The sequence below is a fragment of the Chenopodium quinoa genome, unplaced genomic scaffold, assembly GCF_001683475.1.
Source record: "Chenopodium quinoa cultivar QQ74 unplaced genomic scaffold, ASM168347v1, whole genome shotgun sequence".
Lineage (NCBI taxonomy): Eukaryota > Viridiplantae > Streptophyta > Magnoliopsida > Caryophyllales > Amaranthaceae > Chenopodium > Chenopodium quinoa.
The window spans coordinates 2,059,819-2,131,907 of record NW_018743850.1 but is presented as its reverse complement, the minus strand read 5'-3'; the positions used below and the strand labels follow the sequence as shown (position 1 = coordinate 2,131,907).

Here is a 72,089-nt window from a genome sequence, read left to right as displayed (position 1 = left end):
TTAAGGGAGAATAAGTTATAATTTAGAAGGTTGAAATATGATGGAGAGTATAAAATAACGAGGGCCAAAAATACAATATTATCATTAAAATAACCATTATATAGTTGTACAATAGTGGGGTTCAGTGAAAAAAAAAAAAAAAAAAAAATTCTATTCATGGTGTTGACTTGAAATCTTATGAAATAATAACAATTGAGTGAGTTTGTTCAATATTTCTGTAAACAATTTACAATTTATAACATTTTTCCCCCTTCAAAAAATCTATTAACTATTACTAAAACAGGTCATGCTTACATCGATCATTTTGGATATATGTCAAGCTATCATTAAAAAAAGTTCCGCCAATAAAATATGTGATGTCAACTTTAATTATGTTTATTAAAAAAAAAAAATTATTCTACTAAGTTTATGTTTTAGAAGTACATTGTATAGTATTTTTTTTTTTTGGGACTAAATCTATTCCTGTATAAAAAGTCATACGACATCTACATTATATAGTTTTATCGGGAATAACATGCATCATTAATATAATATAATGTACACTATTTTAAAATATTTTAAACACAACTAATAAAAATATTTTTTTTTTTCTCAATTGTAGTTTTAATAATTTTTGTCTTATTATTTCATCTTTCTTATATGCATTGCATTTGTTTGTTCCACATGAACTACCTCATTTTTATATTATATCACGAATTAATTATGGAAAAAGGTTATTATTACCGTGCATCGCACGAGCACTAATCTAATTATTAAATGTCAGAGAGTCTGGAGTCTTAACTTTTTAGCACTCCAACTAGAAAAAGAAATTTATGAAAATAATACTCTCTTAGTATTTAGGGTATGTTCTGTTAACCTTATTTTCACTTATTTCAGGTGTAATAAGTTCAGATAAGTTCAGTTAAGTTTAGATAAGTTCTGTTCAGGTTTAATAAGCTCTAATAAGAATTACCCAAGTACAAATTATAACTAAAATAAGTTTTAATAAGGTCTAATAAGTTTAGGTAAGTTCAGATAAGTTATGATAAGTTCAGATCAGTGAAATTCAGGTGAATAGAACACACCCTTAATTAAGTTCATCACTTTGATTTTTACACTATTATTCAAATATTGACATTGGTTTAATTGTTTTACTAATTCATATGGTTAAAACAACAACATAGGTAATGCTTCCTCTTTTCTTCTTATATTGCAACAATTATCATGTTAATTGCGTAGTTTCACAAATATTGTAATATTTCCTTATATGCGTATTGTTTCTCTCGATCTCTCCCATAATCACTTGAGTCTCGATTTTAAATTCCGTATCTCTTTATTTCTCCCTTCACTTTAACATCTGTGCAATATTATTCCTAAGTTGCAATATTAGGAAAGCATTAATATACATGTAATCATGTACTTTCTCCGTTCTTTTTTACTTGACCTGCTTTGACTTTTACACTATTCACCACTCCTCCTTTGACCATCTTTTGTGAATAATATGTAAGGAAAAACATATTCATATGCGATATTTTTGAATTCGTCTTAATAAGTACTATCGTAATATGTAACTTTTATAATTTTTACTTATGAAAAATTAAACTTATTGATCGTTAAAATTTTATATTGACAAACGTGATAAAAAAAACAGGTCAAGTAAAAAAGAACAAAGGAAGTACTAGACAAGTAACCGGCCAAATACCAAATTAGCAAGACTTTAAACACCAACCGCCTTCCTAGTAAGTATTAATTTAATAAAGTACTTCATATTAACCATAAAAGTGATAGTTGGGCCACCATTTCATATAGAGGGCAACCTTGGTATACATAAGTAGCAAAATGAATCTTTATAAACCTCACCTCATTTCCCTTTCTCTATCTTTTCCTTCACTCCTATTACTCCAACTTCTCCAAAAAAAAAAAAAAAAAAAAAAATTAAAAAAAAATGGAGGGTGAAAATAGCACATTTTACTTGAACCCTAAGAAGGTGAATAGTGTTATACCGGTTAAGAGGAAGCTTGTGAAGCGCATCATTTTTGATCATTTCGTCTCTTTCCTTTTATCTCTTTGTTCTTCCTCCCACTCCATTTCCGTCATGTACAAAAACGACAACAACAGTAACAACGGTGTTGACAAAAAGAATTATCGGATTTTACCGATGAATGATTAACCTCTCATTTATACATGATCAGGGGAGGCTGGAAGAAGAACTTGTACTACCGGAGGGTAGATTTTAGATTACAATTTCTTTGTTTTTGTGAAATTTTTCTTGGGTGATTTGTATTTTTGAATTTAAAATATGTGAAATTGGATTATGTTTTTTTTTTTATTTTTTTCTTGGATGGGTAACTCAGTGTGCTCTGCTTTTTCCCTGTTTGAGCTCATAATGTAAGGACAATGAATTAATGAAATAAGTAATACACATTAAAGATACTGTAAATTGCTAAAACTAAAAGTGACGTGACAACAAAATTTGGAAGGAATAGTTTTAACGAGGAAGCTAAGGTTGAAGTTTTGATCACTTAATGACTTAAACATAGAGCAGAATTGAGAAGCCTTATTGACTCATTGTCAGTTTGTAACTTTAAAGCATATATAATATTGGAAATTTTTTATTATTGTTGAGCATGGGATTTGGATATTTGGAATAGATTATTCAGTATATGTTAGTCTACTCTATTACGGAGCACCAACTATCAAATTCACTAGCAATACTAGAAAGGGGACAAAGGGTGATTTTCCTTACTATTTTTTACCTTCTTAACTCAAGAAGTATTTTGACGCCTAACTAGTGACGGAAATTGGACAAATATCAAAGGGATTTTAAGTTTAAACTTTTAACCTCTACTTAAATGTGTAAAGTAGTAAATATGTAATCAATATGCAATATTTTACCCAACACATTTTTATACTTTTCTTTGGTTTACACTCTAAAGTTGAGCTAAAAAAATGGACTTACTTGACAGTTGGGCACTTTGGGCCTCATATTGTAAGCTCTAATCGTTTTTGTAGACCGTGAAAAGATAAAACCATTAGATTGTTGTCTTTTCATTTTCCGAAGATGATCCTAATAATCGGTTGCTAAATAATATCAGGATATTCAGGTGGAATTACTTCAACTTCTTCAAGTAGTAGTCACTTCTTTTTTCAATCCCTTTACTTTTGTTCCAAAATAGCAAATGATGATGATGCCATCGTTAATTTTATAAAGTAATCCGTAGAAGATGATAGCAAACGTCATGTTATAGCATTGGACAAATTAGTTGATTTCGATAACTTTATAGGGTAGATTATGATTGCAAACGCATTATTGTAGCATTGGACAAATTAGTTGATTTCGGTCATTCTTATACTCGTAGCATTTGACAAATTATTGTAGTTGATTCCGATAACGATTTGTCTAATATTGTTAGTGGGCCAACGTAAATTAAAATTAAATTGACAAATATAGAAATTCTGATGGTGGTCCTAAATATAAATTTTATAAACTTATGCCCTGTTTAGTTCACCTTATTTTTACTTATTTCAGAAAAAATAAGTTCAGATCAGATCAGATCAGAAAAAATAAGTTCAGATCAGATCAGATCATGAAAAATAAGTTCAGATCAGGAAAAATAAGTTCAGATCAGAAAAAATAAGTTCAGATCAGATCAGATCAGAAAAAATAAGTTCATATCAAATTATTATTATTATTATTATTATTATTATTATTATTATTATTGATTTATGATGTATCGGATTTGATTTTATCGTTTGTTTGAACTAGCAACATTGTCCATGTTATTAAATAGCACAAACAATAAACGATAATAAATAAAATTTCATTATAAGCTCCAAATGATAAACGTTTACAAATATAATTTTCATTACAAGAAGTTCCAAATTTCCTTCGCTATATTAAGTTGTATTTATACACCCATTTCATATAGAGGAGCCTAACGCGAACATGGGTCGGAAGTAGAGCTGTCAATTCGGGTAAACATGTCGGGTAAGTGTGGGTCGGATTAATTCGGGTCGGATCATTTCGGGTTGACTACATTAATGCACATGCACCTACAAAGTAGTAGTATTCGTAAATAGTAATTACTAAATTTGAATAAAGAATGCACATGCATCCAAAAAGTAGTGGTATTCATAAATTTTCATAGGTTTTTTTGAGACGTAAATTATAATACATTTGATAATAGAGAATTTTTTTGAAAATATTTGAATAAGCTTAAATAGGAAAATAACTCATAGAATTAGGGAAAGAAAAAAAAATATGACGTAATCCTAGATTGCTAGTTAATTTCGGGTCAATAACAAGTCGTGTTGATTTCAGGTCGGGTTAATGATAGATCGGGTTGAATTCGGGTCGGGCTAGTAATAAGTCGGGTGAAATTCGGGTCGGGTTAGTAATAGGTCAGGTTAAATTCGGGTCGGGTTGAATTCATGTCGGGTTAAATTCGGGTTTTGACGGGTTAAAACGGGTCAATGTGTCATTCCCACACAACCATACACGCATGAATAAAAAAAGGTTCAATAGAGGAACAAATGAATAAAAAAACACTTAAACGCCCTAAACAAGTTAAATATGAAAGCTTAAATAAAAAAGGAAAATGAAATCTAATAATCACACCTTTGCTCCATCTTCTAGAAACAATCTCACCTTTTGAAATTTTAGATACAATTCCATTAACAATAATGATATTATTATTATTTAATAATAATAATATAATATAATATAATATAATATAATATAATATAATATAATATAATATAATATAATATAATATAATATGATATAATATAATATAATAATAATATAATATAATATAATATAATATAATATAATAATATAATATAATATAATAATAATATAATACAATATAATATAATATAATAATAATAATAATATAATAATATAATAATAATAATATAATATCATATAATAATAATAATAATAATAATAATAATAATAATAATAATAATAATGATAATAATAATAATAATAACAATAATAATTAAACATTAATATTGATTAACATTAAAAGTAGAATATTGAAATAATTAAAATAAGGTCAAATTAGAAAAAATAAGTTCAGATCAGATCAGATCAGAAAAAATAAGTTCAGATCAGATCAGATCAGAAAAAATAAGTTCAGATCAAATCAGATCAGAAAAAATAAGTTTAGATCAGATCAGATCAGAAAAAATAAGTTTAGATCAGATCAGATCAGAAAAAATAAGTTCAGATCTGATCAGATCAGCTAAAATCAAGTGAACTAAACAACCTCTTAAGCATTTTTAGAGTAATTAACTGATCAAGTACGGAGTATGATTTGTTTTTTTCTTTTATATATAACAAGATTCATTCATAAATAAAAATTATTAGACATTTATGAAAATTTTTAAACAGTTCGCCTTGTGTGTGACCGCTTATAAAAGAAGAAAGTAACCCTTATAACACTGACCAAGTACCCCTGTAATACTGACCTAGTAACCCCTTTAACACTGACTGAGTAACCCCTTTAATGCTAACTGAGCTCTATATCACTGATGAAATAACCCTTGTAATTCTAATCAAGTAACCCCTATAAAACTAACAAAATAACCCTCACGATCGCTGGCCACACCCACAAATAAGAATTTGTGAATTTTAAATCTAACACGGATTATACATAACAGTTGATTTCTTTCTATCAAAAATTTGCAAGGACTTTTAGAAACCACACTACTTAATACCTTTCCTTGTACTTTCCTTTTTTACCTTCGTCATTCCTTTTGCCCTTTATTATTAAACTCCTATTATATCATCTACCATCTAACCCTTCGAATCTCCCGTCATATTGTACTATATATACCCTCACACTTCTCTTTCTCTCCAACCCCATTTGTCTTTCTTCTCCATTGCTCTTTATATCTCTCTCATTCTCCCCTTCCTTTTAAACAAACAAACCTTAAAAAATAGAGGGTAAAAATGGCACATTTTACTTGAACACTAAGAAGGTAAGCAGTGTTATCCCAGCTAAAAGGAAGCTAGTGAAGCGACTCATTTTCGATCAATTTGTCTCTTATATCATCTCTCTTTGTTCCTCTTCCGACTCTCTTTCCGTCATGCACAACTATAACAGCAAGAAGAAGAAGAAGAAGAAGAATCATCGGGTTTTTCCGATGAACTGTTAGCATTAATAGCATCCCAGTTTCGTTTGATCAAGGGAAGGGTCAAGAAATTTGTACTATTAAAGAGTAGATTAATCATTAATGTTTACAATTTCTTTGTTTTAGTGAAATTGTTCTTGGGTGATTTGTATTTTTGGATTTATGGGAATTTGAATTATGTTTTATTCAGGTTATTCAGAGACTCTGTTTTTCCCCTGTTGAGGAGTTCATTTTCATTACAGATTCATGTGATCAAATATCTCTTACGGATATATATTATTGATAGTGTAAATTGAACTAGCTTAATTATTTTCGAGGGTCTTGTCTATTAACTCGAATCAAATCAACATGATTAGTGTTTCAACTTGAAGAACCGCTCCTTACCTATTGGGGAAAATATAAACTTGACAAGTATACTTTGTCTCTCAAAAATTGCCTGAGTCTTTTTTGTTTTTTCGCACTGTTTTTTAGATTGGGGCATAACAAATGTAAGTGGAATTGAAGGTTTTTAGTTTTCTTACGTTAAGATTAAAAAAGAGAATTTAAGGATTATGTATCTGTTTGGGTCCAATTTAGTCCAATTGGGCCTAAGCACTAAATGATCCAATTAAAAGCCCAAGGTCAAGGTTCAACTCTCCAAATTGTGCAAAAGTCAAAGGTCAGCCCACAAAGCAAGCCAATTGGGCTAAGGCCCAACCTCTCCATATATGATGAGGTATAAAAGCTATCATATTGTCTCATTCAAGGGGGGATTCACATATACACATTCATATTCATTCATTGATACAGTGGGATATATTCCATAAAAGCCTCAAGCTACAAACTCTCTTGCATAGTGTCTTCTTCTTACACATTGTACTGACTTTAGCATCGGAGGGGCCTTCCTCGGCAACACCCCCGAGGCTAGTTTACGTGTGTTTACTGTGCAGGAAACCTTCGACCCAACATAACTTGGACCGAATCCAGTCTTCTCCATCTCAGCGGACCTTCGGCAAGGTCCCATTGTTTTCACCCGAAACAATTTGGCGCCGTCTGTGGGGACGACTTTCAAAAATCTTTAAGCCAAATTCCTAACCAAGATCATCTTGCAATTATCTTAGCAGCAATGGCTAAGAACCGCAAGAGCAAAAGCCTCCGTCAAGGAGCAGGCGAAAAGCCTAAAACACCATCGCCCTCGCCGGACCGGAACTCTCCCAAGGGTGCCGGCTCGGAGGGAGGATCATACAAGGAGGATTCCCTATCTCCCGTGATTCATGACTCTCAATATAGGCCGGGCCACTCTCGGTCTAGCAGGGGTCAGTCCGATCATAGGACATATTCAGTGTCCCAAAGCCAACCATCGGCTGCACGGCCTCATTCCCACACTCGGCCGAGGACCCCTTTGACGGGGCCCAGTTCGGAAGAGGTGGCAAGAGCGCTGGCAGTACTCATGGAGGCGATGAGGGCACAAAATATGCCACCACCTCGTGATCGAACTCCCCCGCATACCCGGCATCAGCGGAGGAAGTTAGACCATGATGGTGGGAAGCTTCCTTCCTTCCGGGAACTGGAAGAGTGGGAGGAGGATTCTTGGAAAAATGAAAAACAGAGGAAAAAGAACCCTCAATTATTAAAAGGATCCTCATCCTCAAGACCAGAAGCGCATAAGAGCAGCAGCTCAGCTTCTCGGCCAGAATCTACTCACCGAGAACCTGAGACTGTTCGCAGAAGCGTCCTTGACCGACTCGGCGGCCAGGAACCGAGCGTGCGTAGTCGCCTCTCGTTCCCTGCAGCCGAGGCCCAGAGTTCCCAGCCAGGGACGAAAACCACTCCTACCTCTCTAAGAGGGCGGAGCGCGGTCCCTTCGGCCAGGAACAAGGGCAAGGCCGTTATGCTACCCGCTAGTTCACCATTCGAGCAATGGATACTGGAAGAGCGCGTACCCACGGTTAAAATCCCTTCGCACATCACATATGATGGGACCACGGATCCGAAGGACCACGTGGCCTCGTATGAGACTCATATGCATCTTTGCCCCAGATCCGAGGCGACTTGGTGCAAATATTTCCCAACCACTCTCAAGGGGGTCGCGCAAGCGTGGATCTCCAAGGGAGTAAGGCAAGGCTCCATAACAGGGTGGGATGATCTGTCCTCCAAGTTCAGGAGCAAGTTTTCCACGGCAAACCGCCGAGAGAAGACTACCGCAGAGCTCATGAGTCTGCAATAGGGGGAAACCGAAAGCCTCCGAGACTACCTGACCCGTTTCAGTAACGAGTCATCAAGCGTCTCCCAGCTAGACCAGGGGCTAGCCGTTTTCGCAATGCAGAATGGCCTTCAGCCAGGAAAGTTCCTAGACTTCATGGTCATGCATACCCCGCAGACCTTGGAGGAAGCTCTTAGTGCTTCGGATAAGTTCATCCGAGCCGAAGAATGGAACAAAGCGAAAACCCAACCTCAATCCGGGGGAGGGAAACAGAGGCAAATACCCTTGTCTGAAGGCCAAGGCCCTAAGGCAAAGGGAAAGTCAAAGGCCCCGGAGCAATCTTTTGGCCAACGACCCAAAGAAGGAAAGATTTGCCTCATACACAGGCAGATACGAGTCCTACACTCCTCTCTCTCTTCCACGCGCCAAAATTTACAGTGTGACGAAGGAGGAGCAGAGTTACCGAAAGCCGAGACCACTCCCAGAGTGGTATCAGCGAAAAAATAAAAATCAGTGGTGTGAGTTCCACGAGTCTTCGGGCCACAACACTGAGGAGTGTATCCAGCTGAAGGACCAGATAGAGGACATGGCCCGGAAGGGATACTTGAAAAAATATATCGCGGATCACCGCGAGAAAAAAGAATCCGAGAGGTCAGCAAAGGACCCTCGGCAGGACCTTGATTTCCCCCGGAAAAACAGTAAAAAGCCGGAGGGGAAATTCCCTCCGATCAATGTTATCTCGGGAGGAATATACTCTCGGAGGGAACACAAGCGCCACCTTAGAGCTTTGACTCACCAGGTGAACAACGCTGACATTCAATCTCCCCAGCCGCCGGTGCCGAACATGACGTTCACAGCCGCCGACTGCCGGGGGATTACGTTCCCTCACGAGGATCCGTTGGTGATCATCGCCACGGTGGCCAACCACGACGTCAGTAAGGTCCTTGTTGACGGTGGCAGTGGAGCAAACATTCTGTTCCGAAAGGCTTACAATCAAATTAAGCTGAAGCCCAAGCACCTTACACCGGTACCCTATCCGGTATCCGGGTTCAATGGGGCTTCAACTTATCCAGATGGGAAGGTGACACTTCCTGTCACCATCGGTTGCGATGAGGCAGCCCGGAACGGCATGATTGAATTTTTGGTCATCGACGCTCCTTCAGTGTACAACGTGATTTTGGGGAGACCCATAATTCACGAGATCCAAGGGGTCGTCTCAACTTATCATCAGCTGATGATTTACGTCTCAGACGCCGGCTTCCCCGAAAGGATACAGGGCAACCAAAAGGACGCCCGAAGGTGCAACTACCTCAAGCCATCCAGTAGTCGCCCAGATGACGACAAGGATGAGGAGGAGAAAGAAAAAGAAAGAGAGTCAAGCACAAAAAAGCCAAAAGGCCTAAGTGCTTCGGCCCAAGGGTCTGTGCCCAGAGAAAAAGGGCCAGAAAGGGAAAGGGCTAGCTCTTCAGCTGAGCCGCAAGACTCAGAGAGCCAGCCGAAGAACACAAAGACTGGGACACCTGCTGACATTGGCAGCAGACCAGATTCTGAAGAGTCCAGTCCATCGGCAATGGACATGGACCAACAGACTGAAACAGTTGAGTTGGCCGAGGGAGACGCTGAGAAATGTGTAACAATCGGGATGGACCTTGATCCGAACACCCGTTGCGAACTTATTCAGCTCCTTCGGGATAACAGAGATGTGTTTGCTTTCTCGGCAGCTGATATGCCCGGGATAAGTTCAGACCTCATCTCCCATAAGCTTAATGTTGACCCAACGTGTCGACCGGTTAAGCAAAAGAAGCGGAATTACTCCGCCAATAAGAACCGAGACATCGCAGCCGAGGTCAAAAAATTATTGGAGGCAGGATTCATTGAACCTTGCCAATATCCAGAATGGCTGGCAAATGTGGTGATGGTTCAGAAGCCCAATGGTACCTGGAGGATGTGTGTCGACTTCACGGACCTAAATAAGGCTTGTCCAAAGGATTTCTATCCCTTGCCGAGAATCGATCAGCTAGTCGATTCGACAAGTGGCCATGCCTTGCTTAGCTTCATGGACGCATTCTCGGGGTATCATCAGATCTTTATGCACCCCGACGATCGAGCCAAGACAGCATTCGTCACGAACGCTGGGGTGTACAATTACAAAATGATGCCCTTCGGATTGAAAAATGCGGGGGCAACCTATCAAAGGCTGGTGGATCAAGTGTTCGCCGATCAAAAGGGCCGAAACATGGAAGTCTATGTTGACGATTCGATCGTCAAAAGCAAAAAACTAGAGGACCATGTAAAGGACCTGGCTGAAACTTTCGCCACCTTGAGAAAGCATCAAATGAAGCTGAATCCGAAGAAGTGTGTCTTCGGCGTGAAGTCAGGGAAATTCCTGGGGTTCATGGTCAGCAAAAGGGGGATTGATGCCAATCCCTCTAAAGTAAAAGCGGCGCTCGACCTTCCTGAGCCGAAAACGAAGCGGGATGTTCAGCGGCTCACCGGAAGAATGGCAGCCCTCTCGAGGTTCATTTCCAGAGCTTCGGATAAGGGGTTACCTTTCTTCAAAGCCCTGAAACTCCCGAAAACAAAAGAGCTTGTTTGGGAGCAAGAGCAAAAAGACGCCTTTCAACAGCTTCGGGAGCATCTGGCTCGACTCCCAACGCTGGCTAGCCCAGCTGAAGGAGAAACTTTATACCTATATGTGGCCGTTAGCCCGGCCACCATCAGCGCAGTATTGCTGAGGGAAGAGAGTAAGAGTCAGCAACCGATCTACTTCGTCAGTCATACACTGACGGATGCCGAGACTCGCTACCCTCTACTCGAGAAAGTTGTTTTCGCGGTAGTAGTAGCTGCTCGGAAGCTGAGGCCCTATTTTGATTGCCATCAGATAGTGGTCTTAACTGATCAGCCTTTGGAAAAAGTTCTCGGCAAGGTTGAAAAATCTGGTAGGCTAGCCAAGTGGGCTTTTGAGCTCACCGAATTCAGCATCAGCTACCGTCCGAGGGCTGCCATTAAGGCTCAAGCCCTAGCGGATTTCTTGGCCGAATGCTCATACCAAGAAGCGCTAGACAGTGAAAAGAAATTCTGGACCGTGTTTACGGATGGGTCTTCCACCGAAAACGGCTCGGGGGCAGGAGTAGTGATAACTTCTCCCGAAGGCAAATCCCTTGAGTATGCACTAAAGTTTTCTTTTAAGGCCTCGAACAATGAAGCCGAGTATGAGGCAGCAATCGCCGGCCTACAATTGTGCATCTCCTTGGAAGCCGATCATGTCTGCTTAAAAACAGACTCTCCATGATAGCTTATCTTGCCAAGATCAAATCAGTCATTGCAGAGCTGAAAACTTTTGAGGTTCAGCTGATCCCAAGGGGTCAGAATACTCAGGCCGATGCACTCTCCAAACTTGCTAGTTCATCTTTTACCGAGCTGAACAGGTCTGTATATGTAGAAGTGCGTCGAGAGAGAAGTGTCGACGAAGCACCTGAAGTGTGCTGCGCTGACCCAGAGCCTAGTTGGATGGACCCCATCCTAGCTTTCAAGCTTCGGGGAGAAACTCCTGAGGATAAAGCTTTGGCCTCCAAGATGAAGAGAACAAGTTCTAGGTTCATTGTCTTCAGGGGGGAACTTCTGAAAAAGTCCTTCTCAGCCCCATTGCTGAAATGCGTGGGACCAACAGATGCAGATTATATCCTACGGGAGATTCACCTCGGCATCTGTGGGAACCACATTGGGGGAAGAACCTTAGCCCACAAGGCATTGAGGGCTGGATATTACTGGCCCACCATGATCGCAGATGCTAAGGAGCTGGTTCGGAAATGCGAAAAATGTCAAAAATACGCTCCAGTTATCCATCAGCCAGCAAGGGATCTTCAGCCGATCCTTAATCCACTCCCGTTTGCCCAATGGGGGCTGGATATACTGGGACCATTTCCAGAGGCTGTATACCAAAAAAAATGGCTGATAGTTGGTGTCGACTACTTCAGTAAATGGATCGAGGCCGAAGCAGCCTCGAACATTACAGAGCAAACTGTCAGAAAATTTATCTGGCAGAATATCATCACTCGCTTTGGCATCCCGAGAGTATTTGTCTTCGATCATGGGAGGCAATTTGATAACTTACCGCTGAAGCGGTACACAGATCAGTTCGGCATCAGACTGGCATATTCAGCGGTATGCCACCCGCAAAGTAACGGACAAGCCGAAGCTGCAAATAAACAGATCTTAAATGCCCTCAAAAAGAGGGTGGAAGATCAAAAGTCCAAATGGCTAGAGGAGCTCCCTGGAACCCTTTGGTCCCTTCGGACAACTGAAAAAGAGGCAACGGGCCACTCACCTTTTGAACTGGTGTATGGTGCCGAAGCCGTCCTTCCAGTGGAAATTGGCTCTGAGAGCCTTCGAGTGCACCACTTCTCGGCTGAGAATGAGCGACTGATGAGGGAATCTCTTGATTTCCTCGACGAAGTAAGAGACTCAGCTCGAGATAGAATGGCCGCCTATAAGCAGAGAATCAGCAAATTTTATAACCGAAGGGTCCATGCAAGGCCTCTCAAAATTGGAGACCTTGTCCTTCGGAATGCTGCTGCAGTTCAGAAAGGCCGAATCCATGGGAAACTCTCAGCTACATGGGAAGGACCTTATGAAATTTATGATGAGCTTCAGCCAGGGACATACCGACTTCGGCAGTTGGATGGAACTGAGTTGAAAAATCACTGGAACGCTGATGTACTGAAAAAATACCATGTGTAAACCCTTCGGGGTAGAACAATCTTTGTAAGTACATTTTGAACTAATGAAAGGCCTTGGAGCCGCCATTTATATAAATATTTACAACTTTTTATCCTTTCAAAATTTTCTTTGTTCTATCTACTCTTTAAGGGTTTTTTATTCAGCCTCGTCTGAAACCTTCGCCTTCGGGTAACTGGGTTTCAGATTGCTGACAAAACTCGTCTTTTTAAAGAACACTGGTCTTTCAGCTGAAGTCAAACTTCAGTAAGACTTGTTCTCCAAAGACATGAGTCCATGGACAATTCTGGGATATTGCCTTAACTGAGCCTTGTATCCCAGAGAGCCATTATCCGAAACATTGCCTTAAGTTGGCCCTGTGTTTCGGGTATCCATTTTTCAAAGATAGACAGAAAATCAAGGATAACAGCAACAGTTGAAAATTTTTAAATCAGCCTCGTCTGAAACCTTCGCCTTCGGGTAACTGGGTTTCAGATTGCTGACAAAACTCGTCTTTTTAAAGAACACTGGTCTTTCAGCTGAAGTCAAACTTCAGTAAGACCTGTTCTCCAAAGACATTAGTCCATGGACGATTCTGGGATATTGCCTTAACTGAGCCTTGTATCCCAGAAAGCCATTATTCGAAACATTGCCTTCAGTTGGCCCTGTGTTTCAGATATGCGTCTTCTTTAATAACACTGGTCTTTCAGCTGAAGTCAAACTTCAGTAAGACTTGTTCCAAAGAGGTTAGTCCATGGACAATTCTGGGATATTGCCTTAACTGAGCCTTGTATCCCAGAAAGCTAATATCCAAAGCATTGCCTTCAGTTGGCCCTGTGTTTCGGATATCCAACTTTCAGATGAAGTCAATCTTCAGTAAGATTTGTATCCCAGAAGCATTGCCTTCAGTTGGCCCTGTGTTTCGGATACCCATTTTGAAGAAGTGAAGAAATTGCTTATTCAGCTGAAGTCATACTTCAATTTCTGGGGGGCAAGAAGCACTCTCAGTGCAAGTATGTACGGCAGAATTGAAGAAACAGAAACAGTAAAGCATTCAAAAACAAAGCAATTGAAGAAAAGAGCATCAGATATATAATTCATGCTCAAAAATTGAGCTACAAGTTCAATAATTCAGTACCGGCAGCCGCCCACAAGCGGAAAATAACAGCTGCCGAAATACGTACATAAGCAAAAAAAATAATAAAACTGCTGTACGACAAGGCAAGCTGAAGCAAAAAACAAGGCAAAAAAAATTCAGAAAGCGGCAAGTCTGAAGTTAAGCACATGATGAACCGCAAGATTCTGAAGACGACTGCCCGAGTTCCTATGCTTCAGCCTGAGGATCAGACTGATCAGCGTTGAGCCCCATGGTGGCCTCAGCCCCAGCAGCAGAAGAAGCGGGCTTTGCACTCTGCCGAGCCTCCCTTTCCCTCTGCTCAGCTTCCAACTCCAGTCTCTCAGCTTCCTCTTCGGCTTCCTCAGCCTTAAGGATTTCAGCTTCGGCTGGAGTTGCATACTTCATATGAGGGTCTTCGGGATTCTGGACCCACTCAGTACATTTAGACCAGTCCAGCTTCGGCTCAGCATGAAGGCAGACTCTTCGGCATACTCGGAACCCGTTTCTGAAACCCATCTCATATTCCTCTTGGGTATAGACACGGACTTTGAGTAAAGCCTCAGCATCAGCCAGCTTCTTCTGGGTCTCCTCCAAGTCTTCCTTGGATTTCTTCAGCTCATCAGCGAGCTTGGAGGAGGAACCTTTCAGCTCGTTCAGCTCCTGCTGAATTTGGGAAGCCTTTGTCTGGGCTTGGGCCACTTCAACTTTTTGGATCATCAGTTGATCCTCAGCCTCATGGAGTTCAGCTCTCTGAGCTTCGGCAGCAGCAGCAGCCTCTGAGAGTTGGACATCTTTGGCATGGAGCAGCTCTTCAGCAGCCATTCGGCTGGCTTCAAGAGCCTCTAGACGTTGCTGCACTTCAGCTTGTGCAGCAGCTCCTTCCTGAATTCGGCTCTCAACAGCAGCCTTGAATTTGGAGACGTCCACTCCCATATGCTCCTGGAGGAATTTTTCCACTTCCACCAGTGGGGGAAAAACTTCCTTCTCCATAGCGTCGCAGAAGGTTTTGAGGGCTTCAGCAGCTCTTTTCTCATACTCCTCAACCTCCTGCTGTTTCTCTTCAGCTGCTGCTTGCTTCAGCTTAGCAAGCTTTACTTCCTCTTCAGCCACCTTCTTGTCGTGCACAGCAGCGTCTACCCTATCTTGTAGGGTATCAATCAGCTCTACAGTGAGAGTCTGATTGTGCACGAACTGAAAACAGGAAGACAAAAAAATATATATAAATAAAAAAAATATATATATATAAAGAGCTGAATTTCAGAGGAAATGAAGACAAGGAAAATTACCTGCATCATCAGCAGTTGGTTAGACCTGGCTGGGTCAGGAACTGATCTGCTGGATTCGCCCATCCCAGCAGTGGCCTTCAGCGACCAGATCCTTGCCCTGTCTACTTCGGACATGCCAGCAAAATCGCCGAAGTAGGCTGCAGCTCCTTCTCGGTTCTGACCCCATATGAGGTCCCAGATGTGGTCTGGGATTGGAATTCGGGGGGCCGAGAAACCCATTTCTCCAGAATGCAGAGTCTGGAAAGAAGGGAAGGATGACGATGGAGCTTGATTAGCTTTGGTTGTCTCAGCATCATCCTTCTCAGAGGAGTCAATTACTATGACCTCCTCTTCTTCAGGAGTGAGGACGAAAGCCTCGACCTCTCTGGCGATATCTGCCGTGAAGCCCTCAGCACTGGACATCACGGCATCCTTGTTTTCGTGCTCAGCAGCACTCTTCTTGATTTCTTCTTGGACCCCTCCCTTAGATTCGGGAGTTCTCTGATCCACCTCCATCTCAGGAGGTGGCGGAGGGGTCTTTTGAGGTGATTGGGGTGGTGGCTGGGGAACCCTCGGCGATCCATTGCCTTCATCGGGTTCCCTTATTGCAACGCCGATGGTCATCGGCCTCCTCTGAAAGTCATGAGGGCCGATGATGGCCATCCTTCGGCGCCTTTTCAGAAGGGGCTGCTCGTCCATATCTGAGTCTGAAGACTCTTGTATTTGGTCTTCGGGACGAACAGGAGCTTTGCCTTCTCTGTGTCTGTTACTCTCTTCAGACTGTAACAGACAGGGGGGAGGAAGAATGTGAGTAAAAAAAAAAAAAAAAAAAAAAAAAGAAGAAAAGAAAAAAAGAAAAAGTTAAGTCTGAAAGCTCACCGAGGTCTTCAGCAAAGCCTCGTCTTCTTCAGCTGCTCTAGCTGCAGCTTCGGCTTCAGCAGCTCTAGAGTACCCTTCTCCTCCTTCGCAAGCTTCGAGTACCCGTGCAACCTCTTCGGCTGTGCGGGCAGCTTCAGCTTCTTCGGCCAGCAGCTGAAACCAAGGGTCTCTCTTCTTCCACCAAGGCTTCTGCCTCTGATATAGAGCAACAACCTCAATTTGGAAGTGGGAAGAGTCTAGATGAACTTCCCTATGCCTCGGCTCAGTGATAGACGGGGCCCGTTCAGTTACAACTCGTTCTCGGTTGACACCAAGACGAGCGTAGTTAATGCCAACGTTGGTCTCGTCCCGCTCTGAAAAAAGGAAAGGGGAAAGGTTAGCTCAGATAGATTGGCACAGCATAAAAAAGCGAAGCGAGAGAAGAAAAAGAGATAATTAAAAAGCCTCGGCCCCAGCCGAAGAAGCTTACCATCCTTAAACTTTCGGCTGAGGCCAACAGCTGCTAGCATGTTCTCTTGGAAAACGTAATGCGTATCGGGGAGCCAAGTCTTCGGGATATGCTGCATTCGGCCACTGCCCCCCCGGTTCGGCAGCTTGCCGAAGATATGTTGCTGATCCAGGTTCGGATCCGCCCCGTTATCTGCGGGGGGACCTAGACTTCCCATTTCGGGATCAGGCTCAGCGAGGTACCGGGGAGCGCTGAAGACGCAAGGGTGGCCCGGATCTGTGGGTGCCCTAACCCAAATCCATTGACCTCTCCAGTCCTTGTCTGAAGAGTCGTTTGGCCACATGGTTAGGTATTGGGGCCGGGACTCAATCCGGTACCACCCAGAACCATGGCTTCCGTGCCCACTTTGAATATTTGGCACTAGCCGATGGAGCTTTTTGAAGCAGTGCAGGTTCGGCACATACTTGAAGAACTTGCAGACCCATAAGTATGTCATCACCCTTCGGATGCTGGTGGGGGTTAACTGACATAGAGAGATGTTGTAATGGATCAGCAAGTCTCGGACGAATACGTCCAAAGGGAACCTCAGCCCATACTGAAGCTGTCTCGTGTACACCCCCACATACCCCGGCGGTGGACGATGGATTCTATCGGATGCCGAGGGCATTCGGCACCAATACCCATCAGCTTCAAAAATGCCGTAATGCAACTCAATTTGCTCGGCAAATCGATATTGATCGGCATTCTCCACCCACCATGAGTAGGGGCGGTTCTTTATCATGGCCGAAGCAACTTCGGCATTCTCCCATTCTGAAAACCCGGGGAGGATATCCCAAAGGACAGCGGGAACTTCATCATCCCGTCCAGAAGCGCTCGGCTCCTCCGTTCTCTGAGGAGGAGCCGAGGAAAGGGGAGTCGCCCTAATCCCTTCAGCAGGGTCAGACTCCGGCCTTTGACCATTCCAGGTCCCAATCCTGTTCCTAGGATCGGGAATCGGCCTTGCTCTTCTTGGAGCACGGGCTCTACCTCTAACTCCTCTCGCCATTGATTATTTCGAAGAGAAAAGTCGAAAGAAAAGGGGAAGGAGTTCGAATTCGAAGAAAAATAAACTGAAATCAAAGGAATTTACCTTAATCTGAAGCGAAAGTTGCCGATTTACGAGTTCGTAGTGGCAAGTCTCAGTTTCTAAGCTTAATGCTCGGGGAATTTGCGAAGTTTTGATGCGGGTTCTTGGTTTCTCTCTCGAGAATTCTGGGTTTGTGTTGGTGAATAAGTGAGGAGAAATGACGCGCCTCTGTTTATATCTCCAGGTACGGGATACGAGGAGTCTGCGTTTTAATTTCTCTTAAGTAATCCACTAAGTAACCGTTAAACACATAATCTTGTGATTAAATTGCCCATTATCCGTCCAACTTCCACAATCATTAACCGTTGTTATCTCATTAATTACGGTTTAAATTCAAATTTTTGGATTAATTAAATCATTTACTTCCCTCCTTTTCTGAATTAAATCAAACCCGACCCGTCATCCTTCCAAATCGGGTCTGGGGGGCAAGTTGTTTGGGTCCAATTTAGTCCAATTGGGCCTAAGCACTAAATGATCCAATTAAAAGCCCAAGGTCAAGGTTCAACTCTCCAAATTGTGCAAAAGTCAAAGGTCAGCCCACAAAGCAAGCCAATTGGGCTAAGGCCCAACCTCTCCATATATGATGAGGTATAAAAGCTATCATATTGTCTCATTCAAGGGGGGATTCACATATACACATTCATATTCATTCATTGATACAGTGGGATATATTCCATAAAAGCCTCAAGCTACAAACTCTCTTGCATAGTGTCTTCTTCTTACACATTGTACTGACTTTAGCATCGGAGGGGCCTTCCTCGGCAACACCCCCGAGGCTAGTTTACGTGTGTTTACTGTGCAGGAAACCTTCGGCCCAACATAACTTGGACCGAATCCAGTCTTCTCCATCTCAGCGGACCTTCGGCAAGGTCCCATTGTTTTCACCCGAAACAGTATCAAAAATAACATGACACAAACTCGAAGAGATAAAACAAAATTGGCTAAATTTTTTTAGAAATGGAGGTGACAGGAAATCGGATGGGATACATAACAAATGTACCAATGTACCATCCTGGAGTATTTTGGCATCAGTAGTGTGGATTAGGGTCTAACTTTTTCAATAGATTGGGGAAAAGAGAACCTTTGGATTTTGTTTGGATATTCATGTTTTGCTTTTAAAATTAGAAATATGGTCCTAATGAAAAACGTCAAATGAACTCCACTTTCTTGGCGCCAAATCAGTTCAGGATATTCATGAGGAATTGACACTACAAGAAAAACGGGTTTGGGCAACGAACTTCATTAGTATGGGCAACGAAATATGTTGTCGTTGCACAAAAATGTTAATATGGGCTTCTAATCCAATTTCGTTGCCCAAATCTATATTTTGGGCGACGAAATACAATCCCGTAGCCCAATATGACTTTTGTGCCACGAGTATATATATATGGGCTACCAATTTTTGTTTCGTTGCCCAAATTTAATAAAACGACAAATTAATTTAATTCTACAGTCGCTCAAAACTTAAAAATAAGGCGGAAATTTTAATTTTTATTTTGTAATTTCCCACGTTCACAAATTAGTATAGAGTTCTCTCGCGGTTTTTCCCAAACTAATGAACTCTTAATTCTATTCAAAAAAAAAAATGAACTACTCTTAATTAATCAGGTATTCAACTCCCACCTCACCTCTAATTCAATCTTCTCCCTAAAACGAAACCCTCGTACTCTACCTCTAATTGCATAATCTTCTCCTCAAATCAGGTTTTTTCGGTGGCCGCTCCGATCTAGTCTGGTTCTCTCCGACGCGGCACACAATATCTTACACTACACTCGCATCTAAAGAGTATCTATTCAGGTAATTCTCATCTACAAATTCGGTTTTTTTTTTTTAACATTTCTGGGTGAAATTTGGTCTTTGAATTGATATAATCTGCTATGTGAGTCGATTGATTTAACATGCAAGGTAGAAATCCCATTTTATTTGTCGAATTATAGGAAATTTGAGCGTTTTTATAAAAGTCGATTGATTAATCAATGAATCATGTTAACAATGGTTTTGGTTCGTTGTTTATTCTCTTTCAATTTTGTTGCGATTATGTGTTTTTGGTTCAGATATGTTTAGTTTCTTGATAATTTTGTAGTAAATTGTATTGTTGTTTTATTTACAATTTTATTGTGATTTTCATTGAGAATTTCTTGCAATTTTAGTTGATTGATTATACTTTATATCTAGCAATACTTAAAATGATCATTACATGTAATTTACATAATCAGATTAATATTTGCATTGATAATATTCATTCTGTTGGACATATCTTGGGATTTTTCTCATACAGTGGGTCTAATTTAAAGTATTAAAAGAAAAGATGGATAACTTGACTACCTGCACAATCTTTTGATACTTAAAAATGGAATGAGATTGATGTAATTGAGCTGTCTTTGCCTAAAAATTGAGCTGCTGCCTGTTAAGAATCTTTAAACTATATGTTAGAATATATTGGGATATATTCTGAATTTGTATATTTGTTATATATGTTAGGAGTATAATTAGCTTTAGATGTATCCCTTAATTAGAGCTAATCAGTTTGTATACTCTAGCTAATTCCTAGCTAATCAGTTTGTATACTCTGCCTAACTTCACGCTTGTAATCTTGTATATAAGCCAAGGATGCTTGGTATGTTTGTTTTTGTGATGAATCTAATGATGTAAGATTTTCTTGTTCACACGGTTAATAGCTAAACTATCTAATGTGATCATTTTTTGTCGCTAATGTTTTTTTTTTAATTATTGTTTGTAAGAATGAATATGGATCGAAGTTGGATGAATCATAGTGGTGTAAAGGATAGACAAAAAAAGGAGTACATAGCGGGTGTTAATGAATTTCTACGGTTTGCTTTTAGGGGAATAAGTGGCGAAACAATGTTGAAATGTCCTTGTCTTAACTGTAGATTGGTTATGTCACAAACTCGTAAAAATATGCTATGTCACTTGCTAGTATATGGCATTGATCGTAGTTACAACCCATGGTTGAGTCACGGAGAAAGTGTAGAGCAAATTGATAAAAATAAAGATCAAGGGTATGTAGCAGAGGTTTCAGATAATGAGAGTGAGGATCGTCCTTTTGATGACATGGCTCCATTTGTTTTCGATGCAACAAGCGCGTGGAATTCTATAAACTCTACATCAATCAATGAAAATGAAAGAACCACATATATAGGATCAAGTAGTGGCACTAGTGAAACTCCTATGTTGCTCCAAAAATTAGTGGAGGATATGGAGGCTGACTTGTATCCAGGATGTAAAACATTTAAGAGATTGGAGTTTATTATGTCATTGTTGCACATTAAAGTTAGCAACAAGTGGAGTGATAAGTCTTTTTCAATGTTATTGAATGCATTGCATAGGGCGTTTAATTATGATAACAATTTGCCTTCAAGCTCTTATGACGCAAAAAAATATACTAAAGCGCTAGGGTTAGATTATGTTAAGATTGATGCATGCGTCAACCATTGTGTTTTATTTAGAAAGGAGTTTGCAAATGAAGTTAAATGTCCTAAGTGTTCAGCACCTCGATGGAAGCAGGATATTTCTCAAGATGATGAGAATTCAGACGATGAAGATGAGGGTGTCCATAGAAAAACACGAGTACCTCAATTAGTCTTGCGCCATTTTCCACTTATTCCAAGGCTCCAAAGGATGTTCATGTGCTCCAAGCTCGCAATGCACATGCGGTGGCATAATAAAGGACATGCTGGTGATGATGACGACAGTATTATGAGACACCCAAGAGATTCAAAATCGTGGAAGTCTTTAGATGAGCTATATCCCGAATTTGCTGCAGATGCACGTAATGTACGCTTGGCTTTAGCTAGTGATGGGTTCAATCCCGGGGCGAACATGAGTAGTAGATATAGCATATGGCCTGTTATGTTAGTACCTTATAATTTACCTCCTTGGATGTGCATGAAAAGTGACAACATGATGTTGTCATTATTAATTCCCGGCCCTAAATCTCCTGGTAATGACATAGATGTTTTTTTGCAACCTTTGATAGATGAGTTGAAGGAATTATGGGAGAGTGGGGTACAAACCTTTGATGCCCATAGTAAGGAGACATTTAATATGCGAGCAGTGTTAATGTGGACAATTAGTGATTTCCCAGCATATGCCAATTTGTCTGGCTGGAGCACTAAAGGGGCGAAGGCTTGCCCTAATTGCCACAAAGACACAAATTCCGAATGGTTGAAACATGGCCACAAATGGTGTTATATGTGTCATCGTGTTTTTTTAGAACCAGATCATAAGTGGAGACTTAATAAGAGGTTCTTTAATAAGAAAGTTGAAAGGCGTGCACCACCTAATCCATTATCAGGGAATGATGCTTTGGAGCAGCTACATGGATACCCTAATGTGGAATTTGGTAAAGATAATAAAGGGAAACGAAAAAGAGGGGAAAGATATATTGTTCACCAGTGGAAAAAGATTAGCGTTTTTTTTCAATTGCCTTATTGGAGACATCTGTTAGTTCGACACAATTTGGATGTGATGCATGTGGAAAAAAACGTTTGTGAAAATATATTAGGCACATTGCTTGACTTACCTGGAAAGAACAAAGACTCTGTAAATGCTCGGTTGGATTTAGAAGCCATGAAAATGCACGATGATCTTCGACCGAAGAAAGTAAGGGACAAGTATCAAATACTGCGAGCCCCTTTCAACTTGACCTTACATGAAAGGAGGAAAATTGTCACATTTTTATCGAAATTAGCATTCCCCGATGGTTATTCATCTAACATTTCTCGATGTGCTTCTTTGCAAGATGGAAAAATCATAGGAATGAAAACTCATGATTTTCATGTTTTCATGCAAGATTTGCTTACCCCGACCTTTCAAGGTGTCTTAGATGAAAAAGTTTTAGAACCTTTAAGAGAGCTTAGTTTGTTTTTTAAGCAGCTTTGCGCTAAGACCTTAAAAGTAGCCGACTTGGAACGAATGGAAGTGATAAGCCTTCTTATCATGGGTTGAGAGAAGCATTTTAGGGTGTGTTTTGATGCTTTATATGTACTTTTGTTAGCTTTTGTGAGTTTTGGGCTGTGATCTCACTTATGTGCAAAAGGCGGGATTTATGAGTATAAGTGAGTGAGTGAGCTCGGGAACCAATGAAGAGTTATGTAAGAAGGATGGACCTTGGCTCGTGATTTGAGAGTTGTGATGGAGCATGGAAGAGCAAGGAAGAAAGCTTGAGGAAAAGGTGAAGCAAAGCAAGAAGAAGAAGCAAGGAAAGAAGGCAAAAACAGCAGGAACCGCTGCCAGGGCCGCTGGCAGCTGGCCAGAGCCGCTGGCAGCGGGTATACCAGAGTGAGGGGCTGCCAGAGCAGCTGCCAGCGGGTCCAGAGCAGCTGGCAGCGGCTCTGGCAGAAATTCGGGCTGTTTTGGTTAATTTTCAGCAATTTGGCTTTGTTTTGGCTCGTGTTTTGGATATTATTTTATTATTATTATTGTGTTCTGTTATTAAAATATAGAAACATATAAATAGCTTAGTTTTAATTAAGTTTTAAAAAAAAAAAGAGAAGTTGGGAGATTTGAAAGCTCTCTAGGGTTTCTTTTACAATTTTCAGAAATCTTTGATTGAGAATTAGAATTCATGGAAGCTTAATCTTCCGGATTCTTGGTTAAAGATTGAAGCTTTTGGCTACAATTTGTGAGATCTCTCTTCTTTTGATATCTATTGAATATATATTGTTCCTTGAATTAATTTTATGATTTGCTTTAATCAATTGCTAGGTTAGAATTGTTAGATTCGCTTGCATCTAATTAATCTTTCCAAAGTAGCAACTTTAGGTTATGAATGCATGCTTTTGGTTTATAACTCGAAGGAGGAATAATATTATTGAAGAAATTAGACCGCTTGTGTTAATTTGTTCAATCCTTGTTGATTTCTCCGTTTATTTTCTTCTTGTGGATGATTTAGAGCGCTTGTCTTATATTATACATTAGAAAGGGTTAGAAAGGAGCGCTTTGCTATTTCTAACTATTTATGAGAATTTAGAATCTAGGAATTCTACAACAAGGTGTTCAATAGAGCTTGATTGAGGAGACTTCTATGATCAATTTGTATGTTCATTAGTGGATTTCGCATAACCAAGACCGTTCTTCTCATTGATTACCTATTCGTTACGTTCGTTGTTCTTACTTAGTTCATTTATCATCATTGCTCGTGAAAACCCCCTTCGTTACTTAGGTTACTACCGTCCTAGAGTATTTCCACTTAGGTTTCCAGTTATTAGTCCCTTTTTCCCTGTGGATTCGAACTCGACTTCCCTAACTACGTTTATTTGCAGTTAGCTTAGTTGTGATATTTTTGGTTGCATACGACTGAGGCACACCAAATTTTGGCGCCGTTGCCGGGGAATTAAGGCGTTACTTTTTAATTGTTTATCTTAGTAGAATTTATTTTAGGACTGTTCTTAGCTATCTTTCTTTGTTTGTTCGCTAGGGTATGATAAGTACCCGTTCTGCTAACAAAGAAGTTTTGCAGTTTGATCCAGAAATTGAAAGGAATATTTCCAGGTTGCGAAAAGAGGCAAAAACAACCCCTAGTGAATCAACGTACTCCTTCAATATTCAAGAAGAAGAGGAGATGGCTGACAATCGAACTCTAAGAGAACTTACAGCCCCTAACTTGAACCAACAACCGTTGTGCATTGCATACCAGCAGTTGGAGGAAGGTACTAATGTTGAGATCAAATCCGGTCTAATTCATCTATTGCCGGCATTCCATGGCATGAAGGGTGAAGATCCAAATAAACATCTGGCAGAATTTCATGTGGTATGTACTAGCATGAAACCGATTGGGATGACTGATGAGCAAATTCAGTTGAGAGCATTTCCTTTTTCTCTCAAAGATGCAGCGAAGGATTGGTTTTACTATCTTCCCCCAGGGAGCATAACAAATTGGGCAGGTTTGAAGAAGTGTTTCTTAGAGAAGTATTACCCAGCCACTATTTCTGCAAGCCTTAAGAAAGCTATCAGCAATGTGGATCAGAAGGAAGATGAGTCCTTGTATGAGTATTGGGAGAGATTCAAGAGATTGTGTGCTAGTTGTCCGTACCATGGGTATTCCGATCAAGACCTCATCCTATACTTCTATGGAGGTCTAACAGATGATGATTTGAGGATGGTGAATGCAGCAAGTGGTGGAGGGCTAGTGAATAAGACTCCAGGAGATGCAACTAGGCTGATTGCAGAGCTAGCAGAGAATTCTAGGCAGTTCAGTCAGAGAACTCCCACGCGCCGGGTGAATGCAGCAAATTCAAATACAACTGAGTTAGAGAGTCAAGTAGCTGATTTGACTTCTATGATGCGTGAGTTCATGGTGAACTCAAGGAATCCACAGCAACTGAATGCTTGTGGTTTATGCACCTCCACAGGACATCCCACTGATGCATGTCCTCAATTACAAGAGGAACAGAATGAGCAGGCCAATGCAATGGGTTTCCAAGGGCAAGGTCCGCAGAGAAGATATGATCCCTTTTCAAATACCTACAACCCAGGATGGAGAGATCATCCAAATTTGAGATATGGGAATTCCCAAGGAAACCAACAACATCAGCATGCTCAAGGTCAACAACAGTTTCAGCAATATAGGGCACCGTTCCTAACACCTCAAGGCCAAAGCTCTAATTCAGGTAATATGTCAACTGAAGAAATGATTAGATCACTAACTTCTAATGTTTCTACCATGCAGCAGAATATGATGCAATTTCAACAAGAAACCAGATCAAGTATTCAAAACCTGGAGAATCAAGTCAGTCAAATCTCAAGTGCAGTAAGCCGACTTGAAGCTAAGGACTCTGGAAAGCTTCCATCCCAAACGGAGCTGAACCCTAAGCAACAAGTTAATGCAATAACATTGAGAAGTGGCAAAAAGTTGCAAGAAACTGTAGTTGCACCTAAGAAGGCTAAAGACTTGATTGGAGTTGAGGAGGAGGAAGTAGAACAAGAAACTAAGGCGAATCCGCCAACCTTTACCTCTTATGAGCCTGTGCCACCTTTCCCAGAAGCCTTGCAAGATACTCGAAGGTATGAGAAAGACAAGGATATTTATGAGACTTTCAGCAAATGTGAGGTAAATATGCCCCTCTTGAATGTGATTAAAAGTGTTCCTCGTTTTGCTAAGTTTATGAAGGAACTGTGTACGATCAAGAAAAAGCACAGGTTGGGAGGAAAAGAAAAAGTGAAGGTGAGTGCTCATGTTTCTGCAGTTTTCCAAAAGAAACTCCCAGAAAAATGTGGTGATCCTGGTATGTTTACTATTCCTGTTACAATAGGAGACACCACATTACACCGAGCCATGTTGGACCTAGGTGCATCAATCAATGTCATTCCCTACTCCCTGTTTAAATCTTTAGAACTTGGGCCTTTGCATGAAACTGGGGTAGTAATTCAGTTAGCTGATAGGTCCAATGTATATCCTAAGGGGGTAATAGAAGATGTACTTGTTAAGGTTGATGGATTGATCTTTCCTGCTGACTTTTACGTCCTTGACATGGAACATGACAAACAAGCAGCCCCCATCCTGTTAGGAAGACCTTTCTTAAAGACTGCTAAGACAAAAATCGATGTGTCTACCGGTTCTTTGACTATGGAGGTTGATGGGAAAGCAATTGTGTATAACATTTATGATACCATAAAGTATCCTGTTGATACTCATTCTTTATATTCTATAAATGTTGTCGATCCAATATTGCATGATGTTTCTAACATTGATCATGGGGATGAGCTCCTCACACCTATTACTAATGTTGTGTCTGGTGATTGCTTGGATTCTTCTATACCTACTAATGTGCAGGTGAAGGTGGCGGAATTGAATGAACAGTCCAAGCTTCCACCTATACCACTAGGGGCAACACCCACCCCGTCATCATTTCCGGGCAAGAAATTATCCCAGGTATACCACACAGCAAAGAATAAGGTGTGGCATGACAAGATGAGCTCCCGTTGGAAGGGTCCAATTCAAGTTGACAAGGTCTATCCGCATGGAGCGGTAGAAATTCGGAGTTTAGAGACCAACAACATGTTCAAAGTGAATGGAAAAAGGCTCAAACCCTACTTCGAGGGTTTCAAAACCGAGAACGTGGAGTGCATCGATCTCTACGAGCCATCAATGGAGTAGCGAAGTGGGATGAGCCGCGTCGAGCCAACGACGTAAAACAAAGGCGCTAATCGGGAGGCAACCCGATCGAAAATCTTCCCCATTTCTTCTTGTAGTTTAGTTTTTTATTTTTCTTGTGATGTGAAGAGTATTTTTTATTGTGTTTGTGTAGGTGGATGCCTTGGGAGTATTTGTTATGCGCGAAGAGCAGCAAAAACAGAGCAAAACAGGCCAAAGGGGGGCTATCCCTGCAGTAGTCGCTGGCAGCTGCTCTGCAGCCGCTACCAGCGGGTCTTCTTGCAGCCCAAACCCCTTTGTTTCTGTCCCAGCCGCTGGTAGCTGCTCCTGAGCCGCTGCCAGCGGGCCCCCCCTCTACGTTTTGTTAATTTCAAAAAAAAAAAAAAAAAAAAAAAAAAAAAAAAAAAAAAAATTTACGCAGTATAGCCGCTGCCAGCGGGTCTTCCAGCAAAGAAGATCCAACAGCTCTGCTTTAGCCGCTGGCAGCGGGTCCCAAGCCGCTACCAGCGGCCTTTCCAGCCTTTCCTGAATTTTTCACCCTTTTTGACCCATTTCTTGATTTCTAAAATCCAATTCATCCTTCTTCTCTTTCCCTTAGCAATCCCACACTCATACTCCCAAACCCTAACCCAATCTTTCCTACACACAATCCCTTTCCCTCACTTTCAAAGACAATTCAACCTAAAATTGTTTCAATTTCTCAATTTCACACTTGGCATTTGAGGAATTGTGAGAACCTTGGTGTTTGGAGGTTTGGTGGTGTGTTCATTGTGCTTTGAAGAATAAAGTGTGAGTTGTGCAATTCATTCTTAAGCAATGGGAAGAGACAACAAGGTGATACTTCAAAAGAGGGTGAATCACCCTCTTTTCCCCAAGCAAGTGACTTCATGGGAATTAGGCTCACTACAAAGGAGCAAGCTATTTGAACTCCAACAACCCAAGAGTATAGTGCAATGCACAAAGTTCTTCGATTTGGAGGCATTGCAAGAGGTTGGTTTGGAGGAGGTGATGGAGCACGAGCGCACCTACTTATGTGAGGTATACATGAATTCCTTTCCACTTTGACTAAGGGATGTCAAGAATTTCTTTCAATTTTAACAATAAGAACTATATCATGCCTTATGCGGTAATTAAAAATGCTTTTGGTTGGAATGATCTTCCCATGGGCAACACTTGGGGTTCCCATAGTTCATTTTTTCTTCTCGAAATTTTTGAAATCCTTGATAATGCCTAATCTTCCGGCTCCGGAGGTCCTTCTCCTTGAGGTTTTGCATCCTTCTTCCTTTCCCATACTTTTGTTTTAATTGTTGTTGTTCTTGCATTGAGGACAATGTTTCATTCAAGTAGGGGGGGAAGCAATTCTTGCATATCATTACAAATTGTATAGTTATCTTAATTTGATGGTTTTGTATAGCTATCTTAATTGTGGTTCAATGAAGCAAGCTTGAAAAAAAAAACAGAAAAAAGTATGAAAAAAAAAGAAAGAAAGAAAAAAGAAAAAGAAACCCGCTAAGTCGAAAACCTGAAAAGGCGGCTTAGGCAAAAATGGGGGCCCGGTTAGGTTGAAAACCCGAAAGGGCGACCTAAGCAAAAAAGTGGCTAATGAGTGGGTGAGAAAGTGAGATTTGGAAAAAGATGAGAGGCTAGGATGAAAACCCGAAAGGGCTCCTAGGCAAAATGAGAGAAAAAAGAGAGAAATGTTCATGAATTTGATTTTTCAAGGAAATTTCGCATCTATTTGCCGGAGTCGGTGTCATAAGGGGAGGAGATATAAGGAGGTGTCGGGGTAGGTTTCATCTTGGTGATTTTGGGAGATAGTTGAGATTTTGGGGGAATTTGTTGATCATCTTAGGAATTTGAGAGCATGAGTTGTTTGTTTTCACTCTTGAATGTGGAAGTGTTTTTATGAGATTTTTGGTTAAGTTGAGTTTTTGTTTGCCCAATTTTATCAAAAATTTCATTTCTTTAGGCGGTTGAGAATATTCATACTCATGGCTATGCGTTTATCGTTCCAAGTTGATTTTGGGGATGAATTGATAAATAAGAAAAAAGGGAGATTCAAAGTGTGAAGTATGGGGGAGTGTGATTGTGATTGGTTGATAAGTACTAGGATGTTTTGTTGAGTTTGAGTGCGTAGAGCTAGTTTGATTCCACCATCTTCTGTTTTGAACCTTAGTGAGGAGGATGTGTTTTATTCTCTAAGTTTACTCGAGGGCGAGTAAAGGTTCAAGCATGGGGGAATTTGATAAGCCTTCTTATCATGGGTTGAGAGAAGCATTTTAGGGTGTGTTTTGATGCTTTATATGTACTTTTGTTAGCTTTTGTGAGTTTTGGGCTGTGATCTCACTTATGTGCAAAAGGCGGGATTTATGAGTATAAGTGAGTGAGTGAGCTCGGGAACCAATGAAGAGTTATGTAAGAAGGATGGACCTTGGCTCGTGATTTGAGAGTTGTGATGGAGCATGGAAGAGCAAGGAAGAAAGCTTGAGGAAAAGGTGAAGCAAAGCAAGAAGAAGAAGCAAGGAAAGAAGGCAAAAACAGCAGGAACCGCTGCCAGGGCCGCTGGCAGCTGGCCAGAGCCGCTGGCAGCGGGTATACCAGAGTGAGGGGCTGCCAGAGCAGCTGCCAGCGGGTCCAGAGCAGCTGGCAGCGGCTCTGGCAGAAATTCGGGCTGTTTTGGTTAATTTTCAGCAATTTGGCTTTGTTTTGGCTCGTGTTTTGGATATTATTTTATTATTATTATTGTGTTCTGTTATTAAAATATAGAAACATATAAATAGCTTAGTTTTAATTAAGTTTTAAAAAAAAAAAGAGAAGTTGGGAGATTTGAAAGCTCTCTAGGGTTTCTTTTACAATTTTCAGAAATCTTTGATTGAGAATTAGAATTCATGGAAGCTTAATCTTCCGGATTCTTGGTTAAAGATTGAAGCTTTTGGCTACAATTTGTGAGATCTCTCTTCTTTTGATATCTATTGAATATATATTGTTCCTTGAATTAATTTTATGATTTGCTTTAATCAATTGCTAGGTTAGAATTGTTAGATTCGCTTGCATCTAATTAATCTTTCCAAAGTAGCAACTTTAGGTTATGAATGCATGCTTTTGGTTTATAACTCGAAGGAGGAATAATATTATTGAAGAAATTAGACCGCTTGTGTTAATTTGTTCAATCCTTGTTGATTTCTCCGTTTATTTTCTTCTTGTGGATGATTTAGAGCGCTTGTCTTATATTATACATTAGAAAGGGTTAGAAAGGAGCGCTTTGCTATTTCTAACTATTTATGAGAATTTAGAATCTAGGAATTCTACAACAAGGTGTTCAATAGAGCTTGATTGAGGAGACTTCTATGATCAATTTGTATGTTCATTAGTGGATTTCGCATAACCAAGACCGTTCTTCTCATTGATTACCTATTCGTTACGTTCGTTGTTCTTACTTAGTTCATTTATCATCATTGCTCGTGAAAACCCCCCTCGTTACTTAGGTTACTACCGTCCTAGAGTATTTCCACTTAGGTTTCCAGTTATTAGTCCCTTTTTCCCTGTGGATTCGAACTCGACTTCCCTAACTACGTTTATTTGCAGTTAGCTTAGTTGTGATATTTTTGGTTGCATACGACTGAGGCACACCAGGAAGCAAATATAGCAATCACATTATGTAAGCTAGAACGTATCTTTGTTCCGGCTTTCTTTGATGTGATGATTCATCTTCCCATACACTTAGCTACAGAAGCAAAATTGGCTGGACCTGTGCATTATCGCTGGATGTATCGATTTGAAAGGTAAGTTTAATTTATTGTATGTCTAAATATCTAAAAATAAAGTGAATTTTATTACACTTATTCTAGTCTTTATTAATAGAGCAATGCGGACATTTAAATCATTTGTACGGAACAAAGCGCATCCTGAAGGTTCAATTGCCGAAGGGTATATTCAGAAGGAATTATTAGTATTTTGTGCTAGATATCTCTCTAAGATTGAGACACAATTCAATCGTTTAGATCGAAATGAGGATATGAACTATCCACAACTTCATAGTCTTTCGGTGTTTTATAACACCGGCAAGACATTGGGGAAGCCAAATTTAAAGCAATTGAGTATTGAAGATTGGAGAAAAGCTCAATTGTATGTTTTGCAGAATTGTGAAGAAGCACAACCTTTTTTTGAGTAAGTATATAAAATTATAATTATATTATTATACGATTATACGGACTAAATGTTGCTAAACATTTTTTTTTGTTCGTAGTGAGTATGAGAATGACATAGGCCATCGAGATGTTGAATTCTGCAAGTGGTTTGAGAATAGAGTAAGATAGTGCTTTATTCCTATATATATATATATATATACACACATAAATACATTAAATTCTGCACATATATTCATTTTTTATTTGTATTTATATTGAAAATAATTAGATTATACAACTTTGGGAAGATAAGGATGAACGAGTTACAGAAGAATTATTGTGCTTGGCACGAGGGCCAATGAAGCGTGTTGTAACTTTTGATGGATATGTTATTAATGGGTTTAGATTTCACACTAAAAAGCGTCAAAGACATCGAAAAACTCAAAATAGTGGCGTTGTTGTATTAGGGGATGCAGAGAGTGGAGGGAAGGACTTTTACGGGACTTTAGATGAAGTTATTGTTCTGGAGTATGATGCCTTAGAAAACCGAACAAGTCCTAAGGTGGTATTGTTTAGGTGTAAGTGGTTTGATGTATTCAGCGACGAAAGAGGGATTAAAAAGGATAAATTTGGGTCTACGCTTGTCAATGTTTCTCGTACATTGCAAACAAATGAACCTTTTGCATTAGCCTTTCAGATTGAACAAGTTTTCTTTATCTCTTCTCATGATGAGCGACATTGGAAATATGTAATTAAAGTTAAGCCACGTAACTTTTTTGATTTCCCTAATGATGAAGACGCTGAACAAAATGAAGATCTATGGAATATTGTGGAAGAAGGAGCAACTAACCTTGAAGAGTTCACTGCACTTAGTGATGAGGAAATCAATATGGTAAGAGATGATGTTGAACCAGAGTTGGTTGATGCAGAGGTCATCTTAGAATGTACTAATAACATTGTTGACACGGATAATGACGATGAGCAAGAAGAGGAAAGTGAAGAGGATGATGAAGACGATCTTGATACAAGCTCTAGCGTGCATGAGATAGATGAGAATCTTGAGGATATAGAATCTGACAGCGATAGTTCTACAGATTCCCCTTCTTAGTTTCTGGTAATTGATGTTTTCTAAACTAAAATGAAGTAAATGAGTCACTTAAATCATTTTTTCTACATTAATAAATATATTGTATTGGTATAATTGCAGTTACCCAGCATCCGCGGAGAATGTTGCAATTTAGGCGCTACTACAATCTATAATCAAATCTTTGTTGCTCTTAGTTAGTAATTTGCAAAACTATTTTTATGCATTAGTGGTTTTCAGCTAATATGGTGACAAGTTAATCACTTGACATAAACTAGCTCTAGTCTTTGTTTTAGTCTGTTCTTTGTGTTAGTTTCTTTGTTTTGTAGCAGCTTTCTTTTTTCAATTTGTTTGCTTTTCTTGTTTTGTTCTCTCTTGTTTGGGGTCTTCCCTCCATTGCAATGCAACTGCTAATTTGTTGAGTAAGTCTTTTCATTTATATGTTTCTTTACATAGATTGGATTTGATGGAGTTTAGTTTTTCATAATTTTATGCTGCTTTTATACTTATTTGAATATCACTAATATTATGCACAAGAAATTGTTATAGGAAAATGGCAATTGAGCAAGTGCAGCGGGATGCATCACAGTTGCCTAAGACAAGGCAAGCGTCAAGTACAAGGCAACATGTGCACAATGTGCAACAACAGAATACAAAGCAGCAACAACAACAAAATGCAGAACAGCAACAAGAAACTGTCCAGCAACAACAACAGCAGATTGTGGGGCAGCAACAACAAACTGTCCAGCAGCAACAACAGCAGAATGTGCATCAGCAGCAACAACAGCAGATTGTGGGGCAGCAACAACAACCGAATCAGGAGCAGCAGCATGATGCAGAAGCATCAACTAGTGATCAGTCCAGAGAGCAAAGATTGACATACCGGGAGAAACGAAGGCTTGAACAAGCTGAACATCGACTAAAGTTTCCTGATCGTAAGAGGCGTGGGCCAACTAGGGGTAAGAAATATGTTACTAAGATGTGGAATCCTAATTCTGAAGAAAAGATTAAAATAAATTTCATGGATGAGCTTCGACGGGTGGTTGGTGAAAAGGCAGATGAATTCATATGTGATTGTAGCAATTGGGTGAAAGAATTTTGTCCCCTCAAGTCATTGTATGTGCTTTAACTTACAAGTTTTTTGAATATATGCTGCTAAAGTTAATTTTCATGACTCTAAATTTACTTTATTCATGACAGGAATTGGACTAAAATGGATTCAGGTGCAAAAGAGAGGCTGTATAAAAAGATTCGAGTAAGTTTTGGAAGTATTTGAGACCATGAAAAATGTCTGAATGTGTTTAGCATATATGGATGCATATTTATTATGATTTACGTTGGCAGGCTAAATATGATTTACCTGATAAAGTTGCTGGTGCTGATGTTACTGATGCGTTGAGCTTTCAGTGCTCCATGTTGTATAAACATTGGAGATTTAGGCTTAAAGAGAAATACTTTAGAAACAAGTCTATTGCAGATGCTATAAATAGCAGACCAGATAATATTGATGCTAACCAATGGACATGGCTAGTATGTGAGTATTGGAATGATGAAAAGCAAAAGGTAAAATTCCATTTGACTCTTTTTTTACCTGACCATTAGTTGAATTTATATTATGATAATCTGATAGTGCCTTGTTTTTTTATGGCTTGTAGCGTATTAGTAAAGTTAACACGGATAATAAGCTTAAGCAAACTGAAACTCCTGCAAATGGTGCAAGGTCTACCGCAAGAATTTTCCATGAATTGGTACGGCTTTTATATTTTTACAATGATTTATATAATAATTTGTTTAAAGTGGTGCAAATGAATAATTTCATGGTAGATTAGTTCTGCTAGCTTTTGGACTGTAACTATTATTTGAGCACTGATCACATTTCATTGTATAATTTGGCATTGCTTATCATAAATGCAGATGAATGTGCAACAAACTCAAGGTAGTCAAGAACATGAAGGATCATCAGATAATCCACTTGAAACTCAACAGGATCCTCTGTACATCACCTTATTTGAGAAAACTAAAAAGTAATCAATAGTCCCTTGGTGGTTTTTTTTAGTATTTTTTTATATAAGTTTTTTAAATTTTATAAATCATTGAATTAAGTTGTTTATTCTTGTGCTTGAATTAATATGCTAGGCATAAAGACAAGGGATTTGAACCTAATGCTGAAAAAGACTATGAAGCGCTTAGAAACCTTCATGAAAAAGAAGTGAAAGAGCATGGTGAAGATACACTAAGTGTCAAAGCAGCATACATGGAGGTTTTCAAACCAAAGTCTGGATATGTCAAGGGACTTGGTCCTGGAGCTCGTCCACCTAAGAAAAGAAGAGTTGAAGGAGAAACTAATGAAGTTAGAGTGAAATTATCAGCTGAGATTCAACAATTAAAAGAGGATGCCGCAACACGTGAGGGTGTACTTGTATCTCAGATTGAATCCCTGAAGGAATCTAATGAAGAGCTTAGAACCTCAAATGAAGAGCTTATAGCATCAAATGATGAGCTTAAAGCGACCGTATCTAGAATCAACATAGAAGCTCAGAAACGTGAAAAGAAGCTCAGAGATGATATGATGAAAATGTTTGAGCAACTTAGGTATGACACTTACTCATCTTCTATTTGAGATATATATTTTTAGTTATTATAAAAAAAATATGTTGTTGTGTGTTGTTGCTGTTATGGTTCTTGGTAGTGTCTATTAGCTTTTTATGAAGTTTATGAAGCAAGCATACTGAATAGTTGGATGGAGTATGCAGTCAAATATAATTCACTTCTATAAACATGTAAAATATAATATCTCCAAGATCTTACTCTTTCTTGGAATTGGACCTAGTCCTTGTATACTATGTCTATGGTGTCTATCATCATCCCCATCACTCTCCTCTGTAGAGCCTGACTGTTTCTGTAGCATTGGGTTCTTTCTTACATCCTTTTTAGCATAGCACGTGTCTTATCCTTAAACCTCGAACTTTTCCTTCTTTTCTTTTGTTGCCTCTGTTCGACCTTTACAAGCCTACTATCATTAGGACATTGAGAAGCACTGCTGGTTGATTCTGCTTCATATTTTATCGTCCTTTATTTTTCCTTACCACGACTGTGTTCATCTCATTGTCCTGACTATCACCACAACTTTAACTGGAGATAAGTGCATGGAGCTATTATATGAACCTGTGAAAGAGTAGAGTTAATAGATGACTCCTCTGCTCAGCCGACTATATGTATTTTAAGTTGTCGGCTGAGTATGCAGAATCCCCTCTCGCCTTTGTGTTCCTCTATCTGCAACTTTGGTTTTGCATTACTTGTATTTTCATAGGAAGTTTTAGAAACATCAGATTTGGTAACTTACAAGCTATACTGGCGGAAGATGAAGTTATTCCCGTGTAATTTATTGCCATTTTACAATTACAGTGTAAATTCTAATCAATTAGTACTATGTATGATAATCTTATCGATCTTAGACACATGAGGCTTGTTAGTAATGTTAAACTCCATTGATTCACTTAACGTATGTTCAATAACATAAGACAACTCTTGTTCAGAAAGAGGGATAATTATTAGTTGACATAAAAAAGAGTTTTTTATAGGTCGATGTGTATTTTGCAATACGAACTATTACTTTTCTGATTGTGCTATCATATTCTTCTCCTAGAAATTGAATAAACAATTGAAGCAGGAACTTGTGACTCTCCCCTTCGATGAAGTACATATGCTATCCCCTTTCCCTTCCGAAAAATAAAGCTCTGGCAAAATTTAGCATAGTATAGTTTAGCATAACACTTTTCATTTCAGTACTTGCTTTTTTTTATTTATGTAGAAACTTGGCATAGTTTAGCATTCTTTTCCTTATCATTTGTTATTAGGGTTGCTGTTGTGGTAATTAACAAGATTAATTTGTTAATGTGCCATGTGTTTAGAGTTGGGATTGATTTGTCTGGGCGTTTGTACCAAACATCATATTTGGTTTCTGGTCGTTGTTTGTGCAAGCTTTCTGGTGTTAGAGTACTGATAAAATACCCTTTCAGTTCAAAGATATTGTTGTGTGATGTAGGGATAAATGGTTTTAAATCTGATTTCTATTATTGGGATCTTTGGGCATATGCATATTAGCTTCTTTACCAAGCTTAATTCCGAGCCAGTCACAAAATTTATAGCTTCATCTGAATATAGACCGGTTTTAAAAACCTGATATAACTAGTCAATATCTATTGTGCGTTGGTCTGGCTCAGGTCAAAAAGCTTGACCTAGAGCCTGATAACATAACCAAACCTATAACTGATCCTGTGGCAACTTAGTAGTATACATTTTGAGTGTCGAATTCTAGATTCAGGAAAAAAGCTTGTGGATTTTTTAGGCAAGCATTGGGTGGAGGCCCGTGTTCATCATCAATGAATTTTCGTGAGGTATGCTTTATCATTTGGAATGAATTTTTCTGAGGTATGTTGAGTCTCAAATTTTGTAGGACAAAGGTATATTATTTTTTTGAAAGGAAATGTAAATTCTTCTTGCATCCCCTTTGATATATCCTCATTCGCAAGGTGAAAATAACTAGTATATATTTTTGTGAAAATGATTGCATGATTTATATACTAAAATATCGGATGCTTTCAATAATTATTTTGATGTTACTAACTTATGTTTCACTTACATAGGAATAACATGGGCTAGCAATGAATTCGAAAGATGGATGATCGCAACTATTGAAGGTGGTATATATGAGCAGCGTTGAGAAGGGGTCGATGTAATTAAGTTTGTAATTAGTGTTATTTTATTTAATTTTTAAAGGATCATGTACCTTGTTGACAAAGTGGGATTATCTTATAATTTACACATTTTCTTAATATGTTTTTATAAATTAAACTATTTCATATAATAATTATTCAAAATGTTTGGTATTTGAATTCATTTTCAGATTTATTTGTTTTTTAATAGGTTGTACTACCCATAGTAAGAAAATAATAAAAACACTCGACCCTATTAAAAAGCATATGATCGATACCGACAAATATGGACAACGAGTAACTTTGTTGCACAAAGTACTATAGGCAACGACATAACGCATATTGGGCCATTGGGGCAAAGATGGGCGTCGATTAATTTCGTTGCCCAAAATATTATGGGCAACGAAAATAATTTGTCGCCCAAAGTATCAAATATAGGGCAACGAACTTGGTCGTCGCCCAAAATATTATGGGCGACGAAATGAACAGATCATAGGCAACTAACGTGTTCGTTGCACAAAGTAACCTTTGTGCAACGAAATAAACATTCGTCGCCCAATATGTAATGGGCTTCGACCTTAGGGCTTCGGACCCATGTCTAGACCCATTTCGTTGCCCAAGGGTTTGGGCGACGAAATACTGGTTTTGGGCTTCGAGTTTAGTGGTTGCCCAAAGTCGAATTTCTTGTAGTGTGATTCAGGTTCTTTTGTCATTCCCTTTTTGTTCCAAAAGCCAAGACCCGATCAAGGGTCTAAATTCAAGTAGTCAGTTTACTTTCCTTTATGTTACGGAAAAACTATTAAAGTAGTATACTTGCCAGTTGACATAATTACATAACCCAGTACTCCATAGTCCATAGTAATTTCAAACAAGATTTGGTGTACTTAGTTGAGGATTAACTACGTAACCTTAGGTTCACAAAATTGGTCCTTCCAACTACGATACTTAAGGGGTGGTTAATTACCTGAAACTTGAGGAGTTGAGGGAGTTTAATTAAATAGGAAAAGAGAACAATTGTCTAGGAATGTCCATAAGACCATAACTCAAAACACAGCCAATTGCATTTCGTTCACATGTTACAACCAATTATTCAATAAAATAATACGAAATACAATCTAGATTGATGACATAAAATTGATCATCATTCACCTTCCCTTCTATATCCATATATCTTCCTTACCTATTAAATTTTTATTTCACCTTTTCTCTTCAACTTATTCCCCCACCCCTAAAATTTGTATCCCTTCAATTACAAAATACGAAGTAAATGACAACTTTAATTTTTGCTTAAATCACATACGAGTGCACTCGTATCATTTTGACTTTCATTTGTGTTTTATACAGTACATTAGATTAAATGTAGTTATAATTTTCGAATATCAACTTATTATAAACGCGCACAATGTGCGCATCATGACTTAATATAGTTAAAGATGGCTTTGGGCCGTGTCGGATCGTGCCTCGTGTGGGCCCACGTGCTTTGGGTTCAATGAGGCCCGACCCATTTCAAAAGGTTAGATCATGCACGGCCTAGGTCCACATGTCGGGCTTGCGTGCCTAAGCAAATTTTCATTGATTTTAGTGTGCTTTATCGTGCCGGGTCAAGTCATGTCGTGTCTTATCGTGCTTCTCCCTAATAAAGGCAGCCCATGGCCCAGTACGCACAGTAACGTGCTTGGCTTTTTTCATGTCGGGCCTTGGGCCGACCCGGCCCAATGCCATCTTTAGATATAGCTAAGGAGCTCTTTCGGTTTAGTGTTTTGGCCCTATGTCATAACTTTAGTTGTTAGTAACAATAATGAGGGAAAATATGTAAATAAATATTTTTACTGATATATATGTTTGAACACTATTCTTAAGAGTTAAAATAGGGCAATTAACATTAATAAGAGCGAATGAGTAAATAAACATTTTTAAAAGTATATATTTTAAACATTATTCATAAGAGTTATCTTAAATTATTTTAAAGGTAAAGATAATAATTATGTTATCGTCTAAACACTATTCATAAGATTTTATTCATACTTTTAAAACGGTTTGGATTTATATTTCTAATAAGTAGAGATATTATTAGTGAAAGGTTCGTGTTGGCGAATATGTTTTTTTTTTTCTTTGACGGGAGAATATGTTGTTAAATTGGGGTATAAGATTGAATTTGGAAAAAGGAGAGCACTTAAAAAAAAAAAAAACGAGTTAATCATGAAAAGTGTAACACTTAGAATATGGTTGGAGTAAGCCCAATTTAATACGAAGTTTATTTTTTTATTTTTGCGCAAAAAGAAAACCACAATTTCTTAGAATAATAGTCTCTAAAAATTAACAACAAATTAAATTCTCTATTTCTCTCTCCTAATCTACTCTACTAACTGTAAAGTTCAAATCTATCATATCATATCATATCACTAATAAATAAAGTCGGTCTCGTAGTCAGGCCACGAAACGACACTTGGTATTCCAGTTATTCGCCAAGTGCCACGTCACATAGGCGAAAATTAAGTATTATTGTGACACATGTGATGCTAAGTAAACGAATTTTGGATAGATTTTTTAAGATAAAATTGTTGTATAGAGTTTTATCGCCACTATACTTCTACTAGTAGAAAAATGCAATTGCCAAGCAGTTTTGAACTGCTAGGGCTAAGGGGGTCGCCCATTGCCTCCTTGTAATGGGCAGCGGTTCAAACCACTTCCCATTTAGAGGAAATGGGCAGAGGTTCACACTCCAAACCACTTCCCATTTGTTGTTTACAGGTGGATGGTAAGGCGTAATGCAGCGGTTCAGTGGGCCAAACCGCTGTCCTTTAGTACCCAAAAAAATTTATTTATTTATTTATTTTATTTTTTTTTTGGTTTTTTTACTTGAGTTGACCGCCAAACACTTATATATATAAGTAATAAACATAAAACTCATATATTTTCATTAATAACTGTAACTTTACACCTGCAAAATAATGATAAAATAAAATATACAATTTTAGCTTTTAGAGCAGCAGGGACAGCAGCTCCAGCAGAACAGCAACAAGGCAAAAATCGGCTGTGCTTAAAACCAGAAGAAGTATGGAGTATGTGAACCAGCTATGTAAATGATAGTTCTTGACATAGCCATTCTCAGAAGGTTACAGCTGCAAAATAAAGAAATCAAACCATCTCAATGACATACTTGTCAACCAACATCAAATCAATGAAGATTAGAAACAAAAGTAATTCATGCCAAGTAACTGAAAAACAATCGGTTAATAAAGTGGCTACTCAAAGTTGGAAATGTAGGCAAACAAAGTATCAATAGAGAGTTCAGACTACAAAAATGAGTCCTTTAATGCTAGCCAGCAAAATCCTCAATGCCATTTTATCAGTCAGACTACAAATAGAGTTCAGACTACAAAGGAAGAATTTCCTATCAGGTCAATAATACACTATCCAAAGCTAAAAAGATCACAACAAGAAGTCAAGTAAGTATTCATATAATTATATAAACTAAGAAGTCAAGTAAGCATTCATATAAGTATTTAAACTAAGAGTCAATAACTCAAATAAAGCTGAACTCTTAGACAGAACCCAAGACATACTCAAAACACACCTCAACCATATTACGCATCCAATCTTACAATGTAATACTCCGTACAACTAATCAGGTTCCATGTCTACCCATTCAATGTATACTATTAATCTTACTTGGATTAAGCAAGGACCTTGATCACATTCCATTTAATTTGCATTCTAATGTCGATCATAGAATTAGGTTCATTAAAAATTCTTACAAATTTCCAAAAGATTTGCATTATGACAAACACTATTTCAAAGGGTGCATCCAATAGAAGCAGATATCATAATATACCAATGTCAGACAGGAATCTCTTTCATCACATTCATCATTAAATCATTTTCATCTTCAAGTGCCCTGTTCATTGCTTACATGCTCACTGTTTCTCCTCTAGAAAACCACTCAAACCTAGTAATCTCGCATATCACTTGAATTTTACTTTACGTCTATACCTTAATCATTTTTCACTCCATATCATCTTATAAATTGAAACTGACACCTTAATCAAGTTCTGGACTTTCGGGTGTTGAATACGAAGGGATCTTTATACGAATTATCAGCATTAAGACATCTTAAAGGTCTTTGATAAGGGTGTAGGAGAGTTTTAACAGGTTCAGACCAATGGTCTTTGATACATCCTCTGTGGAAGAAACCACCTGATGACCTGAATGATTATACTGTCTTTAAGTCATTATAGTGCATTAGGGCATGTCAATCCTACACAAAACACATTACAGTCTTCAAAGTACAAACACAAAACATTCAAAGAATTGTTAAATAAGAACTTAGCTTCATTTTATTATCAACTAGCTAGGAGTCAAATTTAAGCTAGACCATACCTATACTTAAATATGAATAATCCTATTGATTATAGATAACTACTAGTTCGCACACATATATGATTCAAACCACAATATAATACACCATGAACACCCAAACAACATAGCAATTCGAGACACATTAAAATAATAGTAACACTTACATTTTCTCTGCATTTGGACCATATTTCACGAATTGGACAGCTATTTCTCTATCATCCACAACCCTCCCCACAAGAAAACCATGGATAAAATCAACAACAGTACCATCAGCCCCTCGCTGCACCTCCACCGCAACAATAACAAGAAACAACAGCAACCAGTCACCTCACGCACCAGTCACCAACAACCCCTGCAATTTGGTCTAAAATCAGTTTATCAATAAGATGATAACAAAAAAATTCACTCAAGAATTTGACAAGTCCTATGAAATCCTTTTTTTTTTTCTTCTTTGCTGGTAATTAATCATAGTAATTCACAAAAATTTGCAGCTAAATTGCAAAAAGTTTCAGCAAATTAAAGCAAATAATTAAAAATTGATGAAATTAAATTTAAAATTAAATCCAAGCCAGTTATTTCTCTTTGCTCATATTTAAAAGGCACAAAATCATAGTAAGTCATCAAATTAAGCAGAATCAACCACAAAACGGAAATATTACAGCTAAATTCCGAAATATATTAATCACTTAGAAATTAGAAGATTAAAATCAAAATTAAATACAAGTATTTCTCTTTGCTCGAATTTACAGGCAAAATATTAACCTAAATTCCTAAATCATCATATTAAGCAAAATCAACCTAACAAACCGAAATTTCGCAGATGAATTCCAACATAATCGAAATAATAATGAAATAAAAATAAAAAATGAATCCAATTTTTTTTTTTTTCTCTTTTCCCAAATTTAACAGCGCAAAATCATCCTAAATCATCAAACTAAGCAGAATCAACTAAAAATTCCAGATAAAATCCGGAAAAATATCACTAAATTAGAAAATAATTCCTAAAAAACCGAAATTTAGATGAAATTAAAAAAAAAAAAAAACAAAAAAAAAAGGAGAGAGACTAACCTCGATGGCAAGAGAAGAGGAAGAACCGCACCAAGCGACATGCCAAAGACGGTCAACGGAGAGAGAACGAAGCTGACGATGTGCTTTGCAAATAAATCAAAACAGAGTACAACCCATCAACCTATAAAAACATACTCTGGTAGGGAAATCATAATTTTTGTTATTTACTTAACCTTTGTCCCCTACACTGCTCCAACCCCAACAACGATTGGAAAATGCTATCTAGACAGATTAATTTAGTGAACCAACAAATTTCTTTCTGCATATTGAATCAAACATTAAAGCTAATCCACACCAACAACTCAGGTTTTAACATGAGCAACTTATTCACCAAATCAGGTTCTCTACACAGTGAGAATGAGCTTGATACATACCTTGGTCGATTCAATGATCTTACCACCCAGAATAATACCATTCATCTCATTATCTCATACTTTCATCTTGGCATGGATAAAAATTAAGACCATCAATCTCAATAAACCAATACAATACATGTGTAATCAACAACATATGATTAGGCTAGCATCTAACGAACAACATATGATTAGTCTAGCATCTGACCAACATCAATGCTCATCATAATAAACACACACACGCATTACATCAGTGCATTAGCATGCCAAGAATGAAAAATATTTGACATAGTTTGGGTACTTACGCTTGATCCCCACATGACTTGTCTAGTCCACTCACCATATTAATTGCAAAATTTAATTTAATATATGAAGGTTATACCTTATACCTTGAGTTGTCTTATATAATTGCATCACTAACAAATACCATGATTTATAATCAATCACGTTAGAAAGCCTACGCAACCTCACTGCAAATATGACAAACTCATAATACAAGTGAGTAATAAAATTGCGTCAATACCAAACTTACATGTATACTGTGAAAACACAATATCTTACCCTCAACCTCCTTCCAATGCAAACAAAAACCTTCCAATTTCCTTTAAAAGGCACTTACAACTGAAGGACATTTCATGGCAAGACAAGACATATAAATATCAAGCACATAAAACTCAACAAGAGCTTACTTTTAAGTTAACATGCTTTTTCTCTTCAAAACTAGTTCAAGTAACATTTATCATGGTCTATTCATATGGTTCCAGATTCCTATCCACCATTACTAGAATACCAAGAAATCAATCCATTTAAACCTTTCAAACAAGAAAGTAAACACAAGATAAAAAAACTAGTTCATGCTTTAGTCATTATACTTACCTTAGTTGATTCACTCATCAACTACACTGGCCACACCAAAGCTTAAGAAACAAAGAACACCCACATGATCAACCGAGGTAACAGGTTAATACATGATATAAACTGTACTTGAGAAACTTCACATACATGATTAGTCATATTAAAGTCATACAAACTTACACACATAGCTCATAGTTCAACATATATACTGATCACACATGCCGTATGAAACGTACTTTACAGAATAAACTTCAAAGTTAAAAAACCCCCACACATCACACCTTGTGATAAAACCTAACTCCTGTCAAAATTTCAAGGAGAGACAACTAACAACTTGGGTGAATAACATTTTACTAGTATAACAACCTAAACTATAAAACTACCCCCACATAGCAAATATTCACATGATATAAAATCAACATTGAAGACATAGAAATTTAATTTCTATTCTTACCGCATATGGAGTCCATAACATTTAGACTTGTACAACCTTACTAGTCCTTGTCAAATCATACCTTTCACTTCTGCTCTCCAGTATGGAGAAAATCCGGTCCCTCTAGACCTTCAACATGAAAAGTCAAATGCTAGTTCTCTAGTAGTTATACACATTTCAAGTTCAAAATATAAGCTAAACTAAAAACCACAAGAATTAACAACAATAATTCTAAATCTCAACAAGGAACCTCACAAGCTTATCACAACGTACTCCATGCTCAACAAATATTTTTTTAAGATTAGGGAAACAATTCAACACAAAAACTATCAAAAAATAAAACAATTAACATCCCTAATCAATTAGGAAAAATTGCAAAGCACATAATCATACATGATTAAACAAAGCACACAACAAGTTGCATAAAAAAGGTACTTGTAATTTAACAACACAAATATCACTTAGCTATAGACTAAGAGCTCAAAAAAGGTTCCCCATCTCAAAATACTCACCAACACGGGAAAACACTAACTCAACCCCCACATTGCCGCAATATTTCATAATAATAAAATTATGCATACTTGGGGCACATAATAATAATCAACAATCCTTTAACACCACTTTGAGGGATTCTCCATTCGGCGAAGGAACTACTATGTAGCATGCCACGTGGGGATTATATTGATGTTCCCACAATTGAAATTATTTGATTAATTCCACCACAAATCCACAATGCAACTTGACAGCAACCAATATCCAACAAGGAATTAAGGCTTGTAACCAAAATTACTCTGTTGAAATTATTATCTGACATCATCTTAAACCTTTTTTGCCGATAACACCGCATCATCAGATCAAAAAGAAGCTCCTTGCTCTGTAGATTTATTTGACGGAACAAGATCATAAATTCCAATAGAAATTCCGACGCAAAAAATCAATATTATAAATTATGCGCCAATAAATTCCCCTTTTTCTCGAAAAATATATTCGAACAATGCATGCAGTACTCATTAATCAGAATTCTTCTAATCTATCAGTCTTTCATGTGACAGGGAGACTTTTAGATTCTAATGAACCTTCTATGTGATAGAGGAATTATTAAGCCCGTATACCTTATCTTATCAAAAAATAAATAAAATAAATAAATAGGGTTCTTCTAATTTGACAATTACACGCCGTTCAAATTTCTTGTTTCTCAAGATTGTAATTTGTCCCTAATTCAGGAAATCAATAGTATAAAAATTAATACTATTTCGCTTCTAAATTGTTGGAAAAATACCTGTTGATTCCAAGAGTAATAATAGACAAATCAAAAACTTCCCTGGAACAAATTCGCCATACTCAAAATCAAAAACATGTCCTCCTTCAATTGTGCCGTGGTTTGGTACCCACTGACTTAGAAGCGAAATACGCCACCACCGGTACAGGTATCCTAGTGACGCACGCCCCCCAAGTTTTACACAACGATGTTCACATCTCAAAAGGGTAGGTTTGTGTTTATGTGTTTAGGGTTCAATGATACTGTATTGTGAATCAATGATAATATATATATATATATATATATATATATATATATATATATATATATATATATATATGTCACCAAAAATAAAAGACAAAATATACAAACCGACTCCGGAAAAAAGGCGCGCCCGGCCGTGGCCTGACCGAGCACGAGGGCAACTTCCCAGGCTCGTTAACCTTGACGTCCCGCCTTCCGGTCGGGCAAACCACCGCCTGGCTGGGCGTGAAACCTATCAAATTCCTGTAGTCAATTCGCCCGGTCGGGCAACGCCCGCCTGGCAGGGTGCGAGTACACCTTCAAAAACGCTTTAATCCGCCCGGTCGGGCACAGCTATCGAATGTTGCGATTGAAAATTCTTCACTTCGTTGAAGTCGATCGAGTTGCACTACTCTGTTGATGTCGCCTTCATTTTTTTCACTTTTGTTAAAGTCGATCGAGATGCACTACTCTGTTGATGTCGCCTTCATTTTTTTTTTTTTTTTGAATGATGAGAATGTTCAGCTTTTGAATCCATCAATCATCAACCAAGCAGGAACGTCATTTTTTTCGAACCTGCAAAAAAATTACAATGAGAACGTCTTTTTTTCTCGAACTCGTCGTATTTCATTTGGTTTTTCTTGAGAAAAACCGAGCTCCAAACAAATATTGGTTTTTCGAGTAAACCACACTCAAAACATTTAAAATCCTTGTCTCACGGCACAAGGAGAACCAATATAAACCCTGTCTCACGGTACAAGGAGAACCTATATGTCTTGTCTCACGACACAAGAGAGCCGAAAATCTTTTTAATTTTTTTTATATTATTTACTTAATGATATTTACGGAAAATATATCACACATATATTTTCCGCTATGTTATATCTCTAACATCAATATATATCTGCTCCTTATTTGCTGAACTGAAATTATTTTGACTGAAAATTATTCGAATAAAGTGACATAAGTGGGCAACCAATGGTCTATTCTTTTTTTTTTTTTTTTAGTTTTATAAATGTCACTTGTATAAAATTTGGAGAAGTATTATTTGCTGATAAGACTCGGACGAGGTACTAGATCAAATATAATGATCAATTTCTATTTTTTTTTAATTAGAAAGAGTCAAAGTTCCGGTGAAGTCTACTTGAAGAAAAGTTAGTTTGACCATTTATTTGTTACGTACTTAGGTACATACATGTATCTTTGACCTCGTCATTTTGTTATAAATTAACAAACTTTTTTTTTTTTCTAGAATTTATAGGTAAATTGGAGAGATGGATAGTTGACTGTTTCATCTTTCAAGCATTAAAGATGAATTGGACTTGTTAATAAAAATTAAAAAAAAATAAAAAAAAAAATGAATTGGACTTGTTGCACTTTCAACTTTTAGAGAACTAATGAAGTAAATGAGGAAATGATTGATACAATATTCTTTTTTAATTTTACTTTTTTTTTTTTTTTTTTTTTTTTGAGGAAAATGATTGATACAACTTTTAATTTGCGAATAAAAAGATCCACTTTTAGGATAATTTAATTAAAAACCTAAAATCATACTTGATTAAAATAAAAATAAAATAAAATAAAAAAGTGAATTGCTACTTTGCTTTTTGCTTTTTTTTTTTTATTATTATGAAAATTTGGCGTTTTTATGTATTATGGCGGGAGACGGTCGAAAACTCGAAAGACATATATAAGTGTGGTGGATCGAGGCGTACATGTATGTAATAATCCATAATTGTATACTCAACAATATCATTGTAGAAATAATGAAGATGAAAATTGAAAAGGATATGGAAAGAGCTTACAAATAATAAAAAAGGTTGATCAAATGTAATGTCACTATTATTTCTATTTAAGTGATCCCATTGGATTGGACATGTAATGTAGAATTTTAATCAATAATATATTTAATTATCAATTTATATATGTCATAAAAAGTGGATATTTAAAAATTATACATTTAGACGATTCCAAAAATCATCCACATGACTATAATATTTTTTTTTATGCATAAATCATTAAAATTGGTCAAAATAGATTATGTGAATAGTGCAAAAGTCAACGTGGGACACTTAAAAAAAATAAAAATGGAAGTACTCAGTTTACTCCTAATTGATTGTCTCATTATAAATCTCCACAATTTTCCAATGCAATGTTGTGATTAAAAAATCACAAGCTATGTATTATATATATATATATATATATATATATATATATATATATATATATATATATGAGATGTGTCATATAAAATGGAACAGATGAAGTATATGTTTAAAAATTGAATAATTGTGACAAATCGAACAATATTTCATATAAAATGTAATAAAATAAATAAATAATTTGTACACATTTTTGTTCAAGAAACTAGTAAAATCAAATATATATGGATGCATCAATGTAAAGCAAACTTATTTTACTCTCTACATATGTGGTCCATGTTGTGAAATAAGGAGAAACATAAGAGATTGAAAGAGAATTAATCTGTATATCTTTATTTCAAATGATTGGGTATATATATATATATATATATAATATATATATATATATATATATATATATATTATATATATAAAATTAGGGTTTTGTTGGATAAGATTATAAACCCTAGATCTAAAATATTCGAAATAATACAAGGAGATAATGGATATCCGCAAATATTTCATAACACTCCCCCTTGGATGTCCATTATCGAAGACTGTGCCTCGTTAAAACCTTATTAGGAAAAACCCTGTGGGATAAAAACCTAATGATAGAAAAAGAGTACAACATTCTTCGTAATATGCTCGAAATTTTGCCTCGTTAAAAACCTTACCAGGAAAATCCAATGTGGGACAAAACCATGGATAAGGGAAAAAGAGTATAGCGAGTAATTTCTCCCCCGATCAATACATAACTTGAGGTCTTCTAATGCAATGAATCCAATATAGTTGAGTGTCTTCTCACATAACGTAGAATAGTATCATTCCTTGATTTTTGATCCTCCAAAATCTTCAAATTTTCACGCGAACAAGTGAGTCTTCATATCACCATACCTATAATAATAATAATAATAATACATGTGTTTGTCCACATTTCATTCGAAATCTCTGTTTAAAATTGCCTTAACCATTATAATTATACCTTCAATAATACATTAACCTAGACTCATATATGAATATGAACATACATAAGACTCAAAATAATGCAAGACACTGTACAGTGTGGATTTAAAAATCCATATTTCATTGGACTTTTGGTCCGTGATAAACTTATCATGATTATCATTATGTTGACATCAAAATGGACATATATTTCAGACCCTTTATTCACTAGTCCATTCTGTCATGCATATGCATTATTTATTGGTTCCATCTTATACCGGTATCATCATATAATTTCTCAAGGTACAATTTTAATTTGCATGCTATTTTGACAATGATATCTGAAAACATTTTTCATTGGTACCATCATAATTTTTCTTACATCATAAGGCATCTATTATAACAATTCTGATATCTATACCACTTTTGGGGTATTTATATACTATTACACTATTAAAAGTGTTAAGTGCACTATCTTGCCACATATCATATCTATATTTTGGAACCGATCATACAACCCACACTTCAGGTGTAGTGTTTCGTGTATAATTGGCAAGATTTTATCTTAATGTATACACATAATTTAATATGACCAAAATGTATCTTCAACGTTATGTAACATGAGTCATAATTGAATACAAATCAAATCATAAATGTGCAACATATCTTGATAGTATATAGACAAAAGTTGGCATATAACTTTTCAAACTACCATTATAGGGATCATCAAATTTTTATTTTTCGATTTTTCCAACTTTTGCTGATTTTTCTCCCCTTAAGTTGGTAAAATATTTCTTTTATAGGGGCGTCTAATTCTATACCAACTTAGTATATAAATTTGTATTAAAATTCATTCATTGGGAGGATCACAATCAAAATTTATCTCTCAGAAGATTTTTATTAAACAAGATTTATCTCTTCCGGAGAACAATTTCAATGAAAAATCATTTATTCAATAACTTTACATTTCATGTGTATTTATTATTAAATTTTCCATAATATTTTCTCTTTTGGAGATCAATGTCAATGGGGAGACATGTGTTATGCAGTTGTATGTTTTTCCTTCTTCTCCTATTTCTTATGTGCTAACATATAATAGCCCTAATCAATAGAATTAGTATACAAGCGTAAATCACTTGCTTGTAATTATACTAGGTGGTGATCTTCAAGATCTTTGAAGACTTAAATAGTGTATTTGGTGAGATTTTGGTCACCTAATACTTGAAAATAATATATAAGTTATTCTGGTGAACTTCTGGTCGCCTATTACTCTTTCGTATATATGAAAATCAAAAACTATTAACTCTTGAAATTTTCATCAACACAAAGTATTATAGCTCAATCTCAATGTTATGTCTTGCCATTCAATTTATTTCATAAATCTAACATTGAGAAAGTGTCAGCACATTATCAAATGAAACTTCAGATTTCCATAACGGGTATTTATTGAACCCGGATGGCCTAATTTAATTATCACATCCAATCACATCTCTGAAATTGAACTCTAGTCAGTTTTCCAACAATAGTGATCACTTTACTTTATGCATGGCCATGTGTATGATGTGATATTAGACCACCAACATGTGTTTCTTTATACAATTGGCAAGACAATCGACTAATATTTGATCTAATATTAACTCATACTCTGCTAGAGTGCTTTTGATTATAATCTTGATACATGCTAAGCTTGTTGGACATTTTATACTCTTTTAGAGTATTTTATATAATCATGGTACATATCAATTTTACTTAACATAATCTTTGGAACCTATTGGGCTACAAGTCCTACAACGCTTCAGGCGTGCTTTAGGTTCATTAGCAACTGATGATGCTTCTCTAGGACATCAAATTTAATTGGAAAATGTACAACTGGTATACAATGCCATTTATTCGTATCTGTCTTCAAGATGATGTCATTCTAAATATTTAATAATTATGCGACCATCCCTTAATAAATCATTGATATTTAAGCTAATGTGTGTAGCAAACTGATTATCAATGTATCTTATTATTCATGTGCAAAGATTACATATAACAATGAAATAAATGCTATCTCCCCCTAATCCTTGCATATGTGAGTATGAAATTAATCCGACACAAATCCCTTTGCACATTTTAAGCAATAAATTATTTTGGCAATGTCATGTATCAAGCAAAAGTAAACTTATTCTTATAAAACTCTTACGTGTTCCTCTTGCCCGGTTATATTAATTAAAAATTCTTAAAACTATGGGTATAATAAAAAAATATTGATCATGTAATTTAAGTAGCTCACAATGTCATGTTAAATTCCTTAAACTCATATAGATTGTTTCTCAGTTAAAATTATGTTTGCAATTCTTATAAACTTTTTAATGAATTATAATCAAGATATCATCATGTAATCAACCTACCTTGTGTCTCGTTGGCAAAAATAATTTGCTTCCTTGCACTTGAACAAGAGTCAAGGGTTGGTTAAAAAAAAAAAAAAAAGACCAAAGAAATCATCATGCAAACATGCTTGTTATCCTTTTAATCATACAAAATCTCATTCACTTTCGGGAATGGTATATCTAGTACAATGTAAACGTCAATTATTTTATTTATTTATTTATTTAATAAAAATAGTTTGCTGCATATATAATATATATCTAACAAACAATCATTCATAATTTAAAATCTTTCTCACAATTGTGTCTCATTATAATTTATGAGAATATTGGGGTATCTAGGCATCAAACTTAGAAATACGATGATACACAAATAATTTTTTTCGCTATATACTAAGGGTTTGTGGCACTTCAATGGTCCAGTATTAAGACTTGTATTATTTGACTAGTTTCTTCATTTGCTACTATATATAGTGGCTTGAAAAAATTTTGTTACACATTTCAGCAGCACAAACCTTTGATGATATGTATTTTCAAGAAGAAGAAAGGTTGAAAATTTTTGAGTTTAATTAACAAAATATAATAGTATTAGTACTATAGAATAGTAAAATCAAGTTGATCAAAGCATCTCTTAGCAAAATTATCAGAGTGGGAAATAAAGGATTCACATGAAAGTTTATATAAATAACTTATTGGCACACATTTAGACACTTATCGTATATAAAACATCATATCAAAAGAAAAATATGTGAATGTTTCATGAATAAAGTAAATACTAGAAGCCAATTTAAATTATTCTCCTTCACAAATTTAAGGAGCTCCAAGTTATATGCAATTACGAGTCTCTCTTATAAATTTATCCAACAGTACACTTAAGTACTTGACTACTTACTATGACTATAGATCACAATTAAATATCTTCTACCAAAACACCTACAGATATTTTATATAATAACTTAAATTTTTGATAATCAAGATCAAGCACCTCAATAACTAAATAGTACTCATATAAATTCTCAATTTATGAATTTCATAACTACAACAGTTATTTCTAATGAGCTTAATTGGAAAACTAATATCACACATTTCCTCTAAACAATCAACTAGGAACAATTATTAAAGATTATGAACCTCATACACATTTGACTTGTAATCAACTAATGAAACAATATACTATGTACAAGTAACATAACAACATAACGAATTAGTTTAGGTCTTAATTATTAAACATTATAATTTCCCATGATGTAATGTCAATAAGAATTCTTTCAAAAACACTTTGTTTTTACTCCGTTCTCAACAAATCCATTGCATGCCAACTAGACTAGGGAGAAATAACAATTCAACTTTATGACACTTTAAAGATCAACATAAACTGACCCCCTAAGTGAGTGTCAACATATACAACAAAAGTTCATGTATGATCAAATAAACTTCAATAGGCTTGAGGCTCCAATCAATGACTTAGTCTCAAACACCGTACCACTATTTTATTCTTTTAATAAATTCAATGACTTGCGATTTTCAAAATACAAATATGACTAAAAACAATAATACGATTGTGAGGTTAGTTACACACCTTTCGGCACAGTAATGACGACTCCCAAAATCAAGTTTTTCTTAATAATAAATCAACAAAAACTACAATAAAATATTTCTTGATAACTGGTTTAATTTGAGGTTTTAATAAAGTTGTAGAAGAATGCTAATTAGAATACATCAGTGCGTTAGGATTTTGACATAACCATACAAAACATTGATCAAACATTAAGGAAGTAATTATGTGTAAATTATAACCATACAAATCATTGATCAAACTTATAAAAGGTATGCATCAAATAAACAAAGTAGACAGTAATCACATGCAACTAAAGAGAAATTCAATTACATACATGCATCAAGGTTATTAGGATCGGGATCCTACCCTGGATCGATGAGGGGGGGTGGGATCGAATCGATAAAATCGGATCGTAAATAACGAATAATATTATATATTATGCTATATATTGACTTAAAAACATTTCTTCTAAGGGGTTTCAATGCTAAAAGACATTGGTTTGCTTAAGAAAGGTCGATCTTCATTTCGCTTTGTCTGTATGGTAGTTAGAAGATTAATAACACAAGTTTAAATTAATAAATTATGTGCAAATTTGTCAAGAATGAGACCTTAACTATGACAATTGCAAGTTGTCAATTGATAAAATCATATAAATGTCTCGGATTCGCTAATTTATTAATGATAATTATTGAATACATTAAATTTAGGTGCATATAACCAAATGAGTAATAAAAAAATATGTCAAAATAAATCAAAGTCTCATATTATAGTAAAATATTGGATCGGATCATAGGATTGTAATAAAATCGTAGGATCGTGTTGAGATCCTACCACTCATAATTAATATCAGAGTAGGATCGTAAGATCCTACAAACTTTAAGATCCTACCAAAGATCCGGATCGATCACGCAATTTTGTATCGTAGAATCGTAGGATCGTAAGATCCGGATCGGGATTTTAACAAATATGCATGCATAAACATGATGACATGGATTATAAAAAAAAAAAAAAAAATCTAATGACGCAAGATTTTAGTGGGTAATGGGATAAACACACCATCTAGTATTAATATATAAAGCTAATAATTATGTCATTTATTTGAACAATCGCAAAAGTAAGCGACATGATCCATAACTATCGATTTAATAAATTCAATTATCCAAATAAATAATAGAATTATGCAAAGAAAGTGTCACGAATAGTGACTCTATTAATAAAAACTATAGTACTCAAAAAAATTTAAAACAAGTTAGGCAGATTAAATCATAGATTCATAGTGCATCAAATTTCTTAGACGAATTATCGGTTGTCGTGAAAAATAGATTGATATGGAGAACTAATTAATAACTAAGCATAATATGGAGTATATGCGTACCTTTGTTTATCCTTGAGATATGACTATAATCAAACGTGCAGGGCTCTTGTATTGGTTTTCTTGATTATAGTGGTTAATCGTATTGTATGCTCAATTGGCTAGAGATTGGTGCTGATAACGTGCACTACTAGTAATAGATCTATTTCTGACGGACTTCTTCTGACGGACACGTTTTTCCGTCGAAAAAAACAGAAATTCCGTAGGAAATTTCCGACGGAATATAAATCCGTAGGAAAATATAGGCTTTCCGACGGAATATTCTGCCGGAACATTAAACTTCCAACGGAAAAAAAATCCGTCGGAATATTGGACTACCTACGGAAATAAAACCCGTAGGAAATTTCCTACGGAATATTCCGTCGGAAAATTAAAGTTTCGACGGAATTTAATGCTTATTCCGACGGATTTTGCTTCAATAAATAAAAAAAAAAACCTACTTAAAAACCCACTTTCCCCCTCCCCATTCTTTTTCTTTTTCCTCTTCCTGGTTTACCCGGATCTTTTCCTCCTCCCCTTCCTTCTTTTTCTCTTTCCTCTTCTTGCTTTTTCTCTTTCCTCTTCCTCTCTTTTTCTCTTTCCTCCTCTTTCCTCTTTCCTCTTCCTGCTTTTTCTTTTTCCTCCTCTTTCCTCTACGGTTTCCCTTCTCTTTCCTCTTCGGTGCGGTTTTTTCATGGTTTTTTTTGGTCAAATTCGACCATGAAACCTCTAGATCTAGAGGTTTTATGGTTGAATTTGGCCTGACCTTATTAAACCAAATTCAAGCCATTTCGGGGTTTTGATGGAGTTCAAGGTAAGTTTTCTTTTCTCTTTCTCTTATTTTAATTCGGGTTTTTTACAGTGTTATCTAGTTTTCATTTTTTTTGAGTTTTTTTTGTGGGTTTTTTTATGTGATTTTCATGAATTTTATTAATTTCCGAATTACTTTGTTTATTTTTATTTTTTTTGTGGTTTTTTTTGGTGGTTTTTGGCGGTTGAGGTGGGTGGTTTTTCATTTGATTTTTGTGGGTTTTATGGTGGTTTATTTTGGTTGTTTTTGGCGGTTGAGGTGGGTGGTTTTTCATTTGATTTTTGTGGGTTTTATGGTGGTTTTTTGGGTGGTGTTTCACAGTTAGCAGGTGGTTTATGGGGTGGAGGTGGGTGGTTTGGGTGCTTTCGGCAGAGGGTATGGGTGCGTAGGGAGGGCAGGGGATGGGTAAGGCTGGTGTGGATCTGGGTTATTAGGTGGGTCTGGGTCTGGGTGGGGTGGGGTGGGGTGTCTGGGTGGGGTTAGGGGTCTGGGTGTGGGAAAATGGGTTGGGGACGTGGTGGGTGGTGAGGGCTGGTGGCGGGGGTGGATCTGGGTGGGGAAGGTGTGCTTTTTTTTATTTTTTTATTTACTTTTCCGACGGAATTTTCCGTCGGAATATACCTCCTCCGACGGAAAATTCCGTCGGAACATCTCCACCACCGACGATAATTTCCATCGGAACGTATCCTACTCCGACGGAATATTCCGTCAAAACCTTGCGACGGATTTTAACTTAAAGTCAACAAAAGCGCCGACAGAACATAATCCGTCAGAAATTCTGTCGGAATAGACCTTTCCGACGGAATATCGCGAAATTCCTACAATGTGTACTACGACGGTGCTTTTCGACGGAATTCCGTCGGAAATGGGCGTTTCCGACGGAATTTCAGGGTTTTCCGTTGTTGATTGACTGTTTTCTAGTAGTGGTGTTGTGAAATAAGGAGAAACATAAGAGATTGATAGAAAATTAATCTGTATATCTTTATTCCATATAATATATATATATATATATATATATATATATATATATATATATATATATATATAGGGTTTGGTTAGATAAGAATATAAACCCTAGATCTAGAATATTCCGAAATAATACAAGGAAGATAATGGATATCCACAAATATTTCATAACAGTCCAAACATATTAATTTTTTTTTTATTTTTCTTAAAATTGTAATCTATAGTCTTCGACCTTTCGATTTACTTAGATTTAGTTGAGTCTGAATTAATTTTTCAATGCATATGTGAGGTTTTTTTTTTTTTTGGTGCACACGAGGGGCAGAGCCCCAAGAAAAAACAAGAAATAAAAAACAACGGAGGAACAAACCGTGACAAAGCCACACCTACTACATCATTATGTAAAATACGACCTAAAGCGCGGGGGGGACTTGAATCAACTCAATGCGGTCGTTCTGAGTTACTCCTTGGTTGGCAAGCTAGTCTGCAGCTTTGTTTCCTTCTCTAAATATATGTTTGACCTCAATTTGCCAATTAGGACTAGCAATAATTTTTTGACAGTTTGCAATGTGGTGAACACGTTCTCCACCATAACTTTGGCTGCTATTAAGAATGTCAACTGCTGCCTTGTTATCTAACTGAACTTGCAACTTCGTGATGCCCATCCTTTGTGCTAGCTCTAAGCCGTACTCCACTGCTAGCACTTCAGCTTTGAAAACGTGACAATGTCCAAGTTTTAAAGAGTATGCATGGCTAAACTTTCCAGTGGCATCTCTGATTAAACCCCCTCCTCTTACAAGTCCAGGAGCACCTTTGGCAGCCCCATCCAAATTCAAGGAATGCCACCCAACATGAGGAGCCATCCACTTAATGAAAGCTTCCCTACGAGCCACTGGCAGTTGGGAAGAACTTATAGTATCATCACCCAACACCCTCCAAACTTCCTCAAACCTATCCAACAAGAACTGCTTCACATCTACTGGTATTTCACTATATATTTCGATTGAAAGTCACAGCATTACGCCTCTTCCAAATCCACCAAATAACAATTGAGAAATAAGTAGGCCAAATTTCCGGAGACATGTCATTGTGAGCTTGCACCTTTATATTCCTAATTAGCCATTGTTGAAGAGATCCTGCACGAAAATCACGAGCATTTGCAGGCCCACCCACCTGCTACCACACCTCCCTTGCAGCAACACAGTCACGAAGCACATGAAGGGTATTTTCTTCAATATGTGGACAGTGCTTACAACATGGGTCCTTTGTCAGATTTCTCTTGTATCTATTTGCATTACACATGATCTTATCATGCATGACAAGCCACAGAAAAACTCTAATTCGCTGCTGTACTCGAAGCCTCCAAAGAGTCCAAACTAAATCCCAAGACCCATCATCTGTACTCTCCTCTTCATTTCAGATTAGTTGCAAGGTAGATTTAATCTTGAACTTCCCTTTATTACCTACCCTGCCAGTAAAGTAAATCTCCTCTGTCAGGATCATTTTTCAGAACATAAGATTCAATTTTTCGAATAGCAGCTTGTGGCAATAAATATGCAAATAAACTTCAGCGCCACCCCACATCAGCCTCCAAATAAATGCAGATGTGAGTTATGATTGTCTCTAATTCTCCTAATCGATTATCGAAGTTCTTCATATCTTGCTCCATCTAATCTATAGTTGAAGGTGTTCCCTTCGTCGCCCTATCCCTCTTTTTTGACAATTTTATATCATACCGTATTTGGACGTACTTTTGGTAGTCTTCATGAGTGAAGATGGCTAGTTCCCAACTAGAGCTGTACACCGGTCCAAAACCGGACCGGACCTAGTGAATTTTGAGGACCGGAGACCGGACCTGATTCAACAGTTCCGGTTCCGGGTCAGACCTGAACAACTAGGTCCGGTCCGGTCCGGGATTGGACCTGAATAGACTTGTTTTGTATTTTTTTTAACAAATAACCTGTTGAAAATGAACAAATTTGCTTTGAATCTTTAAGAAAATATACAACCATCGATCAGCTTTTATTTAACCTAATTGAACTAAACTCAATCAAAACTAGAATACTCATAACAATTGCTCAAAATTTGAATTCAGATCTCAAACTAATTTTTTTTGAAATAGATCGTTAAATTAACGAAAACCAAAAGTACGCTGAAATTCTTGAAGCCATCGACCAGCTTGCATACGAACAACGTCGTCTGGGTGATGATAGAGAGCATTTAGGGCTTCCTTCACTATGTTCTGAAGCTCCATTCCAGCAACTTTCTCTCTCCTCAAATTCGAAAACAGAGATTGAAATTGAGGTTTTTCGAATTTGGAGTTGTAGAATTTGAAATCTGGCGATTTGATTTGCATCAGACCGTTAGATCGGCTCTCTTCCAGTCTTCCCCTTCCTAATAAACTCGGTTTTAATAGCCATGGTTGCTACTCTTTCCCCTCCACCACACACCGTAATCCAAACCCTAACAACAACTCACCTAAAACCGTCCAAAACAACCACCCAAAACAACCAAAACAACAAAAAAAAACCCCAAACACAACAAATTCACCCAACTCGCTCAATTCACCCAAAAATTCGCAAAAAAACGGAAGAACATCGACAAAAAAACCAAATAAATGAAAAAAAAATTAAAGAACAGCGTACTTACCTCTTATAAACATCAATTATGAGTTTTATTTGGTAAAATTTAACTGTGAAAACTCTAGATCTAGAATTTTCATGATCAAATTTGACCATTAAAACCGAATTTACCATGTATAAAGCTCGAACATGGTCCCGATAGAATAGAAGAGAGGAGCGTGAATGGAGGAAGAAAGAGAAGAGAGGAGCGTGAATGGAAGAGAGAGAAGAGAGGAGCGAATGGAAGAGAGAGAAGAACAGGAGGAGGAGGCAAGGAGGGTTTCAGCAAATGGAACTATGGAAGAGTTTGGAAAGGAGGGTTTGTTATATATTTAAAAAAATATATGTATTTTTTACCGGGTTTCAGGTCCGGACCTGAAACCCCCGATTTTTACCAGGGACCGCCACCGGAAAATCGAAATTCCTGAATTTTAAGGATCGGGACCGGACCTGAATCTACAGGTCCGGATTAGGTCCGGTCCCAACAGGCCCGGATCAGGTCCGGTCCCAACAGGTCCGGTTCAGGTCGGTTTTCAGGTCCAGTCCTGTTTATGTACACCCCTATTCCCAACCACACATTGTCATTCCGTCACTTCTTTGGCTTCCATGCACTGTGTGCATTTCCTTATTGTTCATGACTTCACCTCCAGCGCCCCACTCTTCCTTTTGGTTAGGTTTTCATCCCAATTAGTGGCTTAATGCCAAATTAATTGGCCACCATCATCATCACCCTTGAAGCCTTGAATTAGTTTCCTCAAAAAACTTAGCGTTGGCTCCTTGACAACTAAACTTCTTGCCTTTCTTTTCATTTCTTTGTTTATCTCTAATTTCTTACAATTTAGTTCAATTTACTCATATTGGTTTATCGACAATCATTAAATCGATGTATTGTCAAACATGATAAAAGAAACATGTCAACTAGAAAAGAACAAAGGAAGTAAAAGGCTAATTAATTTTTCTATTACCGAAAAGAATAACCTTTGTATTGTATTCTTAACCTTTATTTTGGATGAAGCTTGCAATGTTGCACACTTGAGTCTTGAGTCATAACTTCTTGATTCACCTCCGGCTGGCCCCTCTTGGCTCCTACCATTTCCTTGCTCTCCAAGCACTTGAATTTTCTTCTCTTTTTTTCCTTTCTTAATTTTTTGTGCCTTCACATTTTCCCCCTTCATCCTATATAATCCCTTCACTCTCTCTCTAGAATCTCATCACACAAAAAAGAATTCGAGTCACACTTTCAAAAATTTCATAACATTCCTTAATTTCAACTCCTTTTAGTCTTTGTCCAAAAAAAAAACGAGTGAAAAAATGGAGCAGATGAAAGAGAAAATGAAGAATCAAAATGAAATGGAGGAAAATCAATTAACCTCAAAAAATTGCTACTACTTCAAACCCAAAATTGGAAGTATTTTTCCTCCTAAAAGGAAACTTGTCAAGAATATGATTTTCCAACAATTGTTTCATTTCTTCTCCTCCTCCTTCTTCATCAAACAAATAAAAGAACAATCAAGTTTTTCCTGCAGATTTTTAGCATCAAGTTTCAATCTTTTTTGACCCCATTTCACAATTTTTTAAATTTTACTTATAATTTCGTATTGCGGATCTTAATTTTTCTGGGGTTGTGAAAATTCAATTCATGGAATAATTTTTTGATTTGTAATTTGTTTGTTTGTTGAAAATTAGGATGACCCAATTGGGTTTTTGGTTTAATATTCAATTTGAAGGTGTAGATTGATATCGAATAATTCAGTTGAATTGTACTGTATTTGTACTGTATTATTTAGTACTTCGCATATCATCTGCCTGATTAGGCGATTACCATTTTTTGTAGGCATTTTGATGTATGAAGTTGATTTTTGTTGAAAGTTTGAGACTTTTAATGAAATAAATGAATGCATGATTATTTTGACCAATTGTTCTTATCATTAGCTTTACATTTGACTTGACTTAATCCAAAATGACCCGAATCCAAATTTAACTGAATCTAAATTTAACTCGATGTGTCCCATTAAAGGTATTCGATTTTGACAGTAAGCCGGACAGGGATTATTTTATTAGTTTGAAGTCAAATTCTTGGAATCGGTCAATAATAAGGCAAAATTCATTAAAACTACAATTGAGAAAGAAAAAAATTTATTGTTGATTAGTTGAGTTGAAAATATTTAAAAGTATTATACATTTATTACATTAATAATACATATTATTCCCAATAAAACTATACAATTTAGTGACTATATGGCTAAAGACTTATTTATAAATGTCATTTAATAAATATCAAAACATTAATCAAACAACAAATTAAAATCTACAATAAAACTATTGGCACAATATACATGTAAATATATAAATTTCAAATTAAATAATATATCATCTTTATATCCAATAAAAGAATTTCAATGGAAATAAATACTACTTAGATTATTAAAGGCAATTACAATCAATAATTAGGCAACAATAACCTATATTATTAGTAGTACATTTTCTGTTTATGGATTGATGCTTTACATGATATCGTCGCTCTTTGTTATTATATAAAAATGTGTTTGAAAGCTATCCAATAATTCTAGTTTGATCATTGTTTGTTTATTGCCTTAAAATTTTATTTGTCGATGATAGCTATTTATCCACAAAAAAAAAAAAAAAACCAAGAATATATCACTTGTCACTATGTCCGATTTTAAAATGCAGCTTATTTATGACTGTCGAATGTGATAAAATTATTATCTTAATAAAGTGTTTCATCAAAAGATATTAACTTCTTTGTATTTACTAAGATATTAACTTTTTTTAATAATATAATAACAAAAAATCGATTGATATTTTACATTTTTGAATTAGACATATAATATAGTTGTCGAACACAACATTTATTTTATGGTCATATTTAATACTCCATTAGTCTAATAAACAAAATAAAAAGGAATTTGAAAAAAAAAAATTAAAGTGATGTTTTAAAGTAATTTCTTTAATATCAATTAATTCGATATGAATCAATTTTATTATTTCTTTTTCGGTAAAACTCAATAATACCCGTTTAAAAGATAATTAAAAAAGAGTTGGAAAACTTTTTTAGGTAAATGTGCATGGAAAATTTTAGAACACAATAAAAAGAAATAGATTTTATATAGAGATAATATGTAAGTTTGGAATAATATTATTATAGTTTTATTATAAAAATATTCCAAAAAAAAATTGTTAAAAGGGGAGGGGGAGTTTTAAAGGGAAAAAAACAGCACCAGGATATGACACATGTCACTCCCGGTAATTGATTGGGGATTTGGAATCCATTCCGTATTTGAATATGGTGGCAATTTTAGATAAGTACGAGTACTATTGTCAAAAAAAAAAAAAAGTACGACTAGTTAAATAAGTCTTGCTGACTAATAGAAGTATTGGTCTAACAGGCATTTGCTTTTGAACAAGTTGAATGTGCAACTAATCGACTTTTTTTTCATCGTTTTTGACGAATGAGGTACAGTTTTTCACTTTTTCGTCTAAATAGCATGAGAATATCTTATAAGAACAATTGTCTTTCGGCTTATATACCTTTCATCCTTTATATTCCGTAGTAAATTTGAATCAGTACTCAACCAATAATTCCAAACTTGGAATTCTCAAATTAGTTTGGGCTTAGCTTATCACAAACATTCCCGTATTTTTCTTACGCAAAAGCTAACAAATGCCCTCTAGCAATAGATAAGAAAACTAAAAATGAAAATATTAAAATAAAATTAACATTAATTACACCGAACGACGCGTGATTTGGTCATGCGTTCTTAACTTAATTTTATATTAAGCAATATATTCATTAGTTATCTAACGCTCTGGGGCGCTCGTTAGCAAAATCCTTTTTCACATTAGGGAGTACAAGATTTTTTAATTTTTGTGCTTTTTGACAAATTATTTATTTTATTTTAAAAAATACAAATTATAATGGTTAGCTACATTGTATACCGTTAACCCTTAATCAACCCTTATCAAAACTTATCTTATCTTATCTAAGCTTTTGAAATATTAAGGTAAACAAAAAAAGGCCTTGGACCCCCGCTTTACAAGCAATTGGTCTAAACCCAGCCCACAAGCCCAATTTCAAACGCGCCCCATTAAAAAAAGGCCCAAACCAAAACGAGCCCACCCAAAAAACTGAACATAACTTTAAAATGTAGTCCACCCAATTGCCATTTATACAAAACTGCCACTTCCAACAACTTTTTTTTTTAAATATTATTTTTTTTAAAAAAAATCGTTACTCTCAAACGTAAATTTTTGAAATTTATTACTCTTCTCTTTGATTTTCTCTCTCTTACAATCAAACACAATTCACTCTCTCTCCTCCAAAACAACCATGGATATTTGAGATGAGATGAAAATCAAATGGATTTTCTCCAAAAAGGTAATTTTGTGTAAATTTCACTTAATTTTGTTTGAATTTATATGAATATCACTTAATTTTGTTTGAATATTGTTCGATAATCTGTTGTTCGAAATTTTTATTAGAATTGTTAAAAAGTTTAGTGAAATCAAACGGATACCTTATGTTCATAAAATGTTTTGAAATGTCATAATATTATTATTTGTTGTTCATATGATAAATATTCTTAATGTTCATAAAATATTCTCATTTTATCTGTTTTGTATGTTTATGCTTGGGTTCATATTTTGAATGCTTATGTTCACTTTCTGAAATGCATATGTTCATATTTTTTATGCATATGTTCACTTTCGTTCTTAAATACTTATGTTCATATTTGAACCCTTTTGTAAACTTTCTAAAATGCTTATGTAAACTTTCTGAAATGCATATGTTCACTTTCTGAAATCCATATGTTCATATTTTTCATACATATGTTCACCTTCTAAAATGCTTAATTATGTTCATACGTATTCAAAAAATGAACAAATGCATATGTTTATATTTTGAATGCGTATGTTCATTTTCTAAAATGCATATATTCATATTTTTAGTGCATATGTTCACATTTTTAATACTTATAATGCGTATGTTTCATAATCATTTTATTTTTTATTTCTTCAATTTTCTTATGTTCATAATTAAATGTCGTAAATTCAATTCATATGAATTTCATGTTCACAAACCTAATCAAATTGATCAAAATTCATTACAAAATCACCACAAAAAAAATCGAAATACATACATTGATCAAATTGATATAAATTAAACAAAATACAATTACAGAGGAGAGAGAAAATGAAGAATGAAAGAGGAAAAAACAGAGAAGAATAAAATTTTGATGAAAATTATGATCGAAATTTTGATGAAAATTTTGATTAAAATTATTATAGGAAAGAAAAATGAAGAGAAAAGTACTATAATCAATCTGTGTTCATCACCTATTACAAATTGGCAAATTACCCAAAAGTTATATATGCAATATGAATCACAAATTTAGAAAATATAACCAATTAAACCAAATTACAAATCAATAACATAAACTAACTTATATCAACTATCTCTTCAAGATTCCAATTAAATCCATCACAAATCAACGAAAATACAAAAAATGGAGCAGAGTGAAAATCTTAAAAGAAGAAGATAATGCCAAACACAGTGGAGAGAGAAAATTTCAACCAAAATTAAGAATTAAGTAAAGAATTTGAAAAAAAGAGAAAAATTTATGTAAAAATTAAAAAGTAAGGAAAGAAATAAAATAGGAAGGAGATTGAAGGAAGGAGATGAAGTAATATATACCAATACTCCAGAAGTACATAGTATATATATGTGTTTAGTGTATAAAAAGGGGTATTTAATAAATGGTGCGACCAAGTAGGGTGCATCTAAGAATATGCCCTTTACAAGAGTTCCAACTTCCAAGTTACAACCAATTAGCCGACTCCAAATTACAAGAATTGTTCCACTAATGACTTAATGAGCCCAAGACAAAAGACACAGCCCACTGTATCACAAACATTGTGGATTAGTTAGGAGTAGGTCTATAAGATTTGTAACAAAAAGTCCCAAACTCTTTTCTTTCGGGAACAATTTGGCTCTTCTCTATACGTTGTATTTTTGCAAATTAAAATTTATCTTTGCTGAAATCTATTTACTTTATGTTGTATGTTAGGCTTTCTATAATAGCTAGGAAAGTTGTATAAATAATCATCATTGTGTTACTCCCTTCGTTTTTAAATTCTTGCTCTATTTTTCATTTCCGACCATTTTTAAATACTTGCTCCATTTCATTATTTAGAAACTTTTTACAATATTTAATTCATTTTTATCAACTAGTGGACTCAACATAAATCATATTTTATTAATTTCATATTCTCTCTCCAATTCTCTCACCTACTTTTGCTACAATTTTGGAAAAATTAGAAATAATAATCCCAACTTTCACGTATTTTGTTTCAATAATCCCAATTTTAGATTATTCTGAAATACTTCGAACTTTGGGGGTTGTTGATTTTCTTCAATCCCAAATACTGGTTATCTGTTGAACTTTATATGACACGTGTCGCAACTTAATTGGTTTGAAAAATTAAAAAAAAAGAAAAAATTTGAATATAAAAAAAAACAAAATTTAATAAAACCCACCCTCCTCTCACGGTCCTCACACCCACCAAACCCCAACCCTGACGCCCGACGCCGGCCAAATGACAGCCGGTCGCCACTACCCCTCCCGTCCCCCACCTCCTCTCTCCCCCACGCTGGTAAATCACAACCCTTTCCCATCCTTCGAAACTGCAGCCCCCCTCCCCTACCCCGAAACTACCTCAAACGGAAACGGGAAACCACCCTAACCCCCACCTAGGAGCAATTGGTGGCGATTTGTTGCGGTTGCGAGTTGGCTAGGGTGGCAGTTTATGGTTTTTGAGAGTGGAAGAGGGGGTTTTCTTGGCGGTTGTGTGGAGGAATGGGAGGGGGTTTTGGGGAGAGGGGAAACCGGCGACGCTAGGGGTGGGGGAGAGGCGGTGGGCCGGTGAGGGAGGGGTGGCGGGTTGGGCAATGAGGGTGGGGGAAGGGAAGAGGCTGGTTTTTTGTTATTTTTTTTTGGTGTTTTTTGTTTTTTATTTTTTTATTATTTTTTTTGGATCAATCAGGACTTGACATATGTCAAGTGACTTGATATAATAGGTCATTGACTTTCATTGACCGATTTGAGATTGACGAAAGTAAATAGCTTCCAAAGTTCGGATTATTCCAGAATAATCCAAAGTTGGGATTATTAAAAGAAAATCCAGCAAAGTTGGAATTATTATTTCTAATTTTTCCTACAACTTTTTATTCTTCCACCTACCCTAATACCTCCATATTTTATTACTATCTCCGATTTCTTCTAAAATTTTGCGCATTAAGAAATGAAGCAAGTATTTAAAAATAGAGGAGGAGTAGCTTTTTGGCAAAGTCATGCTTTAGGGTAGCCTAATTCTAGCGAGTTTAAGCGTAAAAATTTCGGTTTTATCTATTAACGATTTTTTTTAACAATTTACTTACTAGTTACACCGTATTATTTACTTATATTTTTGAAACATAAATCCAACAATCAAAACACAAATAAAATAGATTTGTGCTTATAGTCAGCATCGTAGACTCGATGTAGTCAATGAAGGGACCCCACACAATGGAAACACCTAATGCATTGATTTTTTGTTTTCAAGAATGTAAGGTATATGGATGTTAAGGCTTCCCTATCATAGTTAATTAAGTATAGATCAATGTAATCTAAAATACTCCATATCCCAAAGGTCCGGGGATAGGTTAATTAGATTGAACCAAAATACAAGAAAAAGAATATAAAGAAAACTGAAATTTGACAATTCCAAGCTTCTTATGAGAGGAAAAAAAAAATTAAGCTTAGAAGTTGATACAAGTAAATTGGTAAATACAAAAGACCTCTAGGGACAATTTGGTAAAAAAATTAACTCCGACGACAAAATGGTAAAAAAAATTAACTCCAAGCGACAATTTGGTAAAAAAAATCAATCTCAGGCGACATTTAGACCAAAATATCTAATTTTTTCCGACAAAGTCTTCAAATTTCCTAATTTAATTCTTTATTGTATTTCTTTAAAAAAAAAATTAATTTTCCCATTTAAAAATTTAAATTAATATGTCATCTCCTTTTATTTTGCTAAATCCCAATATCAAATTTATTTTTAACCCCTTTTTTCAAAAAAAATCGGTATTAAAGGGTAGGAAAATTAAGTGAAAATTAATATTTAAACAATAAATTTTTCTTCAAATTGTTAAATTTGAAAAGGGGTTAGAAAATTAGGTAAGAAACCCCGAAACACGAACTGAATTAAGCATTTACGAGTAGTTTGTCGGAAACTTTTGTATATTTTGGGTTAATTGTCGCTTGAGATGACTTTTTTTTTTTTTTACCAAATTGTCGCTTGGGGTTAGGTTTCTTTTACCAAAGTGTCGCAAGGGGTATTTTTTTATTACCAATTTGGTCAATTGGTTGGATTACAGTAAATAAAATCAACACCATACCACTTCTTGGACTAAATGCCTTGCTAACAAAGAATGAGGTAGTGGTGAGTAGGGCTGAGTAAAACTATCCGAAAAATTGTAAATCCGAAAACTCGATCCGTAACTAATTCGAAATTTAGGGTACCCGATCCGATAACATTAACGATTCAGGTACCTGATCCGATAATTTGTTATCGAGTATAGTTATTGGGTATCATTTCAAAATTAACGGTTACCCATTCCGATTCGATAAACAATTTTTTTTCTATTTATCCAAAATCTAAACTCTTGCTTTACTTTATAATCATTTTATAATATGAATGATTAGTAATATAATTAAGAAATTGGACAAGATCATGTGGTATTGTTGTTAATTAGTGTTAAATGATATTATAATTACTTCATTATTAATTTTAATTATCATTATTGGATATCATATTGGGTACCCGATAACCGATCCGAAAATCTGGATACCCCAAAATCGAGTACCCGAACTTATTGGTTCAGTTTATGAATATTATTTTTAGTAATATTGGTTATTGGGTATTCGAACCGTTAGAGTTAACGGTTTGGGTACCCGCCCTATGCTCACCCTTATTGGTGAGCACCCAAAACCAACACAAATTTGAAGGGTTGGAGAGGCGACAACCAGCCTTTATTGGCAAATAAACAAAGTGGGCCCCAAGTATTTCCCAAAATTTCTAATCCTAACATTGAAAAAGAGAAGTAATTCTAATATTTTTACCAAGTTAAGATTGATTTAGTGGGAAAGATTACACCTTTAAACCTTGAGGTGGGGGGTTTAATCTCCACTAGAGATACTTTGAGGGTAGAAATCCCTTATCCTTCTCCTCCTCACTCTCAAAGTATCTAACTCGCAAATACCAGACCAAAAAAATCGTGATGGTTGAGGTACAGTTAGGATTATTCTCCTTTATCTTAAAAACCTTGAAAACGAGAAAAAAGCTCTCCGAAATCACCAATCTTCGACACTTCTTTGGCACACTTCTTCAACATGAAAGAATTGTTGAATATTTGCACCCTCTAGTTGATTCATTTTATAAATGTAGCATGTGTTTTCACTAATTTGATATAAATGACCCTTGGATATAAGCACATGTCAAATCTTTTATTTGGCCTCCACTCCAAGCTATCGAATTTTCTTCCTTACTATTTTCGTCCTGTCACATCAAATTCCTTCTATATTATACCCACACCACTTCTAAACCTCTTCACTCAAAATAGAAGAAATCAAGTCATACTCCAAAAGTCACCCAAACTTACTCAATTAGAAACCTTTCTTAAAAAAATTCAAAAATTCTCTTCCAACAAAACCCAAAAAACAGAGAAAAAGAAATGGAACAAAAACAAATGAAAGAAACACAGTCAACCTCAACAACCAGCCTACTACCTCAAACCCCAAATTAAAACTGTACTTCCTGCTAAAAGAAAACTTGTCAAGCGTATTATTTTTGACGAATTTCTTCAATTTCTTACATCTTGCTTTTCTCCTTCTACAAACCAAAAGAACAAAAATCAGATCTTTCCTGCTGAATTTTGATATAACATCAAATTTCAATCAATTTTGACCCCATTTCATACCGATTTCCCCCCTTTTTTTTATGGTTTGAATTGTAAATTTTTGTTGAAAGACCCCAAATATTTTTCTGGGTGGTGAAAATTTGATTGTAAAATTTTGTTGTTTTTATTGAAGAAGTCGTAACCATGGAAGAATTCAATTGGGTTTTAATTGTGTAAAATTTTGCTACTCAATTTGAAAGATTTGTTCTGATGATTGTGAAGCAGGGGATGTAAATTATGAATTACTAGTATGATTTATTGATTTTGGTTCAGAAAGGCAGGGCTAAATCACTCATTTTGGTGTGATTTATGGAGAATATCTCTGGATTTCGGATTAGCAAAACAAAAAAATGTATATTGCACTTTTGCTATTTGATGTGTAAAGATGATGTAAGATTGAGATATTACTGGAAACAATTTGATTATTTTGACCAATTGTTGCCATCTTTCTTATTATTAATATTAATCAGCTTTATTACTTTTATTTATCAAATTTTCGACTAATCTAGCATTTTTCCAATATTAAATTGATTTCTATGTGAGTTGTGAAGTGTGCTCATTTTCATATCCATCGAGGCGTCAATGCCTGTCGTGCACCATAGAGCATATCCGCCGCCATATTTGATTTTACCATATCATCTGGTGTTTGGTTAAGAGTTGAAGTGAAAAATGCTGTTTAATCATTTTAAAAAGCTCTTTGAGGTATTTGGTTAGGAGCTTTTAGATCTAAAAAACTCTTGTTCAAAAAGCTCATATGAAGAGTTTTTTATAAGAGGTTTTAGCTTTTTGGTTATTTTATACCCTAAAACAGCCAATAACTAATAGTAGTTATTTACCAAACACTTTTACACAAACAATTAATTATAATTACCTAGTCAAAACAACTAATGAAAACAATTAACAGTTAAAAACTGGTCAAATCAACTAACAACTAATATCTAAAAGCTATTTGCCAAACAAGACCTTTGTTAAAAATGGTTCACAATATATTTTAATTAATTGTTGTTACAAATGGAATTGGATCATGGTGTCTAGGCACAACATGACCCAATATAGAGAAAGCAAAACATGGCACAACATGAGCACAATTGCACAAATAAACAAGTCATTACACGTTAATATGTGTGTTCGGCCATGGGTTGTGCCTAGGCCACATCACAACATGAAAAATGAACGAAACAAAAATCAAAACGAACAACCCAAAAACAATTAGTGTTTGATACTTTGATTAGTGATCTACATTCAAGTTTCTTCCCTATCCCTTTCTTGATCCTTGACCTTTCTCAACCAAATGGCCCTAAGATATGCGAATAGTTGTATGTTGAGAGTATTGAGACCCAACTTAAACCACTAATCATTTCCCTTCCCCACTTTCATTGTGTTATCAATGTGTCACTGAACTATAGTCCAGTCCGAGTACAAGTTTTAGCTCACTAATAAGCCCAAACTGATGACTCAGCCCACTATCTTCGTTTGTTAGTCAATTGTATGACTTGTTACAGAATGCCAGCTCACTCTTCCACAAGGAATTACGCACAAGTAGTACTACGAATAGTTTTTTTTTTTTTTTTTCCCTTCTTTCTGGAGCTTTATTTCATAGACAACAACTTCTAGAATAGGATAATTTTCTTTTATTTATTGCAATTCTTGTAAGTTGATGAACTTGTTAAAAATTAGGATATAACCTTTTTTCAATAAGTTAAATTTCCCATGCCTTAAGTTCCATTACTTCGTATTATGAGTATTTTTTTGTCAAATTATTGTATACTACATCGTCTAAACGGAGGAATATACTGTAAATCCATAAATAAGATTTAGGTAAAGAGAAGGCAACCTCTAAAATATAAGCTCTTTACTTTAGTGAGCATTGATCAATGAATTAGAAATAAACAAAGCTTCTTACCTTGATTTAATACCTATATTGTGTTGTAATCCTTTCAAAAAAAGTGTCACCACATGTTTTAAAGTGCTATTTTCTTGCTTGATTTTAGTCAGTTCCATTTGTGACTGACCGCCTTGACCAACTCAGTGATCACAATGCAAGCTCTAAAATGACCCTTGTATCCGCTCTTGTCGCCAACACCACCCCTCCTCAAAATCTAGCTAGTGCTGCTACGTGCTCACAAGCCATTTTCGCACAAGACTTTTTTCCTATGGTCTTCTTGTACATACAATTTTCTACACCTTTATTTGACAGGCAGTCTTTCATAAATAATTCCATCTCCCCACCCCACCCCAGCATAAGTAGATGTAGATTATATACTCAAATATTAGTTGTCTTGATCGTATAGGGCATAACTTAAAATTAAGTGTGAGCGCGTCGCACCATTAGTTGATGGCATGGTGTAGCACACACAAGACCCACTATATATATTTGAGTGAAAGTTGTGTTAGGTAAAGCCTTAATTTTAGCTAACTGGGTAAGGAGTATGTCGTTTCAAACTTGTTACTTGAGCCAAAATAATGCCTTAGTCTTGCTTGAAGACTTGTTCAATCCCTGTAATAAACTCAACTAGAAGTCATAAGTAACAATTTGAATCTTACCAATAAAGTTAGTTGAGATCCACATATTTGTTTTCAATTTGAGACAAGATAAACCCCACTTTTGCAATTATAAATAATGATTGAGAAACGATAAAAACTTAAACAACTGCTCAAGAAATAGAATAAGGTGAGAACATTGGGGGCTCAGTTGATAAAATTCCACTAACAAAGGGACATTCCTTTTTTATTTTTTATTTATTTTTTTATATTTAATTTTAATTTTATTTATTTTTTTATATTTAATTTTAATTTTAATTTTATTTATTTGTTATTGTAACAATTAGACCCACATTTCAACTAATCACACCACTAATGTCTCTAAAGGTAAATGAAAAGGGTCACAAAATCTTCCATGGTAAACCCTGCATCTAATAACCGTTGCTCAACGGAATTCTACCCGGCAAATTCATTTCAAATAATCAGAATATAAAAAAAAAAAAAAAAAAAAAAAAGATTAAAAAAGCTATCACCTTTCTTTTTTACCTTTTTGCCTTTATATATATATACCTGTAATATCACCCACCATTTTGATAACTCACTCAAATTCAAATCCCAATTTTCATCATCATTTGTTATTTCGAAAATGGGTTCTTGCATTAGCAAATGCAAATCCAAGAAAAATTCTAAGAAAAAACAATCACAACAAGAAGAAGAATGCAAATGCCAATGCATTGAGAAAAATAACAACAATAATACTTGTACTAATTTTACTCCTTTAGTACAAGACAAACTTGTGATCTCACAAGCACCAATTTCCCCTTCTTCTCCTCCCAAAACCTCTTCATCTTCGGCTAAGTCATCCTGTGCCAATTCCTACTACCCTGCTACTACAACAAGCTCGAGCTCGAGCTCGTGTTCTATGCTCTCCTCGGCTTCCTCTGTTACCTCGGCCTCCTCGTCGGTCATAAGCTCAAAGCTAGATCAATCTTTTACTAATGACTTTCTTTGGTCATGTGTTAAGGAAAATCCTCAAATTCTTAATGGTGATTATCATCCGATTAAGGTTGTAAATCCAAGAAGAAACTCTCTACCTATCAAAAAGTCCAATAGGCCCAAGGAGCTCCATGGGCCGACGCCAAGCCCACAAAGGGTTTTAGTGAGACCAGCCCCACAAAAGAGGCCTCGGTGTAACTCACCAAGTAACTTGACCCGGCAAAAGAGTTTTCGCCGCGAGCCCGAGGTTGAGCCCAATCGGCCCGTTTCGAGAAGTGGTAGGGACTTAAGGCCCATATCACCTTCACCAAGTAGAAGGTTCAATGGAGAAGGAAATAATCAAGGGAAAAATTTGACATCATCTATGAGAAGGGA

General features: G+C 36.1%; 4 protein-coding genes and 2 long non-coding RNA genes across 6 annotated transcripts in view; 4 read left to right on the top strand and 2 right to left on the bottom strand.

The window, feature by feature from the left end:
• The first annotated feature begins 19,475 nt into the window (after nucleotides 1-19,475).
• Nucleotides 19,476-37,095, top strand: LOC110685916. The gene is made up of 8 exons (XM_021862469.1): nucleotides 19,476-19,650; nucleotides 32,729-33,295; nucleotides 33,380-33,434; nucleotides 33,524-33,742; nucleotides 33,835-33,927; nucleotides 34,094-34,203; nucleotides 34,316-34,771; nucleotides 36,826-37,095. The coding sequence occupies exons 2-8, from the start codon at nucleotides 32,733-32,735 to the stop codon at nucleotides 36,839-36,841; spliced, it is 1,512 nt and encodes a 503-aa protein (XP_021718161.1). The 5' UTR covers nucleotides 19,476-19,650; nucleotides 32,729-32,732; the 3' UTR covers nucleotides 36,842-37,095.
• Nucleotides 20,596-22,821, top strand: LOC110686273. Its single transcript, XM_021862886.1, has one exon. It carries the CDS (start codon nucleotides 20,596-20,598, stop codon nucleotides 22,819-22,821), a length of 2,226 nt encoding a protein of 741 aa, XP_021718578.1.
• On the top strand, nucleotides 24,974-26,971 carry LOC110686272. The gene is made up of 2 exons (XM_021862885.1): nucleotides 24,974-25,919; nucleotides 26,061-26,971. The coding sequence occupies exons 1-2, from the start codon at nucleotides 24,974-24,976 to the stop codon at nucleotides 26,969-26,971; spliced, it is 1,857 nt and encodes a 618-aa protein (XP_021718577.1).
• Nucleotides 37,096-39,554: 2,459 nt separating the features above from the next.
• On the bottom strand, nucleotides 39,555-45,117 carry LOC110685915. The gene is made up of 3 exons (XR_002504119.1): nucleotides 42,322-45,117; nucleotides 41,418-41,605; nucleotides 39,555-40,016 (listed from the first exon to the last, which is right to left on the bottom strand). It is a non-coding gene; the product is annotated as an uncharacterized LOC110685915 (long non-coding RNA).
• Nucleotides 45,118-55,769: 10,652 nt separating this feature from the next.
• LOC110685914 lies at nucleotides 55,770-58,561 on the bottom strand. Its single transcript, XR_002504118.1, has 2 exons — nucleotides 58,248-58,561; nucleotides 55,770-57,066 (listed from the first exon to the last, which is right to left on the bottom strand). It is a non-coding gene; the product is annotated as an uncharacterized LOC110685914 (long non-coding RNA).
• Nucleotides 58,562-71,364: 12,803 nt separating this feature from the next.
• Nucleotides 71,365-72,089, top strand: part of LOC110686271 (serine/threonine-protein kinase pakG-like) — a 1,017-nt gene continuing 292 nt past the window's right edge. Inside the window, exon 1 of the mRNA XM_021862884.1 lies at nucleotides 71,365-72,089. This exon is cut by the window's right edge and continues 292 nt beyond it. Within this exon, the coding sequence (XP_021718576.1) occupies nucleotides 71,365-72,089 (725 nt within the window).

Coding starts and splice junctions, on each gene's coding strand:
- LOC110686273 (XM_021862886.1), top strand. CDS start 20,596: ATGAATATGGATCGAAGTTGGATGAATCATAGTGGTGTAAAGGATAGA.
- LOC110686272 (XM_021862885.1), top strand. CDS start 24,974: ATGGTGAATGCAGCAAGTGGTGGAGGGCTAGTGAATAAGACTCCAGGA. Junction 25,920..26,060: donor TTATGAGACTTTCAGCAAAT/GTGAGGTAAATA, acceptor ATGTTTCTGCAG/TTTTCCAAAAGAAACTCCCA.
- LOC110685916 (XM_021862469.1), top strand. CDS start 32,733: ATGGCAATTGAGCAAGTGCAGCGGGATGCATCACAGTTGCCTAAGACA. Junction 33,743..33,834: donor GGAATGATGAAAAGCAAAAG/GTAAAATTCCAT, acceptor TATGGCTTGTAG/CGTATTAGTAAAGTTAACAC. Junction 34,204..34,315: donor TTATTTGAGAAAACTAAAAA/GTAATCAATAGT, acceptor TTAATATGCTAG/GCATAAAGACAAGGGATTTG.